This window comes from Marmota flaviventris, chromosome 3, assembly GCF_047511675.1.
Source record: "Marmota flaviventris isolate mMarFla1 chromosome 3, mMarFla1.hap1, whole genome shotgun sequence".
In the NCBI taxonomy this organism is placed as follows: Eukaryota; Metazoa; Chordata; class Mammalia; order Rodentia; family Sciuridae; genus Marmota; species Marmota flaviventris.
The window spans coordinates 102,006,495-102,078,583 of record NC_092500.1 but is presented as its reverse complement, the minus strand read 5'-3'; the positions used below and the strand labels follow the sequence as shown (position 1 = coordinate 102,078,583).

The 72,089-nt window shown below is 44.2% G+C and overlaps 1 protein-coding gene across 1 annotated transcript; it reads right to left on the bottom strand.

The window, feature by feature from the left end:
* Window positions 1-14,975: 14,975 nt before the first annotated feature.
* Window positions 14,976-55,509, bottom strand: Sfrp1 (secreted frizzled related protein 1). The gene is made up of 3 exons (XM_027939365.2): window positions 54,954-55,509; window positions 49,825-49,902; window positions 14,976-15,299 (listed from the first exon to the last, which is right to left on the bottom strand). The coding sequence occupies exons 1-3, from the start codon at window positions 55,495-55,497 to the stop codon at window positions 14,977-14,979; spliced, it is 945 nt and encodes a 314-aa protein (XP_027795166.1). The 5' UTR covers window positions 55,498-55,509; the 3' UTR covers window position 14,976.
* Between the last annotated feature and the right edge of the window lie 16,580 nt (window positions 55,510-72,089).

The window sequence follows — 72,089 nt, the reverse complement described above, 5'->3', positions numbered from 1 at the left end:
TACTTCTCTTATTTTTCTTCCTACCCAGCACATTGGCTCTTTATGTCCATGTCTTCCCTTTCCTGTGAGATTGTAAGCTATTTCTGCTTATTTTTGCCTCCTTTATCATATCTGGCACAAAGGCTACCCAACAAAGTTGACTTTCGTCAATGATTAAAAAATCACACACTTCCTCCTTCAGTCTGGATGGAGCAGGCTAGGCAGAGATAAATGGCTATTTGTCTATTCTTCCTACCTCCAGTGCCAAGAAGGTCCAGGCCCTGATGGAAGCCAGCCAGGACATCCTATCAGCACTAGGGAAAATGATTGGTTGCTAAGTGGACACTTTGGAAGGGCTCTGTGCCTCTCTAAGCTCTTCAGAAAATGAGGACACCAGCTGTCCCCTGTCTCAGTCAAGTAGGACATTTCCTTTCATCTCTCTCGGGCCTCTTACTGCCCAGCAGGGTGTGAGAGCCCAGTGCCAGTTGTCCCTAGATGAGGAAGCAGACTTGACAGATGGAAGATAGGTTAGTGTTGTGTGAAGGGAAACTACTTTTGTTTAGGCCCCCAGGGTGCGTGGCAGGCACGAGGCTTGGGTACAGGGTAAGAAGCTCTGGGAGGAATGTGACGCCCAGCTGGAAAACAACCCTGGTTTGTTTTTGTTCCTGAATCTGAGAATGTGCCAGGAGTGATGGCAGCCTGCAGGCACAATGTGCCACATTTCATACCTTCAGGGACCAAACCCTTGTCCCTCCTGCCTCTCAGAGAGGCAGCTCTTCCTGCAATTCAACTGGGATGCCCCTGCCATAAATCAGATGAGGCTTCACCCAAGTTACAGGCGGTCTGAACAAGGCCACCCAAGTATGTGAGGAGGAGGAACCGCTCCACCTAGGTTTGCTACTGTACAGAGGCTACCTGGCCTTCCACAGCAGAGACAGAGTCCCAGCATGCAGGGCCAATAGCAAGCAGGTCCCTAAGGCAGACTCCCACCACATCACACTTCAGAATAGCATCGTCCCAAGATTGGTCCCTCTGGCAAGGATTCCTTCATGGACCCGAGGAGGAGCCCAGAAAGAAGAAAGACAAGGAAGGAGAAAGAAAAACAGAAAGTTCAGAGGTAGGCTTGGGGCCTAAGGAAGAGAGATAATAGGAAAACAATGTTTTCAAAGTGAGAAAAGACAGAAAGAACGTAAGAAAGAAAATAAGGACATTTGAAGAGGGTAGGAGATAATAAATGGCAAATAAAAAAATGTTAGTAGTAAAAGTTTGGGGGTTTTCTCTGTTTGTTGGCTTGTTTGTATTTGAGCTGCAATCAACAGAGCCTCACACTGTCAATCATGGCTCTGCCACTGAGTCACATTTCGAGCCCCAGTAGTAATAATTTTTGAGGGCCTCATTGATTGACAGAAAATGTTTCCTAGATCCATTTCCCCTGTATGGGTGCTGCTTAGGTCAAGCTCTCTCTCTCTCTCTCTGGCACCCAGGATCTGGGTCACATGGGTAAGCTGTGAGTTTCTATGTGAAGCTCATCGCTTCCTGCCTTTTCCTTATAAGCAACCACAGTCCTGGGAGCCCAGAGAGATGAGTTTCCACTACTCCAGCTGGGAGGCTGAAGAGTGGTGTCATCTCACAGAGGAAATCTGCTGAGCTGGCTGGAAAAGTGTGTGTGTGTGTGTGTGTGTGTGTGTGTGCGTGTGTGTACACAAGCCACTTGTCTATCGAGTTGGAAAATCCTGCCACTATGAGAGAGCTGATCATTTTTAATTCCAGTGTCTCTGTTTTCCTTTTGTAATCCTCAGTGTGGTTGAACAGGGGATGGAAAACACACTCCACCAAGGAATTTTTTTTTTAATTTTTTTTTTCCATTAGGAGGCCACGAAACTGCGTAATTCAGAAATCAGGGTCTGCTGCACACATAACTTTCAATTCACATATTCCTGGACTTTGGAAATTTTCTTTTGTTCCAGGAATGAAAGAAGGGAAAAATATTTTTTTTTTTATTTTTAATTGTGGTAAATACTCATAACAGAAACTTTACCATCTGACCCCCTTTTAAGGGTACATTTCAGTGGCATTAAGCACAATAGGATTGTGCAACCCTCACCACCCTCCATCTCCACAACTCACTTCATCTTGCAAAATTGAAACTCTGCACCCCATTCCTCCTCCCCCAGCCCCTGGAGGCCCCCATTCCACTTTCTGTCTCTAGAAAAAATTTATTAGTGCATTGTACATGAAATTGGGTTCATTTTGACATAATCATACAAGCGTGAAATATAATTTGCTCCAATTCAGTCCCCAGTACTTCTTCTTTCCCTTCCCTTCTGGTTCTTTTCCTCTACTCTACTGGTCTTCCTTCTATTTATTTATAGTTTTTTAAAATTAGTGCTTTATAGATAAACATAAAGGTAAAATTCACTGTGATATATTCATATATATATATAAAGGATAGTTTGGTCAATTTAATTCCACCATTCTCTCTCTAGAAAGTTGACTTCTACACTTCTTCTAAGTACATAAATAGAATCATATAGCATTTATCTTTTGGGATGGGCTTATTTCATTCACTTAGCATAATGATCTTAAGGTTCATTTATGTTCTAGCATGTATCAGAATATTCTTCCTTTTCAGGGGTTAATAATATTCTGTAGTATGTATACACTACATTTTGTTTTTCCACTCATCTACTTTTTTGAATATTGTGAATATGAATATGGCATGCAAATTTCTTCAAGATCCTTCTTTCAGTTATTTTAGGGATATGCCCAGAATTGGAAATACTGGATCATATGCTACTTCTATTTTTTTTTAATTTTTTAAGAACCCGCCATGCTGTTTTCCACGACAGCTGCACCATTTCACATTCCCACCACAGTGCACAGGGGTTCCAGTTTCTCCAACCTCACCGACGCTTGTTGCTTCCTGTGTTTTTATTAGTATCATCCTAATGGGTGTAAAGGGACATCTCACATCAAATTGTGCTTTTGATCGTATTTCTCTAATGATTAGTGATATTGAGCATCATTTAATGTGCAAGAAGCACATACAGCCAATACAGCAAATAGCTATTTGCATAGCAATTTGCTTACCTTTTTTAGAGAAATGTTGATTCGAGTCCTTTGCCTATTTTCTAATCAAGTTATTTGAATATTTGTTATTACGTTGTAGAAATTCTTTATATATTCTGAATAGTAACCCCTTATCAGACTTACAATTTGCAAATATTCTCTCCCATTCTATAAGTTGTCTTTTTGCTCTGTTTATTTTGTTCTTGGATATACAGAAGTGGGGTTTTTTTCCCTCTTAATTTTGATATAGTCCAATGAATCACTTTTTTATTCTTTTGTTGCCTATAAGGAACAGTATTTCAAGTCAACTAATACTGTGGGTCTTCTCAAGATGCCACTGAGAAACAGAACAAGATGGAACCCTGCCTTGATTATTGCAATGTGTGTGGGCCCAGGGTCTCAGACCAACCTCCAAGGAGTGGGCTTTGAGCAGGTTAGGAGCTAACCCTCCCTTTCTGTTACTTTCCCTATTGAGTCTGTACATGAGGTTTTCAGAAATCCTTTCTTTGCAGATTTGTTTTGTTATCGTCTCCTTGGGTTTTATTTTGATGGTGGTGATTTTGGAGGGTGTTTTGTTTTGTTTGGGGTTTTGTTTTCATTTTCTAGGGTTGGTTGGTTGGTTTTCCCTTTCTTCTGAGCATGGTTTTTTCAAGTCCCGGAGCAAAGAAATGTAAAGAATTAACTTCACATAAAAGATCCAAAGCTGAACCACATATTTAGAAGAAAACATTCCAGGTTTGCTGGCCAGCTCAGATCTTGACTCCTTGCACCAGAAGGGTTCATCCTGAAAAGTCAATAAATGGTCCCAGGGGGAGCAAGCCAAATGCAGACATTTGAAACTGTTCTGAAAGATAAACAGTTGAAAGCATCTTATAAGAAGATGTTTAGCATTCAGGGTCCTGGCTGTATCTTTTATGAGTCCTAATTCTGGTCCAGTATCAGGCACTGGGTCCTCTGCCAAAGAAACACTGGGAAACCAGCTTTTCTCTAATTTCATTGGTATGTCAGCAGCTGACAGACATCATCTGTGAAGCCAGACCAGTCTTCAAAAGTACAAATCTACTGGAATGAATTCACCGTTTTCCTTTCATAAAGGAAAAAATAAAGTTGATCTAAAGGAAGATGACTTCAACTTAATAGTGACCACAGGAGGTGAGGAAGGGGTTCCCAGGTGGGGACAGTGAAGCTATTGGAATGCTGTGCAACCTCTTCACCATTCAGAGTAACTTTCCCTTGTCCTGAGAAGCCCCACATCGACCCTGGTCCACAACATTCCACAGACCAGCAGTTTCTACCCATTCCTCTCTTAGCCATCCAACGCAAGTTGCTTGCGTATAAGCCATGCGTGGGGCAGTGAGTGTGGAAGAGGGTGACCCAGAACCAATATTCCTAGGTTCTATCTTGGAGATTCCTCTAAATAGGTTAATGTGATTAAAAGTCATTCAAGAAACAAGAATGATCAATACAAAACAAACTTAGTGCCACACAATTTAATGTTCCATTATATCCCAAGCAAGTGCTCCCAGGAGAGGAGACTGTGAGGAAAGGAAATCCCAATGGCCTGATATGGGAACTGCATTACACACAGAAATACAAGTACAAATACAAGCACACATATCCCAACACCTTCACCCACACACGGTGACACTGATATACACCAATACCACACACACACACAGAGCTATGCTCCAAAAATTATCTCAAAATGGATCAAAGACCTAGGAATTACTACTAGAAGAAAACATAGGTTCAACACTCCAGCATATAGGCCCAGAAAATGACTTTTTCAATAGGACCCCTAAGATCAGGAAATAATGCCAAAAGTTAATAAATGGGATGACATCAAATTAAAGAGCTTCTGCACAGCAAAGAAAACAATCAGACACGTAAAGACTACAGAATGGGAAAAAAACTTTGCTAGCTACTTTTCTGACAGAGGATTAATATCTAGAATTATATATAATTATATAAGAACTCAAAAAACTTACGTCAAAAAAGCAAATAACCCAATCATTAAATTGGCAAATGCATTAAGCAGACAATTCTCAAAAAAAAAAAAAAAAAGAAATACAAAAGGTCAACACATATATGAAAAGATGTTCAACATGATTGACAATTAGGAAAATAGAAATCAAAACTACACTGTAATTTTATCCCATACCAGTCAGAATGGCATTCATTAAGAATACAAATAATAATAATTCTAGAGAGGATGAGAAGAAAAGATATACTTTTACACTGTTGGTGAGATTCTAAATTAGCACAATCACTATGGAAATCAATATGGAGGTTCCTCAAAAGACTTGGCATGGAACCACCATGTGACCCAGCTCTACCACTCCTTGGTATTTACTCTGAAGAATTAAAGCCATCCTACAGTGATATATACATATAGCACGATTCACAACTAGCCAAACTATGGAACCAGCCCAGGTGTTCATCAAGGATGACTAGAGAAAGCAAATGTGGTTTGTACACAATAAAGTTTCATTCATCTGAAAAGAAAAGTGAAATTGTGCCATTTGCAGAAAAATGGATGGAACTAGAGCCCATTATGCTAAGTGAAATGAGTCAAACTCAAGTTAAAGGTCGTATGTTTCTCTCATATGTAGAAGCTAGAGAGGAAAAGGGAAAAGAAAGATGAAGGCGGATCTTCTAAAAATTAAATGGAGATCAGTAGAGGAAAGACACCAAGGGGTGGAAGTTGGGAAGGGAGGGGTGAAAGTGCTGAGGAGTGGTACTGGCCAAATTATGTTGTTATATTGTGTGTTGTGTGCATGTACAATCATGTAACAACACATCTCATCAGTGTGTACAATTATAATGCACCAATTTAAAAATGTGGAAAAATAAAATAAAAAGTCTGCTCACCAGGCACAGTGGCACACAACTGTGATCCCAGGGACTGACTCAGGAGGTTGAGGCAAGAGGATCACAAGTTCAAGACCAGCCGGGACAATTTAGCAAGACCCATCTCAAAGTAAAATAAAAAGGGCCGGGTGTGTACTCAGAAATAGAGCAACCCTGGGCTCAGTCCCCAATACTGCAAAGACACACGGACAGACAGCCATATGCACATACACACAGACACAGAATGACTTTTGAACATTCTTCCCCTTAAAAAAATGAGAAGTGGGGCAAAATCCAAAATCTCAGGGCCTTTTAAAGAAGTTCAGTGGCCCATGGCTGAATTTAATATGTCATCATCCTTTCGCTCCGTGCCAAACAGGTTTTATGTGCACCCTGTAAGAAAATGCACCCCCAAGTTCCAGGATGGTTGGATTGTTTAAAAAAGGAGTAACTTAATGTTCATGGGATGTAGTCACTGGGATTTCAGAGGAATTGAAAAGCCAAGCTTGGAGGGTTTGTTGCAGAATTCCAAGTGCTCTCTGTAGATGTACATTTGTTCTGTAAATGAATGCTCGTCTTTTATGTACCCTGGCTCGTTTTCAGCACAGGTCAAGTTCAAATGTTTCATGCAGCCTGGACAGTGACTGGGCCTTGAGGAAGTCCAGGTGGTTCTGATTAGGTCTGGAAGCACATGACTCGTCCAATAGAGAACCCAATCAACTCCAGAGGTCTAAGTTCCTGTCTCTGCCTGCTAGGTCCAAGTTTCATTCCTGAAGGAATGTGATTTCCCGGTTTAGAAACAAAATCTTTGATTCCTTCTTCCCACCTACCCTTCCCACAAAAAATCACCAAGAAAAAAAAAGACTGGCTTGAAATAGAGGCCCCAGAGGTTTGTCTGGACATCACCCACCCTTTGTAAATCAACATTTTAATAAGTTCAGTGCACATGAAGCAGAAACACAAGGGTCACATTTCCTCCGAAATACTTGAGGGTGGGGGTGCAAAATGCACTCCAAATTTGGCCTCATCCAAACTCAGGAGGCAGTCCAAGCCCTAGTCAAGTCTCTTTCCTGATGTTTGGTCCAGCAACTGAGAATGGTTCCCCACACAGTCCCCAAATGGGTCAGAGCAAGTACAGGACTGTGACAGCAGCACCCACCTTGGATAATCAATACCAAGGCAGCCAACTGTCGGGCAGAACAGAAAGCAATAATGAAAATAGTGAAAGGGTCTGACATGGAAATTCCAGCAGGAAACAAGCAATTAGATGAGAATAAACAATCTGAACACCACTCACAATCACCTGAACATACAACAGTGGTCATTAAAACAATAGCCACAAGTTAAGAGCCAAAGCCCCTTGCACCTTGAGAAAAAAAGAATCTTCCAGAGGTGGAGCTGGGACTCTGCCTCAAGGCACACGTGCGACCATGTGTGTGTGTGTGTGTGTGTGTGTGTGTGTGCGCGCACATATATGCCTTTTAAAACACATGAGTTTTATTCAACTTGATTTAAAAGTTGGATCTTTTTCCCCTCGGTTGAATTCACCCCTCCTGCACAAACATGTTTCCGTCCATCAGGCAGGAAGGAGAAAATAGTGAGTCAGACAAGAAGAGAGGGGTTTTCTCTGGACCTGCCATAGGTTCAGACTGAGGATTGCTGGAAGAAAAGACTTGTCCCTCAATATGGAGCTATGCTACCCAGCTCGGGGTAGAAGTAGGGTCATAATGAAGAGCTTTATTTGCTAGGAACTAAACAGGAACACAGCAGCTGTCCTTTTTCTTCATCAAGATTCAGAACACTGTCAGGATAGTTCCTAAGATTTCAAAGACGAGTTCTTTCCCTCCAACCAATTGAATGGAAATAAATGCAAGCCTATATCCTGGCGTACATCTAACCTGTTCCTACTTTGTCTTCATCATGGGATGTCATCATCACCAATCCCCAGCCTTATATCATTAACGGCTGTCAGTTCTGGTGCTGCAGGGAGGAGGCATCCAAAAGTCAGGAGGCAGCCTAGGAGAACTGAGAGGATGCAGAGAGTTTACACATGGCCGTGGCTGGCAAGTGAGGAAGCTAAGCAGGCCTCATGCTGACATTAATTGCAATTTATAGGCTGGTACTTATTTTTTTCCATAGCCAACTATTAGCTGCCTCCTCCTCTTTTTCCTCCTCTACAGGAACCATGGCCTCTCTAAGCCTGGCCCAAGTTAAGACCCATGTCAGAGGGAGGTACTGCTGCTAGAAGTCATTGAGTAACCTACCATGACTAGCAGCCAAATTTGGATTCTTAGTGGCCTCAGATGCAAGCCTTGGGAGGGAAAACTGACCCTTGAGGAATCCACTTAATTCTATGGTACCCACCCTGGTTGTCCCTGGGCCACATTGTGAAATAGTCACTTGAGTCTTGGCACATAATCCCTTTATTCCTTCGGATGAGGGATTTGATCCACTAGGTAAAATTACCTAATTCTCTGGAGAAGTAGGCAGGAAAAATGAAAACTCAGGTGCTTAAGCCAAGCCCCTGTCCATCCCCATCCATTCCCAGATTCAAATGGAAATGGTGGATACTAATGTAGATCAGCAAAGAATGCAAAGAGATGGGACTGTGTACAAAGAATTCCAGCAAGATCTCCCATTTTCTTTCTAATTCTCTTTCTTGGAAAGAAATCTAATGGGTACTTCTGGGTATTGATGGTGTTCTTTAAGTCCTGACATGTAGGGGATCTCAGGGAAACTCTGGCCCATGAAACCATCCAATGCATGGGCTTCCTGAAGATACTCAAGGGAAGGAAGAGACAAGAACTTTTCCTTGGAGGTCACAACTGCCCACAGTAAGCTCAGCTGAAATCCCAAGGATGGGACCATGTGGATTCTGAATCTTCTACTGCCAACTCCCATCCTCCAACTCCTGGTGCTCAGGTGATAGGAAGAGCAACTTAAATCAAAACCACGCAGCAGGTTTTCAGCTGTGGAAAATTGCTGGCTCCCTTCTCCTCCTTCCCACCTCCTCTTTCTCTTCTTAAACACACACATGTAACTTTCCTCCCTTTATTTAAGCAAACAACTCTTTCCGTGATTAAGCACAGCCCCTTCTTATCTAAATAGTCCACAGATGTATGAAGACACGGGAGCTTTCTGCTCCTATTTGGAGCTTGTTCTGGTACCCATCTCCTCCAAACCTACAAAAAGCTGTCTTCCTTGGCCTGTGCTGACAGAAATTCCTAACGCCTGCTGCCCCAGTAAATCAGCCCTGCATGGCAGGCGGGCCTCAATTTATCAGAGGTGGGATTTCCCCTCCAAATACTTCAGTCACCCCGTGTTTCTCGGCTTCTCCCAGAACCTGAGTTTGAAACTGCCCAGATGTGAGCAAATGGAACATGAAAAGTCCCAATTCTGTTGTCAAATCCCTGTATTACTTTAGCTGACCAGGTAAATACCACCAGTTGGTTAACTACAAAAACCCCTGTGGATGTGAGGATAAGGGGATGTGCGGATGAGGGGGGCCGGGCATGGGGAAGTCTGAAAAAGGGCACAGCTTGGAATTTTAGTTTGCTGAGGAGGAAAAAATAAATGATGGGATCTGTGTTTCCAGAATAAGCAGAGTCAGGGAAAAGAATCAACCTGGAAGGGGTTGAAATCTAAAGCTGCGGGTAGAGGACTTGCCTAGCATGCAATAAAATCTAGGGACAGGGGCATAGCTCAGTGGCAGCACACTTGGCATGCACAAAGCCCTGGGGGGTAAAAATCAAGTAAATGGTTTAAATACTGGTCTTTGGGTTTATGATCGGCTATGACAAGCTCTCATTCCTGTTTATCTTCTCAGCCCAAAGCATGGTTCATATTTTGAGTTACTAGCACATACGTTCTACACAGGGATCCCAGGGATGGCATTACCACAACAAAAGCAAGGACACCACCAGCCCATTACAGTGTCCCTACCTAAAGTGTGTTCTGCAGACCAGCAATCCCAGCCTCATTCGGGAGCTCATTAAAAATGCAGAAATGCCCCACCTCAGACCTACCAAGTCAGAATCTGCATTTTAACATTGGTTACTACAAGACTCATGTGCATATTAAAATCTGAGAAGCACTCTGGACAGCCAGATGAACCCAGCCCTAAAGGGAAGAACAAAGTCATTCCCTCTCATATGAAACTTACTTTTAATAACCAATACCCAGGGAAAATAATTCACCAAACTTCAGACCGGATGACAGCAATATGACATGTGCAGGTAGGGAAAAGGAAGAAAACAAAATAATCCCCTGACTCCCATCCCCAGGCCAGTTATCCTATTAGAATGTTTGCAAAGATGCAATGAACTGCAGGGACCTGAAAAACCTAAATGCATGAGTTACAAGTTCAAGGCCCCATCACAAACCTTCCTAATCAGAATATTTGGGGGTAAAAGCTGGAATGGTGTGTAAGCAAGCTCCCCTCAGTGATACCTACACCTGCTAAAACTTAAGAATGGTTCTAGTCTTCTCTTTTGTGATTGCTATTGGATGATGAGTACAGATTTCTCTTCCGTGGAAACAAGTGTGAATTGCTGGCACTTCTGGATCCATTGTGGGAAGATGGCTTTTAGACCAATCTTACTTGGAGGAGAACATTGTGACCCAAGTCTTGTATTTCCCAAAGGTATGGAAGCACCTGTGTAGTTCATTAAGGTGGGCTGTGTGCTGTGCAGCTTGAGGGCAAGCCTGCAGTTCTTGGTGCTGTCAGCATCCTTCAGCATAAGACCTGAGCAGTTCTGGCCCTTAGGCTCCCCAAACTCCAAGGCAACTCCAGCAGCTGCAGCTGAGATGCCTTTACACCCAATTCATTGTCCTTGTGCTGGTTTGTTTAAAAAAAAAAATCAAGATAGCAATGGGAAATTGTAGGTCATGGTGATGAGGCTTCAGGGTAGCCTTGAAGAAGTCTTCTTTCATATTAACTACAGGGGAATTAAAAGTAAATGCTAATGTTTTCTCCTGGCTGTGCTAGCATCCCATGATTTCCCCAGGTACATTAGTATATGAACAACTTTTTGTGCCAGAAGATGACTTTAATAGAATCTTAGAAGTCTTTTTAAACTAATTTTTTAAATCAGTGTCTCTGTGGTTGGGTGTGGGCTTTGGGGTGATTTGGGGATATGCTCACTTTGGCACTTTGGCGGGAAATGCCAGTTGTTTCAGGTTTGGAGGTGCCTTATCAATCAGGAAACTACTTCATATGAAGTCATTATTGTAATTGTTTATAGAATTAAAAGTCACATGGAAGAGTTCCTTAGGGGGAAAAAAAAAAACCTACAGCTTAATAGGAAACAGCTTGGGCTCAGCAGAGTGTGACACTCAGGGTCCAAAAGGAAGCTCAGCAGTAATTCAGACACTGTGCCTACACAATTGGAGTTCAAAGGCTCTGGGTTCTAACTCCAGCAATGCCAGTGACCTACAGGTCCCCTGGCAAGTCCTGACCATATCCCATCTTAAGATTCTTCATCTATAAAAAAGGAAGACATGATCTCTAACGTCTCATGCAGATCCAGCATTCCAGACATAAACAAGTTTTCAAGTCCTAGCTGGTAATTTGAACACTGATTTGGGCCAGAGGGGAAAGAGCATCTAAAACCAAAAACATGGAAAAGAAGCTCAGGCAGAGCTGGAAACTGTTTACTTGTAGAGTGAGTATTTAACCTCTCTGATCTGAAACACAGCCAGGAGAAGCACCTCAGGGAGTTATCCATAGGAGCATATGCTAAATGCACAGGGAGGGTAGGGGAACATCCAGTGCATCTCCGGGTCTCCCCCAGCCCACCCACACCCAGTCAGCAGTTGAACTGGAACCAGAAAACAAAATTGAAACAAGAGCCAGTGGGTATGTGTGCAGTGGAAGAAGATGACAAGTGTATGATTGGGGAGTAGGGGATAGGGAGTCACAATTCACACTATTGTTGATTAATTGAGTGATTTTAGTCAAGTGAATACATGGCAGGAAAAGCATGAAAATAAAATGAACACATACGGGAATTACTATTAACATAAGTGATAACATCAAAACATCTGGTAAAATGCATTTAAAAAAACAACACAAATGAAATGGAATGTAAAACATTTTCACAGTATTCAAAGCTTGTGTAAAAGATTTAGACTCTAAGAGAGAAGGACTACAAAAGAACTCAAGGAAATGGGAATTCCGTCCATGTCCTGCATATCTTCTGATGACAGACAGGTCAGAATGGCCAGCACATTATTCTGGGGGAAATTGTCTAAGGTGCACTTCTAAAACAGCTCGGCCACTGAGCTCAACACATCTATGAAGTTACAACAGAGCAACTAGCTACATGGAGTCTGATGAGGAAAACAGATTCTAGGTTTGGGAAATGGGATTTCTGTAATTTGCAGATCCAAATGAAAACTAGAGCTCTGATTGGATTCTGCCCTGGGGAGAACTTGGTGCTAATCCACCAACACCAAGAGCCAAGTGTTACACAGGATATCTTAAAAATAAAATGTTCTTGGAATTCTCAGCTCCCATGCTATCTTCTAAGATAACTACTAATATTCTTCAAAGATTTAGCTGCGATCTGACAACGGCCTCATGGGACTCTCTCCAGAACGATTATTTTAAAGCTTCACGAATCCAACTTTCGCACTAGCAAAAACTATCAAATCACACATAGACCTCCTCTTTTGGAAACCAATGACTAAGCCAATGAGTCTGCACATTGGTTTTGTTATGTTCTTTGTTTAAAAAAAAAAAAAAAAAACAGCTGGTAATAATGCAGCTTTGGGCCCATGGATAATCACCCATTTCGTCCTGAAATTGCTGATGTGGTAGAGACAAAGCTGGTGTGTGTCTAAATTCTTCACCAAAGTACACAGTCAAACCCAAAGGCCAGAAACTCTGCAACTGGGTGAAGTGTGCAGCCACCATTCACATTGCCAAGTTATTTTGAACCCTTTCTGAAATGTTGCTTCCTACCTGAGAATTCCGGTTTAAAGAGTCGTACAGCATGGCCACCTGCTGTTCCTTACTCTTTCAGTGGTAACTGCTGGTACCCCAGAAAAATCCCTCTGTAAAGGACCCTGATTTATGACAGACTTTGTCAAAATGTGCATTAGATACATAACGATAACTGAGCTCTTGACTTAATCCACCAAAACGAAGGCCCAACTCCATGCACTCATGAAATTGCTCTGAATATCAGTTGGACAAAGAAAACTATGATATTTCTAATTACTAATATATATATATACACACATTTATAAACCATCCAAAATTACAGGCAAATCATTTAAATTCCCCAATACTTTAACAATCAGAGAGAAAAAAAAAAAGTGTTAAAATGATGGGATTGCTAATTGTGAGAGGTTAATTACATCAGGATAACTCTCAGGTAGGTAACTGAGTCTCCATGCTGATTTTCAGACTGGAGTTTTTCGTAATTAACAGAATCTTCCACTGCTTCTGTGTCAGCTCAGGGCCACTTCAGTGATTGACACTGGACAGTTTCACTACTATATTCGGATTGGGTATGAATGTTTGTGCAGAGGGACAACCACTAAGGTCCTTGAGATGTGATAGGGAATCAAGAATTAGGCTTTGGCAGAGGAAATGAATGTGTTGTTTTGTTTGTTTGTTTTAGAATTATTTGCTTTACATTGGACAAAAAAAGGAAAGTGGTTTAAGAGAACTGTTTTATTTACATCACTTATTAGGCATAACGGCTTTGAGGAACATCTCCTGGCACTTAGGAAAAAACTGCAGAGATGGTTTGCCTTTGAAACTTTCTTCTTCAATGAGGACATTTATGTCAACTTTTCCTCAAAAGAAATGGGGTGGGGGAAATACAAAAGTAAAAAGTGGAGGGGTCAGACAGGCAGGATATTCAGAATTTCTTTGATCTATAGGAAGCCAAGTTTAAAGGAATCAGTTCCTTCACAGGAGAGCATAGGATGGGAAGTGCTAGGAATTTCATCAGTGTTGTGTTAGCCCCAGGGCATCTGAGAACTCAGGAAGGAGGACCTCAAATCCACCTCCACCTGAAAAGGCCCAGTGAAAGAGCTTCTCATATGGATCAGAAGACCTTGGTCCTGATTCACCTTTCAAATGCTCAATGTAAACTTTTTTAAACTTTGAAAAGTCGGTATGTTTTTTGTTGTCCTTTCTATTCTTTTAAAATGTGAAATGAACATGTGAAATTAGAATATGAAGCTCTTCACCCAATTTCACCATTTATCCAGACTAGTTATTTGCTGAAGCATTCAAAAAATTTTCTTTTTTTCTTTATGTTTTTTGGAAACAACTAACCATGCCTGAAAATCCTCATCTCTCTCATGCCCACTGTGTTCCTCTTCCTTACATGAAAGAGGGCACATGTGCAGCCCCACACATGTGTGGAAGTGAGGTCATATACAAGGCCGACGTGAGCCACCACACACAGGGCATCTGAGACTGACCAATTCATATCAAAAGAGGATCCCATGAGAGAACTGAAGGCAGAGCAGTAGTAACTCTTGTAATAACTTTGTTTTCAATATTACCTACTGCTTTTCATATTACTTTCAAAATTTATCTTAAACAACAAGTGCGATGTATGTGTTTCTATCTGAAGCAGACAGAGAAGTCATCTGGAACCAAAAGCAATGCAATTTACCAGCAGAATTTCCTAGTTCCAGAGGCACAGATTCGCTGGCAGATCCAAAAGCAATTTATAACAACACTAGGAAAGATGCTCTCTCTCACTTTTTGCCCAATCTCTCTCTCTCTCTCTTTTTAACTGGCAAAAAAATATTTTCTATTTTTGGTGACTCTGTCTCTGGGTGAAGCACAGTGGCTGCTATTCGGCGCTGCAGATCTTAAAAGCCTTCCTAATCTAAATGGCCCTTTCCTTACCTGGACGTGGCTATACTGGGGTCTGGAGTGTGGCTACGAAGGGAAGGGAGTGGGAATCTGCAAGAACAGAGCCAGCTGGGTGGAAACGTCCACTACCGACAGGAGCAGTGTGTGGGAACCACCGGGTTCCAGGGTCGTCCGCTCTTCCCCCGCCCCTCACCCCCACCCACGGCTCCCTCCCCCACCCACCCCGTGAAAAATCACTTAAAGACCGACTGAAAAGTGGGGCATTCGTGGTTTTTCATTTTCTTCATGAAGTTTTTGAACTCTTTGTTTTTCTTGTCCCACTTGTGAATGGCCGTCAGCAAGTACTGGTTCTTCACTTTGCGGCCCATGATGAGAAAGTGGTGGCTGAGGTTGTCCAGCTGGTGGCAGGGACAGTCTGCCCCATTCTTCAGGAACAACACCAGCTTCTTCAGCTCCTTCTTCTTGATGGGCCCCAACTTCAGGGGCTTCTTCTTCTTGGGGATAATCTTTTTGTCACCATTTTCTTTTTTAACTTCTTTGATTTTCATCCTCAGTGCTACAGATGATGGGGGAAAGAAGAAGAGAAGGGAAAAGAAAGCATTTTAGAACACAGTTTTTCATCTAAAACAAAAACCCTAACGCCTGGCTGATGTAATAGCAAGAAGAAGGCAGTTCTCGAAATGAAAACAAAAGTCTCAGTCACTCACCATGCCGCTGATTCTGACCCCTACAATTTTATGGAGTCTAAGGGCATCTCAGGAATTACCATAGGGCACCATAAGACTTCCAAATAAATTTTCATAACTAAATTGTATTTCATTTTTGTAAACCCCAAGTAACTCAGAATATCCTACGATGCTTTCAGGGAAGAAAGGGGTCAAACAATCCAATTTAATCCATGTAACCTAATGTTATAAATTCCAGCAAAGAAGAAATCCTACTCTGATTTTTTTTTTTTTTTAAGAGAAAGTAGATTCAAAAATTCCTTGAAAGTTGGGTCCTATAAATAAGGCAGAGACAATCTGCCTCATCTCACATTCAGCAAGGGAAAGTTAAAGAACGCTTTGAATTGTCAGGCTTGGGTGCATTAAATATCAACATCCAACTTTAGCAGGGCAAAATCAGAGTTCTCATGGCTATCTCTCCATGGAAGTTGGACAGCGGGTACTACTAAGGTCCCCTCACCACTAGTCAATAAACCATTTACAAGTACCACTAAGGTTCTACCAACTGAGAAGACCAACACAGACTTAGTGCGTTTGACTTTGACTTCCTGACAGATCAGAGCAAGCCCCAGTGAGGCTGTGATAGATAAAACTAGGTGATGGTCTCTCCTCAAACCTAATATGGTACAGGGCTGCTTCTGTTCTCAGTACAACCCCATCAGAAAGGAAGAATAGGCCTACCCATCAAGTCCGTCTCCTCTTTTTTTCCTCTCTACAGACTGTGCCACAACTTGGAGTCTTTCTTGTGTGTGGGGACAGTTGTTTTGTGGTGCTGGGAAGAAACCCAGGGCCTCCCACATGCTGGGCAAGCATTCTACCACTGAGATACACTCCCAGCCCTTAACATTGTTTTTAACCCATGGGCCAGATCCTTCAGTGATGGCCAGACAGGATCCATCGATAAAGACAAGTTAGTATGGAAACACTCAATAAACTGTAGACACGCTAATTATGTAGTGTCACTTTCACAATTGATTCCCCTCTAGGACTGGCCAACCCCAGGTATTTAGAAATTGGAAATCATTTTTCAGGTGCCAGTCACCAGATAATATGGATGTCCTTTGAAATCTTCTGAATTAAAAATCACCAAGGCCCTCTTTTTAATAACCCAATGTTTCCACCTATACTCCATAAGAAGTCAGTGATCATAAGGATGTGTGCCATGCTATAGAGGGTTCTTTTGCATGTATTTACTCAATTGATCCTAATAACTTCATAAGGAAGGTACAATTATTTTCCCCGATTAAGAGATGAGAAAACAATGCTTGACTTGTTGACTTGCCCAAAGTCATCAATCCTAAACAATATTGGGGTGGGGTGCGGTACTGGGCATTTGACTCAGGAGCACTTGCCCCATTAGCCATATTCCCTTGCCCAACAAGCCAAATCCCCAGTCTTCTTTTTGCATTTTATTTAGAGACAGGGTCTCACTGAGTTGCTTAGCACCTCACTTTTTTGCTGAGGCTGGCTTGAACTCACAATCCTCCTGCCTCAGCCTCCCAAACCGCTGGGATTACAGGTGTGTGCCACCACGCCCAGCATCAATCCTAAACTTAAATCCATGTGTGTTAGTCAGTTTTCCATCACTGTAACAAATACCTGAGATAGTAAACTTATAAAGAGGAAAGGTATATTTTGGCTCACGGTTTCAGAGGTTTCAGGGCATGTCAATTGCCCCCTATTGCTTTGGTGAGGCAGCACTTAATGGTGGAGGCACGTGGTATAACAATCTTTTCACCTAATGATGGCTGGGAAGCAAAAAGAGAAAGAAAGGAAGAAGAGGGATAGAGGCCCCAATATCCTCTTTAAGGATATGGGCCCTAATAGCCTACCTTCCTCCCATTGGGACCCACCTCCTACAGGTTCCACCACCTCCTAGTGGCTCCACAGACTAGGCAACAAGCCTTTGAGACATGGACCTTTGGGGGACACTGATCCAAGTGGCAGCACCGTGTCTGATTGTGCACTTTTAATCAAGATGCTGTCCTTGCTGACTCTGTGGTTCCAAAATTCTTTGCAACAAACCCAAAACTTAAGAGTGCTCATTAAATGGACTGAGAAAATAAGGGAGAGGAATTCAAACACTCTTCCCACATTTTAAAATGGAGTGATGAAAGAGTTCCTGGGGCTGAAAGAGACTACCCTAGCAAAGGAAGAATTGCATTTGCAAAGGCTTTGTTATTTAATATTTAGTTGATTAGAAAACCACACCCTTGGCTAACCCACAAGTAAAAAGAAGGGCAAAAAAAATCCTAGGAGCAAATCTGTAATGAATGTGTCAAAGTCAGTAAATTAAATCCTCTCCCACTGTTTTCTTTTTCTGACAAAAGGAGTTCCAGATCTTGATGCCTACTTAACTCAAGCCCCATATAATAGCCTGGGCCTGAGAAATGCCTCACCCCAAGGGTGGCAGAAAGGTCAGAACTGGGTATTAATGAGCAGACTGCTCTAGCTGAGGATTAAGATTGACCTCCAAGTTGTCCCAGGCTGCCCAGCCCACGGGAGTGATTTGAGCACAGCTTCCCAATGAGTTTGGTTTTTTCACACTCTCTCTCTTCCCTGAGTAAGTGACTGCCCAGGGTTTGGCGTCATGCTTAGTTCCTATCCCCATAGTGGACAGAGCACCTAGGAACCAACAGGTGGGAGTGCAGTGAAGGGGAGGCTTCACCCCAGATATGCCCACACAGGCCCACACCTGGCTCAGTTTCCATTGTTGCCTTACAAACCTTGAATGAAGTGGTAGTTCAACTGAGAAAGGACTTCACCTGTTCCAGTGTGTGGTTTACTGAATAAGAAAAATTCTCAAGGGGGTCAAGTGAGGGACCAGCAAGAAGAGACTCATTGCCCAGGCCAAAGCAGAAACAAAGCTCATCTCTGCCTCCCCTCTGCAAAACAGAGCAAATAGGAATGGGAGAAAGCACTTGCTATGGTTCAGATCTTAAGAGCACCCCCAAGGCCCATGTGTTAAAGACCTGGCACTCCTGGGAGATGGTGAAACCTTTGAGAGGCAGGGCCTAGTAGGAGGTGTTTAAGTCATTGGCGGAGGTGGGGGGGGGGGGCAAAGACTTGGGGAGGCATGTTCTTGAAGGGGATTATTGGATGTCAACTCCTTCCTCTTCTGCTGCTTTTTGTTTCCTGGTCTTGAGGTCAGTGGTTTTGCTCTGTCATGTGTTCCTGCCATGATGTGCTGCCTCACCCAAAGCAATGGAGCCAAATGAACATGCACTGGAATCTCTAGAACTGTGATCCAAAATAAACCTTTTCTCTTTATAGTAACAGAAAGCTGGCTAATACAAAATTGATCAAAGAAAGACTGCAAAAGGTAAAGCAAGGGAGTAAGAACAATTCTGCTCCTCTCCTTAGACCCTCCAAAAGGTGACCCAGGTTATTAGATAAGTCCCAAGCTACTTCCCAAAGTCTAAAGCTTGAAACCAAGTGTTTCTACAGGAGTGACCAGTACATCACCTGGAGAGACTAATGGGTGCACTACCTGACAATGTAGGAATCCTCTTTTCTGCAGAGGAGTGAGCGATTATTCACTGAGTAGCCGCCATGAGTTAAGCTGTATAGATAAACATAGGATGGGTGCTCTGCTTGTGACTCCTTGTTTATTACAGCAACCATGCTACATAGGCATCATTAGTATCTTGTTACAATGGCAGCACAAGGCCACAAGTTGCATGAGACACAATTTGCAAGAGACACAATCAGGATTAGAACCCACACCTAAACCTATAGAGTATACTCTCTCCTACTGTACCAGGACTCAGTTTAAAATATTGCTTCAGTGGAAACTATTTCATTCTTTTGATTGTGTTGCTTTTAATCACAACTCAAATCAAAAATTAATGTTTCTTTGCCATGACCATGTAAAGGAATTTAGTTTACATAGGTGGGGGAACGGCGAGGGGAGAAGGGAAATCAGATGATGGAAATGTGTTATGCATTAGACTCTTTACTTCTTGCCATTTGGATCACTTTCTATTTTGAGGTGGGGAAAATAGGGAAGAGGGAACATATGGCCAGAAATTGCTAACATCTTTCCATCATGCAAGGGTTTATTTCAGGGATGCAGATTACCAGCAATGTTTGGATAGGCAATTACTTGTCTAAGGTTGATTTCTTGTGCCTTATTGATGTATCTGCACCCCCCACCATGCCACACCCAGGCACTACAGGGACAGGGTGGGTGATGGCCCAGGGATAGCCAGGAGCTGACCACGAGTGCCTCCCCAGTCCACCATGCTGACATGGCTAGATCACAGGGATTTCATCCCTGGCTGAGCCCACAGTGCCAATGGTGGCAGAAATTAGGGAGAAGTAGGGACAACAGCTGACCAAAGTTCTGGGTCCCAGATTCTGTGTGACCTCAAAATCTGGTTTTAAACACCTAGTGTTTCAGTTTTCCATCTGAAAGATATACAGAACAATCTGACCACTAGCCTGGCAAAACTACCATCCAGAGGATCCCAGGCTAGGCAAAACTGAGAAACCATCTCAGTTCATCCCCAGCATTGTCTCTACCCTGGATTTGTTCTTCCCTCCCATCATCATGTGCCTGGCTCACCCTGATGGATAACACTACATCTAAACTCCATCTCAGACCCTTGATCTCAGTTACAGTTGGAGAATGAACTAAAACAAAATACCTTAACAACTTAACATCCCCTAAGGGTAAGATATTATTCCCACCTATCTATTACTGTCAGCAAGAATTCAGAGACCCGGAAACCTTAAAAACCAAAAACTTGCAGCTGCAATTAGGGACTTCCGGGTCTTTCTCAGCCATCTGAAAACAAATAATCCCTTACGTTTGAGTAGATCATTAAAGCTTCATTGCATTTTCAGTCACTCAAACCATATTTTTTGCTCACAAATTATACTTCCTTGATAGCCTTCCCACAAAGTTTGGCCATATTTCTGAGGCTGAGATGAAAATCAGAAAAGTCATTCCACTCATTCCAAACCCATACTTTCTTCAAAACTATCGATTCCTCCTGACTTTCCTGCTTTCACTAATGGAGCCACCATTCTTCCCATAACCTAGACAGAGTGCTTAGACACAAGGCAGACACTGGCCAGGGGCCAGCCATTTATATAACCAATAATCTGAAATTTCTGTAGGGATCTGAAAAGAAAATAATGGGGAAAGTAAGAATGGGGCTGAGTTACGAATCAGACTTGACTCATCTGATTACAGATAACAGTTACAATGAAGGGTATAGAGAAAAGAAGAGAAGTGGGGAACCCCAGGAAGCACCCTTGCTGGAGTGACAGCAAGGAGAAAAGTTGTTGTAAAAGTCATCAGATGCAAAGATTTTTTAAAAAGAAGAAGAAGAAGAAAAGAAAGAAAGAAAGAAAGAAAACCAGGCAGCTCAGTGTCACAAAAGCCACAGGAGGAAGCAGTTTTAAATGAAGGTGATGCCCCTCAACCCCCAAAGCTGAAGAAGTTTGAGTCTGAAATTAGGTCACTTGACTTGATGATTAGGGTCACTGGTGCCCTATGGAAGGCCAGGATCTGAAGGGGCCAGGGTGAATTCCAGAGAGCTAAAAACCAACTGGAGGTAAAAAAAAAAAAAAAAAAAAAAAAAAAAAAAAACAAAGGCATGCCATACAGACAACCACTAGACTCCTGGAAACCTACAGAGTTACCACTGGCCACTTTTGGCCAAACAGATTGAGCATGTACAATCATTTCCATTCCTTCCTGAAATCAATTTAAGATTATAGTTTAAAAAAAGTTATAAACATAGGCACAAAAATGGTAAGGGAAACAAGAATATATCAACAACATTTTGTATACCAGAAAGCAAATGGATGATGGAACCTGGCTTGCCAGAGAAAATAAATGCTGAAATCTAACTAGTTACAAGAGAGATGCCAATAAGAATCAAGCTGATCCACACTGCAGGATCCAGAAGTGGTCATGGACTGGGGCCACTTGCATACCAGTGTAGAGGTGATATTAAACATGAGGACTGGTATAAAGTCTGTATAGGGACATTTAGGTCCACTCCCCTAGGTCATGAATCCAAGAAAACATTCCCTTACCAGCTTCAAGAGTAGCCAATAGGTTTACTCTATACAGAAGGTTTAAACCAGGAACATAGGAAGAAGGGTGGTAAAGTGCTACACAGACCCCAAAGGGGTAAGTGAAAATCTGCACAGTAAAAAGTGGGACCCTCAGATCTTAGAACACTACATTTATATCACCCAGGCAAAAGACTGAATGCTTTTCCTCTAAAGAAAACTAGTTGCTCCAAAGGAAAGACATATGGGCCCCCACCCTCACCCTGCAAGAAAACCTCCAAAATGAGGCCCAAAACTCATAGGCCCTGCATATAAACAAACAGCTTCCAATTTCATACCTCACTCTTAAATTCAAATTCAGTCAAAATTGGTAGGATATAAGGAAAGTTTCTAAATGTGAATGGTAGAGACCAAAACATTCAAAACAAATAGAAAAAAAAAAATTCTTTCAGAAATAACAGAGACAATGCAGCAATCATGAGAAAACTTTTAAAAATGATAGTATTAGATAAGATACTACATTCATAAAACAAGAACAGAAGCTATTAAAGAGAACCATCAGAGAACAGGAGAGAATACTTAGATATTTAAAATATAAGATGAAAACTAAAAAAATCAATACAAGTGCTTTAAAATGGGATTGAAGAAATTTCCTGAAAAACTGAACAAAATGACCAAGAAAGAAGAAATAGAAAAAAGAGAAGACAGAGCATATATCTAAGGATCTGAATAAAAAGTATTACAGGAAGACAGAACCAAGAAAATTAATGGGAAAAAAAATATCAAAGAAATAATACAAGAAAGTTTTCTATAAACGAAGAACATGAGTTCCCAGGTTAAACAGTATCCAGCACATGAACCATGACATTTAGAAACTTCTAGAGAAGAGGAGAATATATATCTAATACAAAGGATCAGGCATCAGAATGGCAGGCACTAGATTTCTCAATAGCCAGCACTAGGGAACTATAAGATAATGAATGAATGTCTGCAAAATTCCTAAGGGCCGGGGGCATAGCTCAGTGGTAGAGCATGTATAAGGCCCTGGGTTTGATCCCTAGCACCCAGTACCATTTAAAAAAAAATTAAATGAATAAATAAATAAAATCCCAAAATTTGACACTGGGCTGAATACATCAATCAGCATATGAGAATAGAATAAAAATATCTTCAGGCATTACAGGATTAAAAACAAAATTATCTCCCATGTAGCTTAAGAATCTATAAAAATGCAGAAGTAAATAAGAACACAAAGCATTCAAGCAAGATCAAACATAAAAAAGGCAAAAAGAAGGCTTAGAATGTTTTTCCATAACAGTTGCAGAGTGGGCTTAAAGCTCAATCAATCCAGACTGAAACTGAGGCAAGAGGGCTCAGGCAGAGGGTCTGATGAAAAATCTGCCAGAAAAAGCAGAGGCCGAATTCATAACATGAACATAAGAAGTAGGACAAATAAAATTAGACTATTAGTATCTCAAACACACACCCACACATACACAGGTGAAAAGAAACGAAATGTAAATGCAGTATACTTAATGGCTTGGCTACAAATGATAGCTGCATAACTCCAATAAATTAAAAATTGAATATCAACTCAGTCAAAGTATGTTACAACTACAAAGGAAAAATAGTGCAAGGGAGAGAAATCTTTAACTTCAATAACAGAAATATCATTAAATAATGTCTAAACATTAAAATCAAGAAATCAAACAACTTACATGTCATATATTTGCTCCAGTTTGCTAAATATCGCATGAAATTGCTAAAATAGTTGAAAATTATTATTTTGGGGTCATGGGAATTTGGGGTGAGAAGGCATGGGGTAATGAACTGCAATTTTTTATTCAAAGCCATTTATTCCTATTTGAATTTCTAAACTGAATTTATTTGGAAGCAAAAATACTTGGTTTTTTAAAAGTTTATAGTCCAATAAATTATAAAAATATAAATGAATCACAAAATGTGAGATCATTAAAGAAACAAGAGATTACATTTTCAGGCCATCCATTCTCCAGTCAACTGCAGCAACTTGGCTTTAGTTGAAACTTCTTAGGGATTTTGAGTAAGAATTCTGCTCTTTCGACCTTTTGGGTTTTTTTGGGTGGGTGGGGGGGGGGTGTTTTGTTTTGTTTTGTTTTAAGGGAATGAGAGAAAACCTGCAGGTCTAGTCAATCCTCATCAAGTTTCAGACTAAAAAAAAAAAAAATTAGGTTAGAGTGTAGAATGTGGATTATTTACTTTTGAACTAGAAGGGACATTAAACTTCTTTGGGATGATGCTCAAAAGTAACTTGCAGAGGTTATACAGCTGGAGGTTCTCACAGCTGTGACTCCCACCTACTTCCTTGCTCCTCTGTCTGGAATGTTAGTAGGAGTAGGAGAGTAAGAGGAGATGAATAGAGTCCCAGCAACTGTGGGGACACTGCACCAACCCTTGGATACATTCTCTCCAATAGATGCCAATGAAAAACTCAACCAGGGGCACATACTAGACTTCACATCCTGATTCTGAAGAGATTTGCTTTTTTCCTAAATGGCGTTCTCTTTCAGAGAGGTCCAAAGATTCCAAATAGATGACTTGAGGAGGAGGGTAAGCCAGTCACAGAGACAGGTAACCTCTTTACAAAGTGGCTTTTCACCACCCAGGGTCAGCCAGCCACTTGAATCAGGAAGGGCACACAGATGGGCAACCCATCGCCTGAAGACCCATAGCCCTCCTACCACACGAAGCCTCCACGTGAAAGAGTCTATTCAGATAACAAAGCTGCGCTAAGCTGTGAAGACAGAGGGACCCTATTTTGTGCTTCCTCTGCATGGTTCACAAATCTTGGGTGGGCGACCCCAAGGCCCGAAGCAGAAAGCACCATCCTCAAATCAACTGTGCAAATGAGACTGGGGAACAGCACTGGGTAAGGGCCCTTGGCTCTGACAGACTGCTGCTTCTTTCCAACACTCAGCAGAGGGTCTGGGCACCATGGAGAGCTGGCTTTGAGGCATTAGGGCCCAAATGAGTCCTAGTGACAAAGGCCTCCTGATGGCAGCTTAGCGGAACCCTCTGTTCCCAGCAGGAGCTGGTGTTTGGCATCATTAATTCGCTTAGCAGAGAAAGGAGTTGGCACTTTGTCACAATAACTCAGACTCCCTCCCCTGACCACAAACCACATGCTGCATATTTACATGCATTTACTGACTATAGCTCATACATTACAGAAAAAAATATACCTAAAAAGATTGAAAACAGCTTTTTTTCCCCTCTTATCTATAAGAAGCAGATGTAGAAAATGCTTTTAAGTGACTCTTTTGAGGCAAATTATTAAATTGAAGTTGTCCTGTTTTCTGGATCCTGGACACCTTAGGGAAGTGGTCAGGCAGGAGGGTAGAGGTGGCAACTTTACATGCTCCCCAACACTCAACACACACACACACACACACACACACACACACACACACAAGCAGCATCAATTTCAACCATCCAAAATCCCACTGCCTAACTGCTTGACTTTGTGGATTGTGTTAAATCCCTACTGATTTAAGCTAATAGTGCAAAACAAAAACCCACTTTGAGAGCAAAGTACTGCCCTGTGTGATTTTATCTGGGAAAGCATGTGTGTTGGTGGCACTGGTAGCAAGGGCTTGGGTCTCACAGGACAACAAAGTAGAGCTCTGGATATTCCCTTCCCAGGGCACTCCATCACCACCTCCACCTGCCAGCTCCCAACCCCTAAGCAGGAGACAGAGGAGAAGTGAAGAATCACTTAGAGTCCACCATTAGGATGGACTGAATCATGGCTCCAAGTCCAGGCAAATCTGCCAAGGAAAAACAGCTGTTCCTACCATGGGGTCACTGGTTTTCCATCTCTTTTCATTCTACCTCCTGGTGTTCACCCAAATGGCAAGCTGACGTGTGAGATGGTCTCTCAGAAGGATAAAGATGAGGAGTGGGAAAGTGGGCTTCAGAACTAATGAACTGGAAAAGCCATGAGTCGTTCCCCCAGCTCTGAGAGATGCTTAAGGTCTAACTTGAGCACCACCAAAATCACATGTTAAAAATGCAGATGGCTGAGGTCCACCCCTGAGTGTCTGATTCAGAAGCAATGGGATGAGGGCCAAGAATTCACATTTCTAATAGGTTCTCAAGAGAGATTGATGCTGCTGAGCTGGTGACCACATTTGAGAACCACTGGTTTAAAGGGTTGGAGGGTGGGAATAGGTTGGGTTCTCTGAATCATTACCTTGGTTATTCACAGTGGCACATTTTAAGGACTCTTTCTTGAATGATGTTTAAACAATCCAGGGACCCAGGGCAGCCCCTCAGATTCACAGAAGTTGAGACTGATGGCAGGAAGATCAGCATAGCATGTCCAAGAACCCAGCTGACCCCGGGCAATGTGGTGTAGCACCATTTATAGAATTGCTAAGGATCGTGAGACACCAGTTGCATAGCTATTGATACTTGCAAAGTCAGAAAACAAAGGCTCTGATAGCCAACAGGCAGCACATTTCAGAAGAAAGGATCCCAAATCCATAGTCAGCAGATGCCTGCTGACTAAACCCATTACTAACTTTTTGTATAAACTTGAATGAATCACTTTACTTCTGTGGATCTTAGTGTAGCCATTTTCAAAACAAATGTGTTAGGCAAGTCATCTCTATTCCCCTACCATCACTGGCAATCTAAATCTAAATCTTCATATTTCCTTCTTCTGTCATTGAAATTCAATATTGAAGCCTAGGCCATCCAAGAGGGGAAAAAAAAAAACTTGTCTGTTCGCATCATCCAAATACTTCAATTGCACGTACCTCAGCCCAGACCCAATAGCACTGATCTTGGTCATGAAGCTGTCTAAACACAAGGACAACCCCAGAGAAGGACCTGAAACACTTGAAGCATGTCTAGCAGGCTGTATGCCATCTCATTTGACAGATGGCAAGAAGAGACCTAGAGCAGGTGCTGCATCCCCCACCCCCCTTGAGATGGGATCCCCCTGAAGAAGCTGTGAATCCAGTGCCTCTGCACAGTGGCTGCCATGGGCATACCTCAGCTCTTCTCCTTCTATTAGTTTCTCAGTCCAGTTCATTTAAAGGCAGAGAGTACACTGCAGGTAAAATGTATGCTTTTCCTCCCCATTCTTCAACACAAGCTATAGTCCATCTTCCCCAGGAAGCCCCTAGCCAGTTCCAGTCTTGACCTTCATGGCTTTTCCTTTCTCAACCTTTGCATGATAATTTCCCAGGTGTACCTTCTATGTCCTCCTCCCCACTGAAGGTTCCTGCCAGCCTTATTCATCTCTGTGCAGGAATAGTGCAATGCCTTACCAAGGAAGGGTTTCTCACACTGGCCCTTTTCACTTCTGAGGGCTTTCTAGGTATAAAATGATTCAGAGAGGGAGACATTCCAGTGATTCATCATAAACTTCTGCTAAGAAAGCTAAAAAAGAAGTTTATGCCCCAAATCCCTCATTCGAACCATCATTCAATTCTTTCTATATCCAAGCCCACCAAACCGCTCAGAGTGTCCCAATCATAGGTTAAGTTCCTTCTGGCTCATTCACACACCTGACCCTGCCTATCTATCCAACTTTCTACACTTACATTTTCTTTCCCTTTTATTCTTTTTTTCAGCCCTTCTGGGTTTTATGCTAATAGCAGGGACGCTGGGAAGACGAGGTTGCCTTGGCAGCCTGTCCCAATTTTGACCCTTGGCAAGCACCAAAGTCCAGACTGGGCCCACGACACATAAATTCCCATCCATCAGACAGGCAGGCCTGGCTTCACTGCAAACCTGGAAACAGTTATAAAAAGGGGACAGAACACACAAGGCTCTCCTATCACCCACCCTGCAAAGGCCCCCCAGAAATAGACACGTCAGGTTGGACGACAACATGCACCAAACAGGACGGATGTTCCTCTAATTTCTTGGAGGTGAAATCGGTCTTGGCCTGAAATGGATTTGTTTGAAGCCAAGAACCTAAAAAGTGAACTGTAGCAGGCACCAGCCCTGTCTCAAGGCTGGCACTGTCCCTGTTTACTAGAGTTCCTCTTCTCTGCCAAGCTTGGCCGGCCCGCATCCAGGGCAGCCATGGCTATCAGCATTGAGCTGAATATCCTTCTGGGTCCTCTGCTTCTGGGTCCTCTGACCCTCATTGAGTCTTTTCTCTCTCAACCCATCCGAACCCTCACTCACAAATAACACTGCAGGGATTCTGAGAACCTGAGAGCCGAAGGAAAGCAAATAGTTCAGGAAAAATGAAGGCAACATAAACTCATAAATCCCCAACTTTGCTCTCCTTTCCTGCTTCTTCAAGACAGCCACCTATTGAAAAGAAATAAACACAGAGCTTCCTATGGCTCTGGAGGCTGCTGACCCATGGGACCACATTGGCCCCAGGAGAGGGACAACTCCAGAGACCTGCATGAAGTCGAGTGGTAGAGCAAAGACTTAGTAACAACAGAGAGACCTGCAAGAACCCATGACACCTACTGGGCCAACATTCAGGCTCAACTCTCAATGTACACCTACTGTTCAGAAGGCAAATGCTTTCTAGGTTTACTGACCAAGTTCCTAGCTCCAAAACTAACAGCTTTTCTTTGAATGGATCACAGTATCCTCCATGTATAGCACTTCTCTTCCTATTGAAGACAGGCAAAATCCAGGATTAGGGTGATGGCTGAGTACCATGGGACAGTCCTGTGAGCCCCCAGCTCCCCCAGTGGGAGTGCCATTACTGATTTACAGAGTCAACCCTCAGAGCTGGCCTCCCACTTTCCCTGAGTTCCTCTTCCCTGTTCTCCTGCTACGGGCCCAAGGCTCCTGCATCCTATACAAGGGCTTCCACCCCACACAGGGAGTGGGGAGCAGTCTGGGGGTTTTCTCCAAATTTTTCTCCAAGACCCCCAGTGATTTCATCCCCTTTATGTTCCCACCTCACAGACCTCACCTGCAAGCTCCCCATCACAAAGCCAACAACATCCAGGATGCCAGGCAGGCCCTTCATGGAGGTGCAAGAGGAGCAGGGTAGCAGCATCTCTCACTTTCTCAGCATGGGATGATGACTGGTACAGCCACAGGCAGGGGACCATGGAAGACAAATGTCACCTTGCACACAGTCATAGCTACAATACTAGCAAAGTCACTTCAGAACACAAAATGTTCAAGCTGTTGGCCACCATCTAAAGATTTCAGACAAGTGGTGAGTGGGAGGGCATCCTGACAACTGTCACATGCTGTACAGACATCAGGACAAGATTACATCTTGTGGACAGATGTGTATACAGACACATTATATAAATAACAGCCGTGGTGCCAATTTGTCACAAATGGTGGGTCTGCTGTGAAATCATGCTTCAGATAGCACACGCTATGGCCAATTATCATCATAGCCCATGTGCAGCATTCAGAGTCACACCCTCAGGGATGAAGAATTTTGTTGACACGGCCAATTGAGAAAAAAGCATCCTCAAGATCTAGGATTCTTTCCCAAACTTGCTCTCGGGCATTGCAGTCTACCTTGACCATGATCCCCCAGAGTATCTGGCAAGTGCATATCTGTGCTTAATAATCAACAAATAAATAAAGAATTTTTAAAGGGTCCTTATTTGTCTGAAGAGCTTGAAATGAGCTGCTGGGGCAATAAGAACACTAGAAACCTTTAGAGCATTTAGTGCCAGGGGCACAGTGGGGTCCCCTCTTGTCACCCTGTTGGGCCTGCTTTCTGAGCCTTTTGCGGTAACTATCAGTTGCCCTATCTATGTCTGAACCTCATTGTCCCTGCCTTGGCTGCATGGCAGATATCCTGTCACCCCAAGTGGTTAGATGTGCATACCTCAGGGCTCTGGGTTTGACTCCATTCACAAAGCCCCTGGCCGTAATGTTAGAAATTAGATCTTGTCACATCCTCTTGGCCCCAGAGTCTAAACTGCAGAGTCCTGCCATATTCTAAACAGCTCTTTGCTTCCTAGTAGGTACCAGAAGCCAGAGTCTGCCAGTTGTGACGGCATACCTTGGGTTGCTATCACATACCTACAATTTCCTCCACCAAATAAATTTTAGATAGATAGATTGACAGGTTGATTGATTTATACCTTTAATCTATATTTTATTCATTCATTCATTTACTTTATTTTCCTTACTTTCTATCTCATTTTTAAGTACTGCTCTGCCTTCAGAAGACGCAGAGAAACACAAATATTTTTTTACTCTAATTAGCCAAAACAACTCCAGCTTTAGAAATTTGGATTCATTTTCCTACAGTCTCTCAAGAAGCTATCTGTGACTGTCTATCATCTCATTTTTTTTTCACCCCATTCCCAAAAGCATGAGAATTCCAGGCCACCCAACACATAGAAGCACTGCTTAACATAGATTTTTGCTTTTGATGACATGACTTTTTTAAAAACATGTATTCCAGTTCTGTTTCTCCCTCTCTTTCTGGCACAAAGATTTCAAGATCTTTATTTGCTGAGCTTCAGGACACAGTCACATCTTTGCTGCTTTTTTCCTTGGTTACAACAAAAAGCACTTTCCCTTAATGAGCGTTACAATGAGAGAGACTACCAGGTAGGTATCCTTACTTCTCCTCCTTGTCTCCCTTCAAAGTCTGTGGATTCTCCCTTTCAAATGAGAGTGGAAGGATTGTCAGGCCTTTTCCTGGAACTATGTCAAGTCCTCTATGTCAGACAGACTTGGAGACTAGACAGGAAACCCAGAGAAATCATCCTTGCAAATGCAACAGGTAAACACCAGATGGCTTTTCAGCCATTCTCAAGATGCACTGAAAAACAAATCCAATTTCAGGATCAGAGGAGCAGGCCAAAATCAGCAACTGAGCTTGCAAAAACCTCCCACATCAGCACTAATTTTTATGGAATTAAAAACATCCAGGTGAGTTGGCACACACTTATAATCCCAGCAGCTTGGGAGACTGAGGCAGGAGGATTGTGAGTTCAAAGCCAGCTTTAGCAACTTAGCCAGACCCTTTTTTAATGCAGGAAGAAGTACTACGTAAATATATTAAAGAGCTGTTGATCAGAGCAAAGCAACCTTGCTGGATGCCCTTGCCACAAAGGATCCCACTCAGACACCAGGAATAGCACTACTGTAGCTCCACAGCTGCTGAGAGCATTTAGCAGGGACCCTCAGCATGGCAATGGGTGCAGCTCTATAGGAGCTGGGCTAACAGCAATGGAGACAACAGCTCAAGGCAGCAGCAAACAAGGCAACCTCAGAGATCTTGGCTTCAACCTGTAGGGGGTACAGTAACTGCTCATTTAATGGAGGCCACAAAGGGCAGCACAGGGAGTAGAGTCTCCACTACCCTAGAGACCGCACAAAGCCCTTCATGAGCAACTGAAGAACTCAAACAAGTGCAGGCTAATAGGCTAACATTGGTTTGGGTAAAAATGACATCATTCCTACCCATAGGCTGCAAGGCCAGGAACATTTTGGTAAAAAACCTGATGTTTAAGTGCAGGGAGAAAGGACAGAGTGCATTTCTCACTGAATAATTGCTCTTTCTTCCCTGAGGTCAGACAATCTTCCATATATCCAACAGATGTGCCCCCAGAGTAAGCAATGGCCACACCAACCAGCCCTGGGTCCCTCCTCTTACTACCTAGTGGCTCATGCTGGCTGTTCTTCTATAATGGAGTCCATGGTAAAATTTCCCTCAAAGAAAAGAGGCTGCTTAATGGCCTGAGTGTGTTTAAAAATGCCATTGTTTTTCTTCTGCTCCTGGGGGTTCAACCCAGACTCATGCGCATACTAAGCATGCTCTCTGTACCACTGAGTTACATACACCCCCATTTTAAAGAACACTAACTTGGGACAAACATGCAGATCTTTCAAACAGAATGGGATTTAAGAGGCCATGTAACCAGAGTCTCATTTTATAGAACAGAACACCAAGGCCCAGAACAGAAATGAGACCACCTGTCACTCAGGCATTAGCAGCCAAGCAGACCCAGGACAGACCCCTGAATCCCCAGGCACCATTGCTCCCTTCCCTTCATTCCCTACACTTTTTCCTCTTATATTTTCCTACATGTGCACATGCACGTGCACGCAGGCACACACATGCACAGTCCCAGAAGTCCCTTAGATTGCAGTCCCAAGGGCTCAAACTGCCTCCCCCCCCCCCGCCCCGCTCCCTCCTTCTCTAAATGCAAGCAGTCCTCTCCCTATTTCAATGCCAGAACAAAGTGCCAAACCCCAGAAAACAAAGCCCCACTCCAGCCTGAAGAAGTATAACCCCAGCTCGTTATCAGATAAATCATTTCCTGAAAGAAATATGGCTGTAATAGAAGAGGAGAGCCATGTCCATAGGCCCCTCCACAGTCCTCCCGGCCCTCTCACTTCAGGGAGAACTGCCCTGGGCCCCTCATTCATCCCAGGACCACTCATCAGACAAAGAAGCAGGCTGCAGTCTCGGGTCCAATTCAGAAACCATTCACTGAGCTCCCCTGCGGCTCATCCAGCAGGTATGTCCCTACCCTGTCTTCCAAGCATCCAGAGAAGGCAGAGAACTAGCACAGATAAAAGTGCTCACAGCACCACCAGAGAAGCAAGCCCAGGAGGCCCAATGACCTCACCAGGCCACCTCACAAGTCTTGTGCTAGAGTTTGGGGAGGATGTGCCCCTCTGATCCTGCTGCCACTAGGAATTTCCAGGTTGAGAACTCCCTAGAAAAAAAAGAGAGAGAGAGAAAAGAAAATCTTCCAAACACCAGCCCAATCCAAGTTTCTCATTCTGAGGAACCTGGATGGCAAGGAGGAGAATACAGGCCTTCAGCTGATCCAAACCAGATTCCTCACACCATCCAACTCCCAAAGAGCATCAGGAAAGGGAGCCAGGATGGGGAGAATGAGCAAAAGAACGGGAAAGCTCCCCTGTGCTTCCCTAGGCTTGCCTGCTCTTGACTTTGAGCAACCATTCCAAACAGGGAAATCTGCCAGGAGATACATTAAGTCTGTAAGAGAAGAAGGCTCCAGGCAAAGAGCTGTCAGTCACAGGGAAAATTCAACACAATATATTGATTCTACTCTTTTCTCAGTGAAGGGCAGCCTCATGCTCAACCCTCTCACCACCTCCCCCACCCCATCACACACAATTGTAAAAGAAAAAAAAAATTTTTTTTTCAAACTCACAAGGAAAACTGATACCCAGAGAAGCACAGGGAGTAGGGGGTGGGGGGTCCAGGTGCTTTTGCTTGCATGAAGGACAGAGTGGGGGAAGGATGCAGGAAGCCATCCAATAGGCCCCCTTCCTGGCAACTGGATAGCTGTTCCCCAGAGTCATGACCATTAGAAGGCTCAGAGCCGCCTAGTCTTCATCTGCAAGTCTCAGAACCCATACCTTCTGGTATTGCACATCCAGGTGTTGTCCCTTTTCTCATCAAAGAGGTCTGTCTACTTGTGAGGCCAGGGGCTGAAGAAAAACACATTTTAAGGATAGGATTTCTACACTGCCAGTGATCTCATGAGCTGGAGGACCCCATTTACTCCTCCATCTTCTCCAAGAAAATCATCTTACATCCCCCTTGAGAAGAAAGTTTCACCCACCAACACAACCGCATCTGGGTAGAAGTCACCCACCAGAAGACACACCGCAGGTGCTTGGAAAATCCCTGAATCATGGGATTTGAAGGGTTAGAAGGGACCTTTGACATCATGCTTTCTGGCTTACAAGGCAGTTCTCTCGTATCACAGATGAGAGGCCATCGTACCTTTGTATAATTCTTGTAGTGCAGCCCCCACTGGATGACCAGACAGCCCATCCCCTTTGTTGAACAAAGTTTTATCACTGCAACAAGTCAAGTCCTATCAGCTATGCAGAATAAGTATTCTCTTTGCTGGATTAGACAGATTCGGCTCTCTCAATTTTCATCCTGACGTTTGTAATCCTGAGAGGTAGACATCCTGAAGCATGCAGGCTCGTCCATTTGAAGAGAAGATGTGAGACTGCCAGGCCTAGAAACTGGAAAGGAGTCAACCTAACACTGCCATGTGTGGAAACCAGGGGCCTGGTAGCTTACTTTGTCCTCCTCACAGATCCTGCCTATACAAAATATCTGCCAACAGCCACCAGAAGCTAAAGGAATGCAGAGTGCTCATTCTGCACGTTTAGAACTAGGGTCAGAGGAAGAGCACTGAGAATGTTGATAAAAGTACTAGTCATTTGCTACAAAAGGTTGATGGCCCCCAGGCATGTCCATCTGCCCCAAGGTCTGCTGTGGATACTGGCCCCTCTTGGAGGACAAGGTCTCAAGTTTAGATCCTCTTAGCCTCCTCTCCTACCCAGTGCTTTCAATCTGATTCTTCTGTTATATCAGCTCCCTTCAAGGGCCCACAAGAGATGCATATGGTTAGCTCAGCCTCTATTTTAATAAGCTCAAAATTATTTTTAAGCTCCTCTAAGAAAAACATTACCATGAACCAGCTCCTGCTTAAAGAGGAGGCCTTTTGTAGAGATGCCGAGAAGAGTTGTAAGATGGCACATTGTGACTCAGCCACCACAGGGTGAGTAACATGTCATATATAACTGGACTTTGTAGTTTCCAGGATGCTAATACAATCTATACAGTTCGAATATCAGTTCAGTGAAGTATTTATGATTATCCCTGACTTGGCAGATGAGAAAATTGTGGCTCAGAGAAACTGCACTTGACCAAACTCATGTGGCAGGCAAATTGTGGAATAGGAATTAAAACTCAATTCTGAGACTTTCTTAATAGGACCCCTAAAGCTCAAGAAATAATGCCAACAGGAATGGAATCAAATTTAAAGACTTCTACACAACAAAGGAAACAATTAGGAATATGAAGAGAGAACCAACAGAATTGGAAAAAAAAAATCTTTGCTAGCTATTCTCTGACAGAGGATTAATATCTAGAATATATAAAGAACTCAAAGAACTTTGCACCAAAAAAAATCAAATAGCCCAATTATTAAATGGGCAAATGAATTAAATAGAGACTTCTCAAAAGAAGAAATACAAATGGCCAACAAATACATGAAAAAATGTTCAATATCATTAGCAATTAGGGAAATGCAAATCAGAACTACACTGTGATTTTATCTCACACCAATCAGAATGGCAGTCATCAGAATACAACTAATAATAAATGCTGGAGAGAATGTAGAGAAAAAGGAGCATTTTTACACTGTTGGTGGAACTATAAATTAGTACAACTACCATGGAAATCAGTATGAAGTTTCCTCAAAAGACTAGGCCTGGAACCACCAGGCAATCCAGCTATGCTACTCCTCAGTATTTACCCTGGAGAATTAAAAGCATCTTACTTCAGTGATACATGCATACCCATTTTATAGCAGCATAATTCACAGTAGTCAAACTATGGAATTAGCCCAGGTGTCCCCCCAACAGATGAACAGATAAAGAAAATGTGGCATATATTCACAATGAACTTTTATTCAACCATAAAGAAAAATGAAACTATGCCATCTGCAGGAAAATGGATGGAACTAGGAACCATCATGTTAAGTGAAATAAGTCAAACTCAGGAGGTTAAGGGTCCTATGCTTTCTCTCATATGTGAAAGCAAGAGAAGAAAAATGAAAACAAAGCTGGGGATGGATCTCCTAAAAATCAAAGGGAAATCAATAGAGGAAAGGGACCAAGGGAGGGAGACAGGGAAGGAGGGGGGGAAATGCTGGGGAGTGATACTGGTCAAATTATATTGTTAAATTGTGTACATGTATGACTATGTAACAACAAATCCCATCAATATGCACAACTACAATGCACCAGTTAAAAAATGAGGGGAAAAAATTATGTCGTTCCATAAAGGTTGAAATAAAAATCTCAATTTAAAAAAAAAAAAAACAAAAACCTCAATTCTATAGAAAGCAATTACTGAGAGAATATTTTTTCTGTGTTTCCAAACTGCTTCTCTAAAAGGCACTATCAACCTCATGCAGGTGAAGAGGTCCCTATGCCATCCATCTCTGGGTTTCTGAGTAGACAAGGAAGAACAAGAAGCTCAAGGACACATTTAGGAGAGGGATCCCATATGTAAGGACCATCCCCAGGAGAGGCAACTGAGGTCAGGACATCCGCTAGCCACCCAGACCCTGGTCAGAGAATTCTTATCATACAATATGATAAACTGTCCTTTGCTATGGTCCCACAATCTCTAACTCCATCCCCAACTTAACTCTTCAGTGTGTGCATCCAATTCACTTTTCCTCCACTCCATGGTATTAGACAAAGGCTTCTAAGAAGGCCAAAAATTTCCAGTGGATATGCCTGGGGAGTCCACGAAGATATAATATCAAGAAACCTAGTCACAGAGTTCTTATACAACAAAACCACATTATTTCTAAGCTGGAAGCCAGAGAGACCACCAATGGGGACCTATCAATTCACTTAAGGATGCAGGTTCAAAGACTTCACTGGCTGGCCCACGTCCGAAAGGCAGCACTGAAGTCGGATCCTAGGATATCAGAATCTGTGTTATTTTGGGTTGCATCATATTTTATCTCCTAACATAGAAATTTTTCATTTTGGTTTTGAACAAGTGCATAAACCTTTGAGCCACAAAGAGAATAAGTATCTTGGCTGCACTGACAGGGGGTAGAGCCAGACCTTGAACTCAGGCCGGTCTGACTCCTAACACTTAATGTGTTCTTTCCAACATGCTTTTTTTTAAAAAAAAAAAAAACCCTAAGGATTACACCATGGCCTTTAGGACAATTCCTGCTAACCACTGGAATCTGCTAAGGAAGTGACTCCTGCCCAGAAAATCAGCAGTTTTAAACAGATTTACTGAAAATACTAAAACCTAAACAAAACAGGTCTATTTAGCATTTGGAGTAAAAAATAAAACACTAAGCCTTGTAAAGATGGCCTTTGGTTTGCACAATGTCAACCCACTGCAGAGAAATCCTGGATGGGCTTCTCTAAAGCCCTTCCTGAGGAGGGAGAATTAGCAGCATGTTCTCAAAGACCTCTCTGTGAAGCAGTGGAGGAAGAAGTAAACCTCCGGTCCCATGAGTGAAGACCACAACCCTGGGAGAGCCCGGCCAGCTGCGACGGACTCCCCTTGAGCTTTGTAAGCAGCTGGCAGCGACACTGTGCCCCCACACACAAACACAAAAGGGCCACATGCACACGATCCACCATCCCACAATCATGCATTAGTGTCTACATTCACACCTCACGGACTTAGCATACATGTGCAAACACTAATACTGCATCACACACTGCTCACTTGCAACTTCACACACATCTCAGTCATACTCATGCACCCACAGAGATGTAAACACACACACACACACACACACACTCCATCTATATGCTATGACCCTCATCCTTTAATATAGCTGCAGCCTCTCTTGCCTCCCTCCTCCAGAGAAGCCTGAGACACCTGAGCTGATCCAGTCCCCAGGCCCTGTCTAATGTCATTTCCAATCCAGCGATTATGGGGCGGGATCCAGAAACACTGTGTTTGCTGCCTGCCTGGGCCACTAACAAGCTCAGGAGAGAAAAGTCAGAGCGGTTTATGACAGCTCCTAATGACGACTGCTCTTGGTAATGACCAGCTCTGCGGTGACCCAAGTATGAGTTGATTATAGGCTCTGGCTCCTGCTCAGCACACCCAGCATAGAGGTTTCCCGGGGGCACTGACCGCAGCAGATGGCCCCTTCCCTGGCTGCTGGGACCTCATCAGGCCTGCCTCCTTCAAGTGGGTGGCCCTGAGCTGGCCCACACCCAGCCAGTACCACCCTGAGCCATCTCGTAAGAGACATGACTGTGGGCCTCCTCTCTCTCTCCTCCACTCGTAGGCTCTCCTAAACATCTCACCCATTAAAGCCTGAAGTTCTGCCATTAGTACTTCCTTCCTTTGGACCTTGAGGTCTTCTTCATCATCTCCTTTTCTTCTATTTGTTTGCTTATTTAATTATTTAGAGTGACAGAACCTTTTAAAATAGGTTCTTCATGTTTTCCCACTGCCAACAGACATAGTCTCCCTTCTTTACCATGGCACTCAAAACCCTTGGTGACTGGCCTTTGCCTACTTTATCAGCCTCGTTTCCAGACACTCACCACCATACACCAGACAATTCAACCAGAAAGAGACTCACCACTCTCCAAAATGCAGACAACTTCTGCTTAGAACATCCTCTGCCCATCTTTTCTGCCTAACAAACTACCACCAGGAGTCCTTGGAGGACAGCATGTTATGCCTTCTCCATAGCTTTCCTTGACCCTTTCCGAGGATGAATTATTGCCTTCCCCACACTACTATGGCCCCCAGTTCTTAGCTATTACAAAATCTGACCATTTGGTCAAGCAGTATTCTATTCTACTTACCCTCTTCTCTCTAGGCCGTAAGGCCACTGAGGGCAGGAACCACATCCCAACTACATAACTGTTTTATGTACAAGCCTGACCCACAATATACTCAGTTCAATCCACCTGGCATTATTAAACCTCCAACACTATCATGTGATTAAGTTCATCAAGGCACTTTCCTCCCCAAAGCAGGAAATACCACAGGAGTAGTACAAAACACAGGACACCGGGGTCTAAGAGGCAGAACAGATGCACCTGGCAGAAGCCCATAGCAAATCTGAAACTTTCCCTCCAGTGACCCCAAACTTTGAGGGGCCCTAGTCTTCACATGAGCTCACCCACTAATAGATCCCCAACCACACTGCCAAACCTTACCAGCTCCTATCTGCTCATTTTAAGGCATGATAAAGTGGATGCTCTTCCTCATCCAGGTGACTCTCTGCAGGGCTTTTCTCTCCTGATATAATTTTAAAGGCAACATGCAACCAAAAAGAATTTGCCTACTGAAAAATCTCTCCTGCCTGTACCTATATGCACTGGTAAGAGCTATCTTATAGCCAAGAAAGGCTTTACTTTTCTTGCCAAGGACCGAACTCAGAATTCAAGGCACCTGGAGAAAGGAAGAAGCTCAGAACTCTTCAGAGTGCAGGACTAACTTTCTCCAGCTGCCCTGCTTGGCTCTGACTGTGGAGACCCCTCCCTCTTCTCAAGCCCTACGAAGAATCAATATAAACACTTCAGTCTGCACAGGTAAAAATCTCTCCGGGTGATGGTTCCAAAGTTAGGGGATGTGTTATAAAAGACAAAGCAAGAATCTGTACTCAGTAGAAGCCCAATGATTGCATACTCAATCAAATCTGCAAGAGTGCATGGTTAGATTTTCAAAAGAAAACATACACACCTGCTTTTAAATGAATGTGTGTTAAGAGTAAAGAATCTGTAACCTGAGAGGCCCGGGTGCTGGCCAGCATTTGGCACCTTGCAGGCAGCTGATCCTCTTTGCACCTCTGCATCTTAGAACAAAGGCCCTGACTCTGCAGCCAGCCCTGCTCCCTCTGGTAGGAGAGGCTGCCTGCAGGTTACTACATGGAGGTTAGGGGCTGCCCTCAGTGGTTCAGTCTTGCCCTTCTACTTCTCAGCACCGTGTCCAGGGCTGACAACAAGTACTTGCTTGGCTGACCGCCTTCCTTTCCACAGCTCTGCCTCCTCACCCAGGTGGTATCTCTGACTAGGGCCCATGGCCACAAGTGGATTGGTTGACAACTCTAACACATATGGGTTTTCAATTCACCTGCCACTCCACAAAAGCAGGCCCAGCACTGCTAGAACCTTGTTACCTTTTAAGTCAGGTACACAAACAATGGAGAATTAGAAGGACCAATTCCTTCTGTTATACCTCAATCAGCCTGTGAGTCCCCAAGTATTTGGACAGGCCTAGCACTCTAAGAGGATACTGAGCTCATTGCTAGAACTGACAAATGAAAACTGACATTCTTCACCTATAGTTATTTACCTGACAGGTTTTGTCACTGGAACATTTATTACTTTTTTGAGTCCTAACACCTTCCCCTGCTCTCATCACCTGACATCGGAATGCCCTTGACTTTCTCCTCTGATCTTAAGCCTTACATTTAGCTACTCATCCCCTCAAGGAAACTTCCCTGAATTTCTGCAGCTCCCACAGAAGACCTCTCCCTCCCTCAGGCCAGAGAGCTGGAACATGCACTAAAGCTTCAGAAGTGAGTGGATGACAGAGATAAGAGTGGACAAGGCCTGTCTCACCCACTGGTTTCTTAAATTTGTCAAGGGCAGGAACTGAGTCCTGGGTACAGAGTGGAGACCGAAGGCAGTCTGGAAGGCACATGGGGGCCTGTGAGTCTGTGAGCCATGCATGGTAAGATGGCAAGGCCACCCCACGTGAGGCACCGCAGGATGGAACATGCTTTTCAGGTAGCTGTTGTGTCTAAGGGTTTAAAGTGCTTATTCCAGGCCACAGACACAGAGGTAGGGATTTCCTTCAGCCATAAGCCATTTCCCAAGCGTGAATGGATTCATATCTAATAAAAGACACAGGTCTGAACTAATTTTCAAAAAGCTCACAAACAGAGAAGAACACCTCTGAGATAGTCCCAAGAGGAAATGTCCTGGAGAGCAGGCTGATAGAAGGACTAGAGAAAACAAGAGAAAGAAAATCCCCTTCATAATCCTACCTGAATGAGAAAGAACACTGTTTAGGGAACCTGACTCCTCATTTTTTGCCACCACCAAAGTACTATTTTGGCACTCTTTACGACTCACAGACATCCTTTCAGAATTTGTAAATGATTTCCCTTAATTCCTGCCCTGAAGAAAATACTCCTTTATTCCCCTCAAATACCTGCAAGCCAGTAAACATCAGTTCTTAAGAGCTGTCTGTGAGCAGCCTTCCTCCCAGGCCCACAACCCGCTACAGAACCTGAGAGACCAACTCTTTTTACTCTCAAGACTCAAATGTGAGCATGGGAGCTCTGCACCTGAGCCAAGGCTCCCACCCCAGAGCCTTCCTCCAACAGACACAAATATCACCTGTCCTCTGAGGTGCTTGCTTCTCATCCCTGCTCCGCCAAGGAGGTCAAGATAAGAAGCACCTAGGATGGGGCCTAAGTCATAGGAGTAAGGTCTTGCAGTAAGGACCCCAGAGCACAGTGATCCTGAAGCTCCAGCATCTCAGACTGCCAGAAAACAAGAGGTTTACGATTCAACAGTCCCTCTCTGAAAAAATGACTACAGGCAATTAGCACAATATAACCCTTTGAAAGACCTAGAAAACTGTATGTCAGCTCCTTCATCATCGCCCTCCACTTCTTCATTACTGCATCTCTTAAAACTGCCCTGGGTTCTTATTCTTGCCTGCGCAGGGCTCGTCTTTCCTCTTGATTCTAATACAGATCTCTTGAAACCAGTAACAAGCAAAACCAGAGGCTCTGGGGAAGGAGAGAGAGAGAGAGAGAGAGAGAGAGAGAGAGAGATTGATTCCCCACTATAACTCCAATTCAGCAGAATCCAGAAGGTGATTTCATCCCCTACCACCATGCCCTGGCCCCAACTCCCAAATCACTCAACACACGCAACCCCCTGCCAATTTGATTCAACAAACGTCTATTTTCAAAGAAACCTAAGCTGGCTGCTTCTGGTTCACTTCCCTCAGAACCCATCACAAACTGTCCCTGTGATGCTGAGGGAAGCCATCCTGAGGCTTGCCCCCTCTGAACCAGGAAGTCCCCAGGTGCCAGCACTAAGTGGCACTCAGATCCAGGAAGGCTCACGCAGCAGAGGCGACTCCTGAAGACATCAATGATGCCAGTCTGTCCAGCCAGCCAGGCTGCTATGCCAGGTCCTCTCGGGCACATCAAGAATGACAGTGCTAGTGACAGGCAAGGCCTCTTACACGGCAAAGCCGTAGTTCAAATATTTATTGTATGTGTCTGGCTTTCACACGGAATTTGCAACCTGCCAGTTACCAGTGTTTACCTTGGTAGAAATTCACGGGAAATCTTAGTCTGAACAGGCCCGGAGTTTATTTTACTGCCAGATAAACAACTTTCTTTGATAAATCATCCGTGTGACAGTGTTCCTGAAAGACTAAACAAAGATTTCAAGCACAATCTATAGGCCTTTGAGAAGCCTTCCAAAGCTAATGCATGTTTAATTGGCTGCTCTAAGCAGGTTGGGGCAGGGCAAGGGTCTGACATTTCTTTGGCCATTTGTTCTCTTAAAAAAAAAAAAAAAAATACAGATTGGAGCTTCTGGCTCATTTCTACAAAACTGGATGAAATCTACCAATATTTAAATGCTCCTTTGCCTCTGAATATAGCCTATTTCTTTGGTCAAAGGGAATGAATATCACAGGGCAGCTGTTGGAAAAGAAAAGGAATTCTGCCCAGGAGGTGTTGCATGAGAAAAAGGGGAGGGAGAGGAGGGGCGACAACACAAAGGGGCGCTAAAATCTCTCTGAAATAGACCCCAATAAATTATGAGGAGAATATATTAGGTAAAAGGTTGCTTAAAAGCACATAAAAACACACAAAAGAAAACTTAAGTGGACATGTCCTGGAAGTGGCGTACATTCGGTCATAATTCTTTGATGGCTTCCAATTGTAGAATGACCTCAGGGTGTCAGCAATCTAACTAAAATCCAGAGGTCCTTCTTTTCTATCATTCATAAGTTTTGCAGTTTAGGGGCAGCGAATGTTTGTTTGTGTTAACTCTAGTACCGAGAAGTTGCAAAAATTTTTTTCCAAACAGGTCTTTTAAAAGCCTTCTTCAGTTTAATCCTGTCAACAACGAATTAACCCGTACGTTCCATTCCACTTCTTAATTGATTGATTGATTCACTTAATTTTTGCCAAATTAGCTAATTTCATGAGCACTAGAATCAAATCCCCTTTCCTAGGCAAAGTTCTACCCTGAAACAACTGTATAATAAAAGAATATTATTCTTATGGATTGAACAACCATCACATTCTAGTGACTGAAATTAATTAATCTGATTAATTAATTCAATTTTCCCCACAATGTAATGAGATTGGAATTACCATTCATATGTTGCAAATGAGGAGGCAAGTTCAGGGAGGTTAAGAGACTTTCTCATGGTTGCTCAGCTTGAAGGGCTGGGATTCAATCCAGGTCTGTCTGGGCCACAGCCTGTGTTCTTTCTAGTCTGCTACACTGCCTGAAATCCAACAACCACTGAGCTCGCGCGCTCTCTCTCTCTCTCTCTCCTTGCAGATTCCACCAACTCTGAGAGTAAAAGAGCACTCACTCAATTCCCTAACCTGGGAGGCTCCTCCAGGGATCCTGGCAGGATGGGAACATGATGGGCATGAGAAGACAGGAAGGCAGGAGGGTATGAAATCTGGGTTGGCTCCTTAACATATGCTGATGAGAAGGAAAGCTGTCAGGAATCCAGGTGGAGGAGCCTTGGGCAACAGAATGACTAACTCCTTTTTCTTTTCTTCAGTCTGTAAGAGAAGGACATGGACTGGCTGATCTTCGGGGTCCTATCCAAATTAGCAAATAACTGGTACAGACAAATAACATGGTGTCCACAGCAAAGGTAGCATGCATGGGCTGTGAATAGCCCTGTTACCCCAGCTCTACCCTTAGCCCTCTTTTCCCATCTTCCCCACCGGAAAAGCTTCAGAAAATAAAGGTAAACTTGGGGGCAAATCCTTCTCCTTGCTCCCCTTCTCCTTGGGAGTTAACATATATCACAAAAGATGAAGACATGATGCTTAGAAAAATAAGTCAGATGCAAAATGACAATACCATAGGATTCCATTCCCATAAGGTCCCTAGAGTAGACATATTCATAGGGACAGAAAGGGGAATGGTGGTTACCAGGGCCTGGGGAGAGTGGGATGGGGAGTTAATGTTCAGGGGGTATAGAGTTTTAGTTTGGATGATGAAAACTCGGGAGATGGATGGTGATGATGGTTGGTCCACAATGTAAATGTACTTTAATGCCACTGACTAAACAGTTAAAAATGGTTACGATAGTTAGTTTTATGTTAATATAATATGCCACCCAGTGAAAGGAAGAAAGGAAAGGAAGAGGTGGGAGGGCTCGGCCCGTGGGTCAGGGCCAGAGTCACAGAATTGCAATTGAAGAGCACTTCCAAGCACACCCAGATCACACTGTTTGGCAAGTGCCCATCCCAAGGAATAACCCAGTCAGAACTGGACTTAATCACAAGTAGAAGTCATGGGTCAGCTGGTTCCAACCCAATTATGGCTATACCTAAATCTGCCTCAGGACAAAGAAAGGCAACCATTCCAGCATGATGCAAGGAGGGCAAAGGACATCAGGTTCAATAAATACACTGACAGTATAGGATAGGAGAGTTTCCCCGAATCACCCCTCCTCACTTCATTAGTGAAACCCATACAAGGAGGCCTCACATGCCCAAGTCAAATCACTGGTTACTTCCATCCCTGGAAAGAGCACCAAAGCGAACAACTGCTGAGTTCAGCTGTAAGATACTATCTCACCTTATCTGCTCATCATCAAAATCTATTTCTGGGTACAAGCTACCACTCACTGTAAGGAAACTGAGACATGGAGAAGATCTGCCCAGTGTGGCAGGGCGTACACACAGTAGCAAAGGAGGCAGAGGGAGGAATGAACTCAGTTCCAGAGGATGCAATGCCCCATCCACAGACCCCAGACGTTTGTGTCCTTGCACACATTTCAGTAGACTGCTGAGAGCCATAGCAAGCCATTGAGATGATAATGGTTATGTTAAGCTGTGTATATTAGACCCCTGCTGTCCAACTCAGCCTGCTACTTTGGAGTTCTCAAGGGGATTCCCGGAGAGTTCCCATTGGTTGGGGAAGTGCCGGAGGAGGGATTTCCGGTTGGCGGTTGCTGGCGTCACCTCTCAACCACTCCGTTCTGGAAAAAATGCCATGCGTCATTCAGACTCGGCTATGGCTCTCAGCAGTAGACTTTCATTGGTTTAAAGTTACTACAGTAAATTGATGCTCAGTGGAATTTGCCTTATCTAAGCATCTTCTGCCACCATCATAGCCAAGAGAGAATCCATGATGGAGAAGGGTGCATTATACTCACTGAAGGGGGAAAATTTGGCTCTTTACAGCTTTTACTTTGGGTTCCTCAATGTGTGACCTCAGCCTAAATTGCCAGGGGCCTGATTCCTTGGGAAGAACCCCCAATCTGAGACTGGATAAGCAAGTAATTGACAAACACCACTCCAACTGGAAGGCTTTGAAAGCTTCTGGTTAATCAGGATCTCGGCACTGCACCATACAATCTCAAGCCCGGGAAGACTATTAAGAATGAGATACAGATGGTAACCCATGTGTTACACCCCCAATGAACTGAACAAAGAGACAATTCCATGTTTTCTCATACACAAAACAACAATTAATTCCAAGCATTTACAAATCTGTAGATAAGATATGTATTTTAGACATCTTCAGTGACAATAAAAACCAGTTGTCTTCAGCCTGCCAACTCTACACAGGGGAGGGGGTAATAGCTCCTTCTCCCATGTCTATTTAACTTTGATTAAACTAAATTTCTGGATGTTAGGGTTGCTTTTTCCGGATAAACATAGACACTCAAGTCACTCAAAGCAGGGCATGTAGGGCTGGGGATGTGGCTCAGTGGTAGAGTGCTCACTTAGCATGCATAAAGCATTGGGTTCAATCCTCAGCATCACATTTAAAATATTAAAAAAAAAAAGATATTTTAAAAAAAAATTTAAAAACAGGGCATGTAGCTTTCCTTGAACTTAATTAAACACACAGTACATATTTACTTGGAAAGGAGCTCTCCCCTTTAAAAACAAGCAAGTCCGATATCCAGGTCCCTGTCATTCACGGACTCTTCTGACAAACCTTTATTTTTTGCCTACCCTGTATAGGACACTGTGCCAGGGACTTTTTGAGTACAAATAGGCCTTATTTTGTTCACTCTGAGACTCAGATTCTTTTTGCATTTTAGCATGAAGGATGTTTTCTTTGTCAGTGATGCAAAACGAATAATGCATCTCATAATTAATGGGCATCCTACACTAGGTAAAATATGGCATAAGACAGACGCTGCTCTCAAGCAGCTTACAGATGTTGCTGTTACTGGGTTGGCAGCCAATTTTCCTCTTCTTAGGGAGGAAACTCGTTTAGTTTGGAAAGCCTAAACTCCTTTTTGCAAGACACAAACTGCCCTGCTGAATGAAACTACAAATAGCAGCACAGTCCAGATACCTTGAGAGAGGTGTGAGGCAGAGTGAGAACAGATCAGCAGAGGTGCAAGGACCTCAGAAAATATTTCTTCCAGGAAATATTCCAAATGCTAACTGTGAGAGCTGCTTTTCTTTTTCTTTCCTATTTGGCTAATATTAGTGTTGCCAAGTACAGTTTTTTTCTTTATGAGAAAACATATAAACCAAAAAAAAAAGAGAGAGAGATACTCCCAGAAGGCAAGGAAAATTTCTGGGAATAAAGGAATATTTTTGTACTGCAAGAAACTATGGGGCTAAAGAATTGCCACCTGAATTCTTAAGCTCAAAAAACTCAAAAAGCCAAAAAAAAAAGAGGAAGTTCCAAACTATCTGTAGTGAAAGTACTAAATATCATCATGCAAATTTCTGCCAGAAATGCTTAAGGGTTTTTACAGGTACTGAAGAAAAAGCTCAGAAAAGTGGCCAGAAGCGAGGATCTTAACCTCACAGCATTTATAAATCATATCCTCACTTCCCTGAGATAAACTAACCTGAAGGAAAGATGGATATGGGCACTAAGATTATTTGTGTGGCAGCTCGCAAACTCTACATTGGCCTATTTAAGAGGCAAGAGGAGTACCCTGATGTCATACAGCAAGTAAAGCAGAGAGAACAAAAAACAGAAGAGTGCATCCTAATTTAAGCATAGCAGGCAGGCTGGCCGCCATGTTGAATTTAGAGACTTTGCACCACCTAACTTTTGGCTTCCCACATCTGGTGCTTGATCCAGGCTGATCCAGCTGCATTCCAAAGCATCAGCACACAAGCTTTTCTGCTGATGTTTTTCCCTGTTGGGGGAAAAAAATGTGCTCTGAACTGAGGGGGTACAATGCAGGGGTGGAGAGAAAAATGGCCAGGCAGACCCACCAGAGGGTTAAAAATGCATTGCCCAGGGGAAGGTAATGGGCTGGGTATGGTCAGCTCCACAGAGGTTGCCGGAGTCCAAGGATATGCAGGCAAATGTGTAAGGGTGAGTGCTGACCCAGAAGGAATGCAGCCCTTGCTTCCAGAGCTCACAGAGCCTTCTAGCAACCTATGTCTTCCCACCAGGAATGGCAGGACCACTTAATGCAAAGTTTGATCCCTGGAGTAGGGAGTCAAACATTCTTTTGCTTCTCTGTTGTGTGTCAGCTTGCATTGTCGAATGTCTTTGTTTCCTAACTGAATCCCATCAGCGTGGCTGACTGCCTCACTTATTTGAAATGAACTGAGCTAGGAAACAAGTTTCTCAACAAGGCTGTGTTCTCCAGAGTGCTAAGAAGGGCAGAGCTAAGCTCGGCTCCTACAGAGAGACAGTGGGGTGCTAGGGGTCCTATTTATTGTTTTATAAGAAAATTTTTTTAAAAAAGTCTTTCCTGCATCCAGGGTAAAAAAAAAATCCAGTATACACCATACTTGCGCTGTGCAGTACCTCAATGGCAAAGTTGAAACACTGTTCATCATTTCATAAGTGAGGAAGCCAGCACCATAGTGAACAAAAAGACTCCAGGTGGCAAAGTCAGATTCCTTATTTATCAAAGACGATGACTTGATAAGATGATCTCTAAGGTTCCAGAGGAACTCTATGAACCCAAGAAGAAAGTAAGCTCAGGGCTGAAGGAACACAATCCCAAATAGCTAATTACTCAGCTTCACCAAAATCGGATTGGTTATTAACAAAAAATACACCCTCCTTTCAGTAAGCAGTATGCCGGTGGCTTGTTGATTTAGTAGGTGCCTGCTGCAGGGTATAGCAGGTGAGTTACCCTTGTGCCCTCTAGACCTCTGCCCTACATTATGAAGTCAACCTTGCCCAACCAAATTCAAGGACTGCCTCTTCAGACCACGTTTAAGAATTCATCTAGTTCAACTAATAGCCACAAAGCCCCCAGAATTTTGAGGGACAACTGAAAGAATAGGGAGGAGACCCAATAATGATTTGAGGATATTGAGTTTCAGATCAAGATTCTGACCACAAAGACATGGATCTGCTTTTCTCAGCTCCTTAATGTTAACTTTGGCCTTGAGTTTCTGCAGCCCCAGGAACTTTAGAGCCTATGAGCTATAAATTAACTACCTCACTCTACAGCAAATCACTGACTAGTGTTTAGCCAGGAATTTTTTAAAAAGCTAAAATTTACATTTTAATTTATTCAAGGTGGATACTTTTGGATTACGGTGTCTAACATGGTGCTTTGTATTCAATAAATGTTGAATGAAGGGACACACGCATATAAATGATAGACACACTAAATTTTGAGTTTCTTAATGGGAAGACATCACCTGCCAGTCTGCCACACACTCAAATCCAAGGCCTTCTATCACTCTTCTCTGGGGTGCAGAAACTGATCAAATCATATGAACATAAACTAACCACTAATACATTACCTTTCAGAGTTTAACATGATTCCCTGGGCTTATAAAAGGCCAGGGGGCCAACGGCTAAATGTGAGTGTTATAATTTACCATATCTGAAGATAATCAAATTTTGTTGATTCTCTTCAGATATTATAAAGCACATACCTTTAACTATCCCTCCTAAGAATACTTTGGGATCTCAGTCATATTCAAGCCCATTCTTCCTGTCCTGACCATGCAACTAAACACTACCTGTCAGGATTTCTAAGAGATTTTATTTGTGCCCTTGTTTCCTCAAAGTCCTTCAGGAAGGAACCAAATGTATCCTGTGGATGAAAATATTGTTGCTGCCAAGGTAGTGTAGAGCTGTATAGCAAGAGACTCACCAGCCTCAGCCCAGTTTGGGGTATCCCCTAATGAAGCAAGAGTATTACCATAAAGAAGTAAATACTACTACCATGGATTAGGTGGAAGGACATCAGACTTCACATGAAAAATTTCAGGTGCCCTCTATAATTTTATTTGAGTTCTTTTAAAATGGGAAAAAAGAAGATAGGGTATGACTCAAACACTGATAGCAAAAAGGACAGGAGACCAAATTTTTCCAAGAGGTGCCATCATTCTCCTCCAAGAACAGAGAAGCCAGGCAGAGGTTTGCTGTTGAAATAAAAACCACAATAAACATCCATTCTCCTGATGCTTTCTGTAGCAAACAGTTTGAATTTTCCAACTTCCATCTTCTGCAAAACTGCAAATACTCTGAAAATGTACCTGTTGTGATGCACAATTTCCTTTGACTTGTGTATGCACCCACATGGGTGTGAATTTCATTCAGACATGGCACTTCACTAGTACAAGACCTTTTTTGTATATGATAAAGTTTAATAAGTGGTAAGTTTGATTAATGAACACGAAGTGATTCTTGATGAACATGAAGACTCACATTACCTACCTTTATGCTTTTCCTGATAAGAATTCTGTAAGAAATCCAAATTCAGGAACACAATGCAGAGAAACACATTGTTCAGCATCAGGCTGAACCTGTCCTTCAGCAAACCCGGCCTGGCCCAAGCACGTCTCTGCATCCATTAAAGATAGAGCTAGAGAGACAAAGGGAGCTGGCCCTCCAAAAGGAAGCAATTCACATTTGCTTTTCCTAGAGAAAAGACTCCCAGATTGTTGAGAACTCAGGTCTCCTACCCTCAGACTGTGAGAAACCATCCCCGGAGTCCCCTGGGATCTGCTCCTTAGGCCACATCCTTCCAGCTCAGGGAGCCCTGGGTGCTGATTCAGAATGATTTGGAAAAGGGGAGAGAAATCGCACCACTGTGGGGATGTCAATGTACTTTACCTGGAAGAACATGACTGGGATTCTCCTCTGAACCCCCCTACCTCCCCCAGCATTGAAATTTCCCCCTCCTGGGAAGGTACCCTGCAGTCAGCCATTTAAACCCTATGTAGAGTAGTGCTGACATCTAGGGGTGAATATAAAAAAAAGAGTCATCCAGACCGAGCCCAGCAGGCTGCCCACTGGAGCAGGTGAGAGGGGGCTGTGCCTCCTTGTAGCTTGCCAAGGTTGGTGTGTTCCCAGACTCCTCTCCACCTATCCCCACATCTGCCACCCTGTGCTACTAGAGAAGGTCTCCCCAGACCTATACCATGACACCTCCCTGTGCAGAAAAGCAGAAACAGTTTGACTTTAAGAGAAACTGCTCCGTTCCTGCCCTAGCCTGTCTTCTATCTACCTGAGAAAGTAGCCATCTGGAGAAGATGGAGGTAGAGAATGTCAAACTCCAACAAAAACCCTCACAGGCTCTCTGATCAGGAGACACAGGCCAGGAAAAGGCAGGGGATTCCAACCCGCCACCCCAGACTGCCAGGAACACTTTCTTACCAAACTCGCTTGCACAGAGATGTTCAATGATGGCCTCAGATTTCAACTCATTGTCACATGGAGGACACACAGTTGTACCTAAGAAGGGAAAGGGGAAGAAACAGAAAGCTATAAGTTATGAAAAGAAAACAACCCCTGGGGAAGAAATGGGCCTGGGACCAGGCTGAAAATGGTTCAAGGTCTTCTGGAATTTGTAAAGGATGATCTGAGAATAGAAAAGAAAGGCTCTTGAGCCCAGAATCTAGAGCCACAAACAATCCAATAGTTTCTTGAAACATTTTGGCCTAGAGGAGCTGAATATGACACATTATTTAAGGTGTCTGAGGTAGATGGAGGCAGGTCCTGTGAATCATGACTTAGGGGCTATTGCGAGTCCCTGGGAAAAGCTTGCTTATAAACGAAAATAGATCTAGTCCATTGTTTCCTGTCCTTTGCCCTCTCCCTTTTAGGCCCCTCTGATTTCTGCCCCCCACCACCACCATTTGCACACTCCCAACAAGACAACCTATCAATTTGAGACCAGCTCTCTAGAAGCCAAGAGAAAAAGGAGTCAAACTTACTAACTTCAACCCTAGGGCCCTGAAAACCCCTCTCCAAAAAGGTCACTTCAGTAAAAGTTAAAGTCTGAGCAGGAAGCAGAGCAGCTGGGTGGGGGTGGGGAGACACTAGTGAGGGCCGCCAAATGGGAAAATGGAGCTGGCTGGGGAGGGACCCCTTGAAGACTCTTTCATGAGCCACTGCAAAGTGCTTTGAAGAAGTGTGTGTGTGTGTGTGTGTGTGTGTGTGCACGCACGCACGCACGTGCATGCATACCACTAGGAAGGAGCTAGGCCCCAGGAGAAGAAAATTCTGAGACCAGGGCCAGAGGCTTTCTCCAAGTCAAAATGCTGTCAAAGCTGGGATCCCCCTCTGTGGAAGGGCAGAGAAAGCACTCCAATGGAATCCTCCAAAGGATGAAGTGACTTATCATTCCTGCCATGGCCATCATTATCTATCAAACAATGTGAAGTTTATGGAGGATCTAGGAGCACTAGCATATTCTGAGGACAGTCCACTCCTTTCCCTCTCATTGCACAGGAGGTCCAAGCTGTGCTACAGAGCACAAGAAGGTCACCTTGAGACTGAAGCCAAGGGAGATGGAAGACCAAGTAGGGTTTCGTGTGCTGAGCATCTCTACCCTTTGTCTTCCTTCCCCATTCCCTTCTCCAGTGGTTTCTGTAGCAGCATCTCTTTCCCCTAAGAGACTCCCCATGTCTCTTGACAGCAAAAGCACCCCAAGGTGGAGGAGGAAGCCTCCACCATCAGGGCTCCAAGAACTCTCCAGTCTTCTAAGCAGGGTGCCTGAAGGGGCCAGCAGAGGCTACACCCCTTACTCTGTATTAACAAGATGCCTCTTCCACCTGTGCTGTACTGCACCCAGGACCAAACACCTTTCAGGTTTTCAGGGCAGCAAGAACCATACTCCAAGCAAAGGATGGCATGACGACCATTAGGCCTGATGTTGGAAACATATTTTGCACCCAGAACTTGAAATCAGGTTTTAGAGGTAATGCTTTTGGACCAAAAAAAAAAAAAAAGAAGAATTTTCCATCATGGTTCTTGTTCCTTGGGGAGAAAAAAAAAGAGAAAGGAAGTCCTGCAATATGGAAAGGACCGTGTCACCCATACCAGGACTATGAACCTGCTTTGGGATTTTTCTCATTTGAATGTTCTTGCATTTGCTTTGTTTTAATTTTTTAAGTAGAACTTATCACATTGCAAGATTCTACAAACATAAAGTTAACCAAACAAGTAGCAGGTCCATCTCTGCCAGCTCCACACATTCACTGCAGCCCCTCTCGGTCCCTCTGGTCCCCTTGACAGTCATAGGCTCTGCACCCCACAAGGGTATTTTCCTCAGTCCCATCAATTACATTTGGACTTCATGAATTCCATGGAAAAAACTCCATGGGGCAGGGTGAACTCTGTGTGTTTTCAACATGGCTTTCCCTCATCTTGACTTTTCTTACAGCCAGACTCTGGAGCAGCTTTATCCAGAGAAAGAAGGAGGAATGTGTAATGCAATATTAATCTGCGCCTCCTCGTGTGTCCTTGGGGCCCTGCAGGCTGCCTTGGCAGGAGAAATCCTCCCAGGCTTTCTTTCGCCTGAGAGGTAGAAGTAAATCACTGTTTAAAAGTGTGTTTAAAGTCATGTTTAAAGCAAATAAACAGAAAAAGAAAAGGTTTTATATTTTATTAATTTTTAAGGGAGAGAAGAGGAGGAAGCCCAACACTGGGAATCAAAATTAAGTGAAATCTTTAAAGACAACACACACATACACACACCACCACCACCACCACCACCAGATCTTCCCTGGCCAGCTCATTATGAGACAGAAAAGGAACACTAAGGAAGATTCTTGGGGAAGTGAGGGCACCATCACCTCTACAGTCCGACTAAAACATCCAGGCTGATTTAATGCACAACATGCCTAAACAACAACTAAACTAAATGTGATCACTCATACAATTTGAATCAGTAAAAACTGGCAGGAAAGGGGAACAAGTTATTGGCCTCGGAGTTAACAGGTCTAATGTAAATGTAAGATTTAGAAATCACTTTCCTGGAAAAGGAACAACTGCCTTTCCTATAACAGAAGTTGCTGTGACTTAGGCATCTGCCTTTGGGAGGAAAAAAAAATCTTTTGAGTCATTTCTTAATATCAGGCTTATCCTTAATAACAAAGTGCTGGCCAAAACTGTATATGTCCAAGTATGTGAGCAGAAACCAGACTAATGTATGCAAATACAAGACCCAGCTTTTAAAATCCAGTTTTAATTTGAAAGAATAAAGGGCAAATGGAGTGTATCACAGTGCTTATTCTCATTCAAAAGGTTCAGTTTTTGTCCTGGAGCCACTAGCTATAAAGTTTTGAGGACTATTAGTTTGGTCTGTCTCAGCCTGACTCCTACACACACACACACACACACACACACACACACACACAACTTGCTCCTAGCTCTACCCTCAGCTGAGAGTCAATGGCCAGAAAGTCTCAGGGGAAGTCATGTGGGGCTCCCTCATACCCAGGGGCTGCAGTCTTGAAAGGAATGTGTGCCCTCTCAGGAGGACACTTCCCACCAAAATCACTGAGAAGAGAACAAGTCCACAGTCCCACTCTTGACTGACTGCCTCACAGCTTTTCTGTGTTGGTTCAGTAAAGAACTGGTCTTAGGAAAGTGACTACCTGAGCCCAGAGCAAGAAGGAGAAGACAAGCAGAACAGCAGCCACAGGGTAAAAGGCATTCAGAAGTCAGCAATGGCCAGGCATCCCTCTGCCACAGCCTTTTTGGAAGGTTGGGTTGGAGGATTCTTTTTCTCTCATTAGCAGGCCCTACCTCATCTAGCCCCCCCACCTCCACCTCATCCTTAAGCATCATCTACTTTGCAAAACGCTATTCCTCCAGGGGTCTCCACTTTATGTCCACCTTCAGTCTCAGAAAGAGGCAATCATTTGTGGCCATGGGGAATGGATTCAGTCCAAGCAAAACTGACCACAACCTCTCAAGCATTGCAGGACTGGGATAAACCCCCAGCTGGCTGAGGAAAAGAAGAAGGAAAACCCTGCCGGCTACAGGGGATGGTTCTACACCAACAGAGCTAAAGGGCTTTGCTCTGGGTAACTGCTCAGCTCTTGCTCTCAAAGAGCTATACCCCACTGCACAAGATTAACCCTGAGAACAGAGGTGCCAGAAGTCAACATTTCAGGCAGGTTGACTCCTATTCTTCTTCCCACCCCCAGCGCCGGGGCCAGTGGTGTGGACTAGAGCCCATGCCACCCAATGTTGGTCACTTTGGACCCATCTTCCTCCCTAGAATAAACAAGAGTATTCAAACTTTGGGGCAGCCCTCTTCCCACATCTCTTCCAAAGTGAGGTGACCACTCACCCCTCTTTTTATCATCAACAACAGAGGTAAATAATACTGAATACTTCAAGATAAGCTAAATTCTCCCCACTCCTCAAGGAGCCCTCAAGATGCTGGCCCCTGTGCTAAGCATACCTGGGGCATAGCTCCCCCATCCTAGATTATCTGAGCCTTAACTCTGCTTTAGAAGAATTCAGGGTTGGATTCACTCTTATAAAAGGCCCAAGGCTGGGTTTTGTTTGTTTGTTTGTTTGTTGTGGGGTTTTTGGTTGGTGTCCCCCCACACACACCAAAGGGGAAAAAAAAAACTTTTTTTGTTCCCATTAGAAAACTGTCCTTTAAACGGGAGGGGTCTCTGAGAGGAACCTCAGGTCCCTGGAGCTGTTAAGAATTTACAAAGCCCAATTTGCAGCACCCACTCCCCGTGGAGGAGATGAACAATGAGCTAATTACATTTTTATCTTTCTAATTACCTGAGGATTTGTGTAAATGAGAGAAGCAGGGGGTATGCAAGGATGATGGAGAAGAGATTTTCTACTTCCTAAACCTCCCAGATTCGGAGCTGTTACCTGAAATGTGGTGAAGAAACAGAAATCTCCAGTTTCCAAACTTTTTTTTTTCTTAGCCAGTTCTACAACAGCCCTAGGATTACTTGACTGAATCACCAGCTAAGGAAAGAAGTTTTTGTTTGAATCCTCTTGGAACCTATGAAAATAAAGCTGCACCTAGCATTCTCCCAACCTTTCTGGGCTTTCTACATTTGAGTTTGGGGGTTTCCTACCCAATTTCCTGATTAGGATGTTAAAAACTTTGGATGGGGGCTTGGTACCCTCCCAAAAGAAAGTAGACCTCTCCTTTTTACTGGAAGGGTAATGCTTTGTTTCAGGTATGGAAAAAGAGACTGAATCCCAAGAAGAGCTGCTTCAGGGACTGGACCAAGCCTCTGCGGAGTCTGAGGCCCAGAGCCACCGCTCCTAAGCAAGCCACACCGGGCACCTGGGTCTCGAGAGACCAGAGCGACACTTCGGGCAGAATAGGCGCTTTTAAGAGTCAGTAGGCATACCTTCAGAGCAACGTCTAGCAGCACATCTCAACTACAGGGAGGAATGGTGGGACGGGGTGAGCTAACAAGGGCTCTAACGTCGCCCCCGCTTAAGTCCTGGAGGATCCCGCGGATAGCGCCCGCTCAGGACACCGGGCTCAAGGGAAGGAACGCCCTTACCTTGAGGCTTGGAGGCTTCGGTGGCATTGGGCGGGGTCATAGCGATACAGACGTCTCCTTCGGGGAACTTGTCACACTTGAGCATCTCTGGCCAGTAGAAGCCGAAGAACTGCATGACCGGCTCGCACGAATCGCGCACGGCCTCGCAGAGCCAGCGGCACGGGTAAATGGGCCGGTCGAGGCAGACGGGCGCGAAGAGAGAACAGAGGAAGACCTGGGTGCCGATGTGGCAGTTCTTGTTAAGCAGGGGCACCCAGCTGCTAGCCTGCTGTTTCACCTCGGCCATGGTCTCGTGCTCCAGCAGGTTAGGCAGCACCATCTTCTTGTAGCCCACGTTGTGGCACAGCCGCAGGTCCACTGGGATGTCCACGCACTGAGGCGGCTTGGTGTAGAAGCGCCCGCTCTGGTACGAGCCGATGTCCGACTGGAAGCTCACATAGTCGTACTCGCTGGCCGTGCCCGCGGCCAGAAGCCCCGCGGCCAGCGCCAGCAACACGCCGGAGGCTGCCCAGCGGCGGCCCCCTGCGCCGTGCCCGCTGCCCATGCTGGCTCAGAGCACTAGCTGCCGCGACGTCGGGGCTGCCTGCGCTACCTTCACGCGCGCGTCCCGCCGCAAACTTTCCGGATCTCCAGGGACAAAAGGAGCCGTCCCCAGCCCTGCCCAGCACCGAAGCCGCGCGCTCCTGCCTGGTCTCCAGCCGAGGCGGCCCTCTGCCTGCCGTAGGCGCTGTGGCGGGAGTTCTCACCGGGAGCGAAGCGCAGCGCGGCGGACCAAGTGCGGTCCCGGCTCCCAGGAGGCGCAGCGGACTGCAGGCGGGCGCGCGAGCGACACCTCCTCCCTAAGCCGCAGGACTCGAGTGCGCCGTGCTCCAGTGGCCAAGCCCTCAGAGTCTTCCCGCGCAGCCAATCAGCTCCCGGCTGCCGCGAGCCGCACTCATTACCCTGTCAGTCACCAGCACAATTAACCAATCGCTTCACGGGCGAAAGGATTTGGTTTATTAGAACTAGACATAGGTCAACACCCCTTAAAAAGCAAAACCAAAAAATTAAATAAATAAATAAAAGAAGAAGGAAAGACGAAAGAAAAGAAAAAAAGGAAAAGTAAAGAAAGTAGGGTGGGGGTATACACAGAAGTGCGTAGTGGATAAAGAGAATGTTTAGTTCTGTAGTTAACTTGGGCCAGTTTGGGGAAAAGCAAAGAACCTTAATGGGTCTTACAAATTCATGAGATTACAATTTTTTTTTAATGCCTTTTCCTAATTTTCTAACAACTCACCAGACTAGCGGCTCTGCTCCAAGGTTTTGTTCTCTGTAGCAACAACATAAAGACCGGTCTTTTCTGGGCTGAGAATTGGGAAGGCTGAAGTTGAGGGGTGGGGGCTGCTTTTAAATCCCCAGTGTGTTCAGTTGGGCCCCCGTGAAGATGAGAAGGTGGCATTTGGTGTTTGCTGCATTTAAAATGCAGTATCTTCCCTGGTGGGACAACAGGATGGTGGTCCTCAACAGCACCCCCAGCAATGGGTAAAAGTTGCTCAGTATGGTGGGAAATATTGCTCACAAAATTGTTAGCTTCGAGAGGACAATTTTTTTAAGTTTTAAAATGAAGTTTAAAAACCCTATTCAAGCCCCAACCCAGCTGACAGCATGTCTATGTGTGCAGGCATATACACAGTGACATGTTTGTGGTGTCGAAAGTCAAAACATTAAAAACACATGTGCACCTATCATTGTGGCTTGTGTAAATAACAAGTCATGGCTTCGGCACACATGCTACATTCAGACCCAGTCAAGGAAGCTTAGGTCAAAACCAAAGGTCCCCCACGAAGGCAGTAGCCGAGAGAACAGTCTGAACAGAAACACGCTGTGCTAGTCCCCAAGAACAGAGTCTTGGGCTGGGGCTGTAGCTCAGTGGCAGAGGGTTTGCCTCCCACATGTGAGGCACTGGGTTGGATCCTCAGCACCACATAAAAATAAACAAATAAAATAAAGACATGCTGTCCACCTACAACTACAAAAAAAAAAAAAAAAAAAAAAAAATTCCCAGAGTCTTGCTGCCTTCCTCCACCTCCAAGTTCCTGGATATTCTTTGTATGTTTCAAACATTCCCCTGATAATAGTCAAGCTCCATAACTGAGAGGGTGAGCGTAAATGATCCCAGGGGCAGAAGACAACGGTAAACATTTTGTGAAGTTCACTGGTCTCCTTGTCAGTGTCCTTAAGTGTGGGAAGAGGGAAGCTGATGATGCTAAAAATCATAATGAGCAAAGGGATGCTACCCCATGTGGCAAGTGAGCTTCAGATTTTAGCTCTCAAGACAGAGCACCATATGAGGGGCTGCCTTGCTGGGCCAGCTTGTTTGTAAAGCTCTCAGGGAAACTTGCTTTGGACTCTGCAGACCTAATGGACAGATTCCAAGTAAAACAACTAGAGTTTGTGAAGAAGCAGGGCTATTTTCTTAAAGGAAACATGCCCATACAGAGGTTGTATTTACATGATGTACTCAGGAAGCATCTGTGGATGGTCAACTTTGCTGTTCTCTCTAGGACAATAAAAGCTGACCCAAAGCCAGAGGGGCAGAATAGGGGGAAAGACAGGGAGAATACAGAGCAACACTTTGGATGCCCAAGGGTTAATCCCAAGACAATTAGTAATGCTCAGCCTGAGGAGCTATGGAAGACATTCCTCACAGAGAATAGACCGCAGGAGACCAGGCAACTGTGTCTCAATTCAAGGGGCATTTAGAGAAAAATGCTGTTTGGTAGGGGGTCCTTTTCTCTCCTCAGGACAGGCTCTCAGTTCTGAGCCAAATGTGTCTGTTTACTTACTCACTGGAAAGATTGGTGTTTGTAGATAACATCCTCTCACCCTGAATCCAGACTAAGCTGACAGCCACATCGCCCCCACACACTATTGACACAATTTTCCCAAATGGTAGGAGGACTTTCATCAATCAGCCATTAAAATTCTGGAGACCCAGAGAAAATTCGTTCTGGAAATTCATCCAGGTAACTGCCTCCACCAACCCTGAAGTCTCTCAATGCAGGAGTTGCTGTTACATATCCATTCATGGGAAAGCCCAGCATGGATCTGGTCACCCACATTGACACTGATCACCCCAGTGCCCAACCCTCTTACCTCATCTCCTGAGGTCTTCCTACTTCAGATATGAGTCTCGCAGGGCTCTGCCTGGGACACAGTTGTCTCTAGGTCACATAGGGAGTATTAGTATTAGTAGACACCAGAATTCTAATTCCAGTACATTTCTGGTTCCTTATAAGACTCAACTGAAAAGAGAGAACTGTAAGTTCCATTATTAGAACAGACTCTAATCCATTCCCAGGATTTGAACTACTGTCAAGTTCATATGCTGTATGTAGCACCCAGTGGAATAGGCTGATGCCTTTTTGTGATTTAGAGGTGCATACGGTATTTTTGTCCTTTTTAACAGTATCAGAACTTTACACTTTGAATCCAGTCTTCCTTTCTCTAATGGTGTGTGTGTGCGTGTGCACATGCACACACAGGAGAAAGTTCTAGAACAAAGACTAGAAGTTCTAGAACAAAGACTCAGTTCTAGAACAAAAACATGCTATCGACTTGACACACATCTCCTAGAAACCATGGTTCTTGAGTATGAGAACTGTGGGACAAGAGAAACTCAGGCTTCCCTGTTTCTCCAATAGTTTAAATGAACCAGGGAAAAATAAAGTTTAAAACTTAAATTTCTCATTTTGAAAAAGTTCTGATTTTCCCACACTTCAAGTTTGCAGTAGATGAACATTGGAAGTGCATTCTCTGTTGCTTCACAGAACCAGCTTAAGGAGGTATTCTTAGTCTCCCATCGCTTGAAGCTGATTATCCAGTCAAGCAGGGTCACCAGGAGCCTCCCGGTGCCAATCTGGTGGCCTCTTCTTGAATAAAACTGAGAGGGGAGGAGCCTTCCCAGCCCATTGCTCCTATTCTATTCTATTATCATATCATCAGTGACTTTTGAACACTCTCCAAAGATACACTCAGCATCCGCTCCATCAGCCAGCAGCATTACACCAGGACAAAGGGGCTTCTGCCTGTGGCCAGGGATCAGGGTTGGGGGGTGGAGTGCGGGGACGTGGGTCTGGCATAAGACAGAGAAAAGCATTCTGGCCCAGAGTCAGGAAACAGGAGGTATGGCCTCAGTTCTGCTCCTAAGAGGCTGGACAACTCTGAAGAAACACACTCCATCCCTCTGGCTTTAGAATTCTCCAAAACATAGCTATTCATGCCTGTTCTGCTGTCTCCTGAAATAATGGGTGTCAGTTCTCAGCATCTAGGCACACATAAGGTGCCCCATCGGGCTTTCAGTTATTTGAAAAGCTTAATTTGGTACAAGATGCCATGAAGCTCAGCGATGTTCTTAACTGGACATCTTTTCTATCCCACCATTGTGGTCAAGCAATCTCAAGCCCCCTGACTTGTTCAGGAACTGATCTGACCTGCTATTGGGCTTTGGGAATGTCTGGGAAGAATCTTAAAAAGTTGGAGTGGAAGGCAAACTCCAATCCACCTCTTCCTATGTAAGTGTTCCTCTGTCCCATTTTTGATGGAGGATAGCTTAGCATCACAGCTGCCATCACTGGACCCTTTTGCTTCTTTAGGACATGGACACCACATTGGAGCAATCCACCAGAATGTTCTTCCTTCCCTGGAGAGAAACTGTACCCTGTAATGGCTACTCATGAGACTATCCATGCATTGGTTCCTACTCTCATCTACCAGAGTGGCCTTGAGAAAATGCGTTCAGCCATGCCCTTAATGGTGAGGCCATGATCACAGTTTCTGCTTCTCTGCTCAGATGGACATTTCAACCCACTCTCCAGATGACACTTTGTCAAACTGGGCTTGACAATTTTCATTCATTCATAAATATAGTCATTCACTTATAAATATATGTTCTATTATCATATCATCAGTGACTTTTGAACACTCTCCAAAGATACACTCAGCATCCGCTCCATCAGCCAGCAGCATTATATTATCTTCCAGGAAGGAGAGATCTAAAAGTAAAAGATATAATTTTAACATGATTTGTAAACTAAAAACAAAGCTATCTAACTGGCTACTTCTCAGATTCAAACCCTCATAGACTCTTGGACGGTTCCACAGGACAAAGCCCAAACTCCAGTAGGATTTCAGGATCTTACTCTCCAAAGTCTCTCCGCCACCTCTTACCATCCCAGTCTCCAGTCTCAAGGAAATACTTGCACTTCCCCAACCTACCTGCTTCTTTCTTGCTTCCCATCTTTTCTATGTACTATTCTTCCATATTGTTTTTTTCTGTCTCTAATACCCTCCATTTCCTTTATACAAACTTCTTCTCATAGAATTCATGAAATTAGCAAATAAAAATATAAGGTTCCCAATAAAATTTGAACTTCAGATAAGCAATGAAAAATTTACAGTATAAGAATGTCCCTTGCAATATTCAGGACACTCTTATACTAAAAATTTATTTCTTATTTATCTGGAATTCAAATTTTACAGAAGCCCTATATTTTTTCTGTTAAACTCACCTATTCCTCCTTCTAGCATGGCCTCCTCCAAGCAGACATGCCTGGTTTCCTCTGTGCCCATCACTTCCCTCCTCCATCCTTAGTCAAATTAATAGCCCTCTTTCCCCTGTGCTCAGAGCCTGTGCACACATCCCTATAGCACTCAATCTACATTTTATAACGGCTGACTTCTTAGTATATGCTATGTGACTGTGAGCTCTTAGAGAGCCAGGACCTTGACTTATTTGATCTGTTCCATGCCTGCATCCCCAGCATCTAGCCTATTGTATATATTGAATGTTCAATAAGTACATATAAATAAATATGTAGTAGACGGAGACAAATATGCGAAATACTCAGGCTCATCCATGTTTTGTACTTCAGCATTGGTTTTGCACTGAACGTCTTGAGAACCAAGACAATAAGTAAGCAGAAATAGCTCACATAGTTTCTTTTGTCTTCAGGAAAGAAAAATCTTCCTAGATCTGAATCCTAAGGAAACTGGTCCTCGTTGCTTTATACAGAGACCATGGAGCATAGGATTTTAGTACTGGCTCTCTTTCCACACCAGAGCTGACCTGTGAACAGGGGCCATATCCAAGTCACTTCTTTCCCCACAGGGCCTGTACCCTGTACCCAATGTAGTAGGTTGCTCAGTGAAGGATGGGAAGTGGGTGGGCTTAGGAATGCACCAGCCATTTCTAGGAGGAGAGCAGAGCTTCCTGTAAATTCTTCTTGGACAACTCTTCCCCCAACCCCCAGTTCAACACTATACAAAAACAGGCACTAGTACCTAGAAGTCTGGGGTTTCTGGAAGCCTCTGACAGTACCTGGAAGTGAAGAAAAAGAGAGGGGGTTCCAAGATGCAACACCTGGTTGCCACATCTGGGCTTCAGGACCTCAAAGCTTCATTCAGACTCTACAGAGCAAGAGAGAAAGGCCTTTAGGAAACCCCTTCCCCAGGGAAATGAAGTGAAGTGGCACATGCTTTGGAGATGGGAGGCCAATAAATCTGCCAGCATTGCTGCAGGACGGGCAGCAGCCCAGCACCAGGAAAAATTCCCCAAAGAGCCCCATGCTTATTTATCTAACCCTTCATGGCAAGCACACCAGACAGTCCACTGCCTTCCTGTAGGATTTGAGCAGAAAAATAAATAAATGAGGTGCTGGCAAGACGGGGTGCCCATCATCACTCTCCTCCCCCACAGGGGAGAACCCTTCAGCTCCATGCCTGATGCCCTCACCCTCAGCTGAAGAAGCACCCATGCCCAACATGTCTGCATTCAGTGGTGCTACAGAGCCTCTCCTGCCAGCTCTTCTTTGCCTGGATAATGCATCTACCCTTGGCGATCTGGAGCATCACTTATCTAGGTTAAGGCAAAGTCCCCTGTTGAGCAGCAAGCAGCCTGCCTTTCTGCCATCTTTCCCAGTTTGCACCCTATGTGTATTATCACAACTGGGCACAAAAAGCCTCTGAGCTAACAGAGAGTTTCAGTATTTCTAGCTGACAGAAGAAGACAGAGGTTCAGTGTGGTAGGATCCTAGGCTGGCAGTCTACCCACCAAAGCACTCTGGTGTGAAACAGGCTTAGGAACACAAATCTTTGGATTCTAATTCCTGTTGACTTTTTAATAGACCAGATTGCCTTTGTTCAATTCCAGTCCCTGGGGAGAAAGACCTGGAGCACCTTTGACAGTCAGTCACATACTATTGTGAATTCATCCAGAAGGTTACAATGCTTTTTGAAAGAGGGGAGGGTGGAGATACAGGACTGAGGTTGGGCAAGTGCATAAGAGTCCTGAAACTGTGGGTCCTGGGATAGAAGGCAAGGAGGAAAACGTAGCACACACCTGCAGGACTGGAAGTAGGAGATTTGGGACTGCTGCAGGGAAGGGTGCCTATCCTGTGTCACACAGGGGACCCCAGTTCTCTGGACAAGCAGCTGCCAAGAAACCCAGTATAGCTGACCTGCCAACATGGGGAGGCCCCAAAGAACTGTTCTAGTTGTGAAAACACTGAAAGAGGGCTCTGTATATACCCATGAGAGAAAGATGGGGCAGTATGAGAATTGGTCCAGGATGGATGCCAAGAGGTCTCTGGTCCTTTCTAGAGCCTGGAGATTTTGAGAATTTCGGTCTTTTCAAAAGTGGTAATAAAAATATTTAAAACCTAATATAACATGGGAACCAACCCATTGGATTGTAGAAAGACAAATGTCACCTTCGAGCCCGGCAGGAGCGTGCCAGGTAGGCCCAGCACTGGGGCTGCTCTTACAGAGATGTGAAGTGGACATGCAGTTTCTAGTCTCATGCCTCTGCCTTGCCACCAGGCCTGTATTCCCAGTCAGTGTCCAGGACTCAGCTAACCACCTGTCTCCAAAGCCTTCCAGCTAAAATAGTCAGACTCTGTATACCCCAGACATGACGGTCATCAGAGATCTTCTCTTCACCTTTTGCTTGCTTACATGTCTCGAGTTCTTCCAGAAGTTTCTTGAGAAACTATATATTTTTTATCTTTATACTTCCAGCGTAGCCATATAGCAGGTGTGTAACAGACACATACTCACTAAATAAGCTGCCTTCTCAAGACCAGTCTTATGGTCAGGCATGGGGTGCATGCCTGTCATCCCAGAAGCTTGGGAGGTTGAAGCAGGAGGATCACAAGTTCAAAGCCAGCCTCAGCAACCTAGTGAGGCCTTAAGCAACTCAGCGAGACCCTTTCTCTAAATAAAATACAAAAAAGGCTAGGGATGTGGATCAGTTGTTGAGTGCCCCTGGGTCTAATCCCTATTACCACCCCCCCCCCAAAAAAAAATGGTCTTATTACCCAACTCTGTCCAATGAGAAGTGAAAAAACATTTTTGAATAGACAGTCTTAAAGGACATGCACCTAGACTCTTCTATCTTCTTCTTGCCTGGAATTCAGATGTGATATTAGGAGGTATCCCAGTTATCTTGCAACCATGAGACTATAACCATGAGTATAAATGCCTACACACAAGTGTGGTGGAACAGAAAGACAGAAAGAGCCTAGGTCACAAAGAATCACTGTACCAGCCCTGAGCTGCCTACCCTTACATTGTTAGATGAGTTGCACAATCTTCCATGCTTACTTCTTTAAATCCACAGTCATTTGGGTTTTCTCTTTCAGGCAAAAAAAAAAAAAAAAAAAAACCTAACCCAAATAATTTAGGGACTCTGGCAATAGTCAGGAAACTCAAAACTGAAGGATCAATTTTTACTATCTCCTAGGACTTTGCTATTCAAAGCTTAGTCCTCAGTCCAGCAGCATTAATGTCTTCTGAGAACTTGTTCAAAATGCAGATGATCAATCCAGACCTTGCATTTTAATAAGATTCCTAGGTAAATTTGGTGCATATTAAAGACTGAGAAACATCATTTTGGGAATAATCTACTGTGTTTCTGGAAATCTGTACATCTTTGTTTTGATTCCTAGAACATCCTGTTCTGAGTGTTACTGTATATGTCAATGCTTGGACCCATGTATTACACTGTGTCCCTCTATTTAGCATACCGTTGGTGGATCCTGTGGAGCCCCACTTTTCAGAAGAGGAGATTTAGTGGTGTAGAGGTTCATCAGCCACCCAGGTACAGAGCATTTAAACAATCAGATGAAATCAAGTTCTCAAGCAGAAAGAGGGGACAAAGCAACTCTCTTTTCTTAAGGAAGTGCCTCCCCGAGGCCCCTCTGAGCTGCCAGGAACCCCACAGACCTTTCTTTCTTCCCCCCACACAGAAACATAAGCAGCTGTGTATCTGGAGGCTTCTGTAATGAAGCAGTTTCACACTCTATCATATTTAATATCTGTTGCTATACAATCATTGCCTTTTATCAAATCCTTCTAACCCTAATGTTACAAGAAAGCTTTAGTTCCCCCACCCGGAAAAACATAATTTGTCCATCAAGCCCTTTTGTTCTTTCTTTATTTTTAACTGTAGTCTAGACCACCAAATTGCTTAATATGGAGCATAAAGCTCCATAAATAACAATTTCCCAAATAGAGCCTCTCAGTCTTGGAGTGTTTTCCAAGCTCTGCATTAACTCCTCCCGTGTGAAGGGCTTTCCAGCCATTTTGGTCCATAAATGTGTAACCAGCTGCTCCTTAAATTGCTGCATAATCCTCACCACCATCACTTATGTTTTCTTTTACTGCCATTATCATCATCATCTTGACAGCAGAGTAACTGCTCTTTCTGGAGGGTGAAATGCTCTACATCCTGCATGATTTTAACTCATCTAAATTCCCAGCTTTGGGGTTTTATTTCTATCCTCACCCCAAGGAAATTGCCTCCTCACAAATAGGTATTTTAGATTAGAGTTTAATTCCAGGCTCCCTTTTCTCCAGACATAACCTTGGCCTACGGCTGGCCCTTTCTGAGCTATCCTCTCCTGGAATGAATCAACAAGTACACATTGATCAACCACATAGTGTGTCCCTGGTCCTATACAGGGTCATGTGGGGAGAAAGATCTCTATAATATACTCCCTAACTCCAAGAAGCCTTGGGGTGTGGAGGGAAGAAATACACGAAAGATAACAAGGAGGCAGAGTGTGTGGAACAAAGGGTTAAACAGGGCAAGTGAGAGCAGGGAGTACACACCCACCTTATAACTAATCATAGTCACTAATCAGTGACTAATCACCTTCTGATAGTCAATGTTACAGTATGATCTTGAATGTCTCCCAAAGGCCATGTGCTAAAGATTGGGTCACCAGGGTTGGGATTGTGGCTCAGTTGTAGAGTGCTTGCATAGCACGTGTGAGGCACTAGGTTTGATTCTTAGCACTGCATAAAAACAAATAAATAAAAGAAATTTAAAAAAAAAGATTGGGTCACCAGCCTGTGGCATCATTGAGAGGTGGTGAAATCTTTAAAAGATAGGGCCCAGTGGGAGGAAGTTAGGTCACTGGAGGCATACCCTTGCAAGGACCCTGGACTCTTCTTCTTTCTCTCTGTCTCTCTCTCTCTCCCTTTGCTTCCATGGCTCCACCACATGCTCTCCACCATGATTTGCTGCCTTGCCATAGGCCCCAAAACCACAAAGCCAGGCAACCAAGGACAGAAACCTCTGAAACCATTAGCCAAAATTCCCCTCTCCATCTTTTAAGTTGATTATCTCAGGTACAAACAGCTAATTAACAGAGTCAGCTAGGACAGTGCACTTTATCTTGGTGGATTCATCTGCCTTCCCCACTGCCCAACAGCAAGAGAAACTAGCAGACATCTTACGGTCATGGCCCAGAACAAACCCACAGGACACCACCTCACCCCACTGTGGCATTAGAGGAATAAGATTTTGATTCTGTTCAAATGGAAGGTAGTCTCTCTCTCTTTTCTACACTCACTTACCCCTCCATTATTTTGTCCAGCCCTCTACCTCACTCAAACTGTCCTCCACAAACAGGCCTTCAGCTTTGCTGATCAAAGTTTGGGTAGTTGTTGTCTCCCAAAGTTTGGGTAATTGTTGTCAATGAGAATAAGTACACTTGTAATAGATTTAAGGGTGTGGGGTGGGATACAGCCAGGCAGTGCTAATGTCCAAAAAAGGAAAGGAGCTCTGAAGAATGAGCTCACCCAATCCCAGAGCCAGGGAAGTCACACTTCCAATCCTCTGTCTTGTTAGGAAAGACACCTAAGCCCACAGGCTGCCGCACCCTGCCTTCCCTGCTTCCTCCCTTGGCCGAGTTTCCCTCCAGCTCTCCAAGGTAAGGGAGGTCCTGGATGGGGGCCTAGCTTTGCAAAATGCTGCAACCAGAGGTAGTGACCCAGAGATGCACACAAACCCCTCCTTTGTACTTAAAAGGCCTATGTGATAAATGGGCAAATGCAGGCTCTCCGTCTCCAACGCCTTCTCCCACTTATCTTTCACACATCATATTTCTCCTGGTCCAGGCATAACTGAACCCAGAACAAGAGATCTGCAGACTACTCAAAGCAAGACCCTCGACCCCCATGTCCTCTGGAGGAAGTATATTCCTGATGGAAAAAATTGATGCAGAGGAGAAGGGCTGCAAACCCAGGTTGCCTGGTTGGTGTCTGTGCCCTGCAGAGCTGACCTGTGAGGGAAGACAGAATGCAGGCAGGGGCCAGGGGCCCTGTTACATAGAAGCCCCTGGCTGCCTCCTGCTCTTCCTGGCCATCTAGGCTCCCTCTTAATCCTCTCTGTCCTGATACCCCTTTTCCATTCCTAGCTCTCTTACTGAATTCTCAGTCACTCTCAACATCTTTTCTATTCAAGGGGGTGCCTTCCTCACAGCAGGTTTTCAGGGCTCTTCTGTATGGAGAAATACCCACAGACAGATAGCTCAGCTGCTGAGCAGTTCCCCTCTGGGGCTGGGGCCTGCAGGCAGGAGAGTGGAGTATTGGGGGAGGGAGCCTGAGGAATGCCGCCCTCTTCCCAACAGGCAGAGGCCAGGCCTTGGGGCATAATAGAATACATTAGTCTCACAGCCATTCAGCTCTGCCTCTTTAAGAACAATGGCGGCAACTGAGCTGATTTTTGCCAAATGACTGGCTTTCGTCCATTCGGAGCAGTGTGGAGCCCGCCAGACAAAGTCCATATTCAGGGCTTCAGAAGGACTTGGGTGATGGGCACTAGGGCACCAGCTATTTTCAAGACCCTGCACCCAAACATCCTGGTGCTCAAGAAAGAGCCCTGAAGCTGACACCAGTCACCCAGATAATCCATAGCCCATGCCAATCCTGAGATGGGGGAAAACCAATTTTGTGTTCAGCATGAGAGACCTGATCCCAGGGGTGGATTCCAGAACAAGCTTTATTATCTGGAGTTTACTTAGGAAAAACCAATTTGGCTGCTATCAGGGAATGCGCTGTAGCCATGTCAACCTAGGTAGGGTACCTGCCATTATGGAAAGAACACTGAGCAGAGTCCAGTCTCCCAACCCCAGGGAACTGAGTGTGCTTTTATAATCCCTTCCCCTGTCTGACTCTTGGGTTCTCAGCACGGGAGGAAATTAAGCTAGATAGACTCAAATCCCTTGCAAACTTTATGATTATGTGTAAAAAAAAAAAAAAAAAAAGAACTCTGACCATGCTTCCTTTACCTTTCCAGGCTGAAAACAAAATTTAAAAACTTTAAAGTCCAATGCAAATGTTAGTTAGTGACTATTATGAACCTTAGACAACACCAAATGAGAGCTATTCAGATGGAATATTTTTTATTTCTGTAGCTCATATATTAAAGCGGGGGAGATCATTAACTTACTCTCTGCCATTATTTACTCTCATCACCATGGGGGAAAGATCCAGGATTACTGGGTCATAAGCCTTTAGCACTTTTTTGTTATTATTGTTGTTAGTTCTGGGGATGGAACCCAGGGCCTCTCACATGCTACACAAATGTTCTACCACTGAGCTACACTCCCAGTCCTATATCTTTTAATCATTGCATTATTAATATTGCTGCTATTAGAATTTTTGCCTTGATTTTGTTGTGTCCCTGAGAAAGTCATTCCAAGCACCAAGAGATTTGACATTGGAAACAGAGTATCTTTGGAAAGAACATTATCCTGCCAATTCAGACTCAGAGATCCCTTCTTAGTGAAGGTTTTCCTATTAAAAATGGTCCCTGCCCCTCTCCACAATGCCCTGTTCCTTTTCCCACATATTGTCTAATGATCTTTGAATGCACTACAGTTCATCCACTTATTTTGTTTGTTATCTGTCTTCCACCACCACTGACACCACAATGAACACTTCCCAAGGACAGATTTGTATCAATTTTGTTGTCACATCCCACAGAACTGTGTTCTGGTATCTGATAAGGGCACAATAAGTAAAAGTTTGTGGAAGGAAAAAAGAAAGACAGAAATCCACGCATAAGGCGGCCATGCCAACAGGGGAGACTTGGAAGGTCATATACCTGTCATACCAGGAAAGTGCTTGGCAGATGCTCATTCCGGGCTACATGGTGAAGGACAGAAAGAAGGAAGGAGTAGATGAATATCAGAGAAGAATACAAATTACTAACGAATATAGTATGATCCCAATTTTGCAGAAAGAAAGAATAGAGAAAAGAAGAAAGGATGGAGGGAAGGAAAGAAGAAGAAAAAGCTAGAAATCCTGCAAATGGGATACTGAGATGTTAACTCTCCCATCTCATAGATGGTTTGTACTGATTCCTTTTTGCTTTGCTTCAGGTTCTAGAAGTTCTATAATAACCATACATCACGCTTGCAAAAACAGGTAAAAGTATAAATATTAATTTTAAAGGAAAAAAGCTGGGTTCACAAAACCTCACCCATCTCCTCATGTGCTGGAGGCACAATATGAGTCTCTGATAGTAGCCTCCATTACATAGGTTCTGAAAAAATCCTACTTCATTTGAAATGTCAGGTAATTATTGCAAAAGACTTGGTGGGGAGAGGGAAGGTGAGCGATGGCTCACATTTTCTGGATAATTGCCCCCATTGTCCAGTTCATGATGCATGTGGAGTCATATTCTCCATCTTTCTTCCAGACCACACAGAAGTGAATAAAGGAGTGAGGATTCTTAGGCCAACAATCAATCAACAAATATTTAATGAGCTCCTACTATGTGCATGGTTGGTGCTTGATTCTCTTGCTTGCTTGCTTGCTTGCTTGCTTTCTCATTTGCTTACTTGCCTGCTCATACACATACCCTTCTGTTTCTTACACCTTTCACCACCCCAGTATACTCTTCCTGGGCCTCTTGCCCTCTTCCCTGGGCATCTATTCATTGAACCATGGATCCTCCTAAGAGGAGAAACTCTGAGCCTCTTCTACTTGCTCCAACTCTAGGCAGGGGAAACACAAGAGGGCTGAAACAGGGTCTGAGGTCTCACAGTGAGTTTTAGTGGTCACCAGGACTCTGTCACTTCAAGCCCCCTCCACCCTCCTAGCCCTTCTCAGCATGGAACAAGTGCTGCCTGCAGGAATCCACCCATAAGGCAGCCATGCCAACAGGGGAGACTTGGAAGGTTATATACCTGTCATACCAGAAAAGTGCTTGGCAGATGCTCGTTCCGGGCTACAGGAATTCATCCTGTAAGAACTTGCTACACCAAACACACCTTTCCCGCTTGAACTGGACCCTGTCCCAGGACAAGGAAGGATGGGTAAAGTCTGCCTTGGGTACTGCAGAGAGTGCCTGAGTTCCCTGCAGAGGCTTAGCAGTGCTTGCTTTGAGGAAAGGATAGACAAGCCATGTGTCACCCAGAGAGGTGAAGCAGAGAGCTTGATGGCTCAGACATCAGGGAGTATGTCTGGACATGAGTCAGGATCCAGTAAGATTGCGAGGATCTCCCACAAAACTAACAAAAGACAGGACAGAAGGACAGCAATCCCTGGCCTGACTAGGACTCAGCCTTGGCTTCTCTGCAGGGCACCAGCATGTGAGTGCCAAGCCTTGTTCTCCAGAGAACTTCTCTGCCCCATCCCAGGATCCATGGTAGATTGCACCTGCAACATCCTAGCTTTTCGCTAGCTTCACCAACAGCTTCTTGCATCTTGCCTTCACTTCCCTCACATCAAAATGCTTTCACTGTCCCCAAAAAATAATCTCCAGGAAACCTCAAGCTAAGCAGAGATAAGAAGAAGACACCAGCTTTCTTCTTTCTTTGCAGTCCACCTGAGAGCTTTGGTGTTCTGATTGTATCTCTGTGCAGCCTACCTCGTGGAGTGCTGGTTAGGGGGCCTCAGACCATATCCAGTGCCTTCCTTCTTCCCTCTCTCAGCTCTTATACGCAGGAGGACAATGCCAGCCAGAACCAGAGGAGCATAGCCAGGGATGCCCTCTGGTCCTTGCAGCATAGGGAACCTATGGTGCAAGGAGGGAAGAAACCTAGGGCTAACAGGGCCTCTATGCTCAGAACATTCTCTAAAAGAAAGGATAGTTCCCCACCTTCCAGGGGATGCCTTACCTTGTTAAGAATCTTGTCTTGACAAAGTCATCACAGTTTGGGACTTGTAGTCATTCCTTCAGCTACTCCATACTGGACCCTGGGGATTCAGAGTGAACAGGGGATAGACTATTCTCATAATCAAGGAGACCTCCCCAAGAGACCCCGTTCACCTCCCCCACTCCCTGAGCTAAAGCAAGCTTCTGATTCTGACTCAAATTTAAGATTTGATAAAAACTGCTTTGTGTCAGCAATCTTGATGATTATTTATATATATATGAGCCCAGGAGAGTCTAGGAGGTAAGTTAGTTCTGAAGAAATGGAGAGTGACACCTTGTTAAGCAATTTGCCCAAAGCTAACCAGTAGAGGAACTGAGACCCCAGGTTCAGGAAATCTCGGATCTACACAGTGGCAGTGGTTTAGGGGTAGAAGTTGGAGAAGGAAAGCAGTTCAATCAAAAAGTTGACAAATCAAATTCTTTTCAAGGCCCCATTTAACAACGTTTTGCATGCTATGTCCCTTGGTAAGAGCCTTTCACGTCTGTACTGGGCCATGCAGTGCCCAGGAAACAAAGAGCCTATCCAGGATGGAAATTGCTCCACTACCTACTACCAGGGCAGTTGCCCTACCCCGCCCTGGGACCCAGGAAAGAACCAAGGAACCCTCCACACTTTACAGACAGCCATGATGCATGGGAGGATGACTCTTTACACAGGGGGCACAGAGGTGGGCATTCTGGAACTGTTTTCCAATCTGTGAGGCTTTTTCCCTTCTGTCTGTCGCTCTTTCTTTCCTCCTTTTAAAAAAGAAAGCAAGGTCTATTGTATCCTATTGTGTACTGGCTGCCTGGCCGCTGGGTATTTTTTTGTTTTTTTTTTTTCACCCTGTCTCATTAAGATGGATGGGGCTGCTGCCTTATTAATAATTGGGAAGGTTCTTCTTTGTTCCCCTTTCCTCTCTTCACTAACGATGCCTGCTCCAGTGGCTCCATAGAGACTTGCAAGCCCTCAGGCTAACCAGAGCACCTCCACTGCACTCGGGGCACCCGCTGCCAAGGCTGGTCTCCTGGCCCAGTCAGCGCATCCTGCCCTAAGAAAGAGCCTCAGCCTTTCCACCTCCAGACCTCTTGCATCACAGGAGGAAGGGCTTGGAAGCAACCGCAGAGACCATCATCCAACCTGAGGGGAACTGATGCACCTCCCCAAGATTACCCAGCAACTTAAGAACTCCAAGCTCTAGGCCCCCTCTGTGCACCCCATACTTTGTGCACATTGTGCCACCTTACAGCTTTTTTTCTGTGAGCTATTTAACCAACCCATTAGCAAACATGCATTGGTTGTCATGCTAGAGGGAAAGAGGATCCATTCCCTCATCACTTCAATCAACTCATATAGAGAGCCAGGCAGGCCAATGGGCCTTCTCTCTTGGCCTACACTTTCTAGTGAAGTCAAGAAATACCAAACAAGCACATAAATAAACAAGAGATAAGGAAAGGGAAGCCATATAGAAAGAAGTCAAACAAGGTGGATTATATCCGGAGGGCTTCAATCAGGAAAGGCCTCCTTGAAGAAGTGACATTTACCTCAATACCAAGTGGCCACTATAGGATAGTTCCAGCTGTCTAAGGAGAAGCTAAGGTTCTGGACATCTGGGGTATCCTGCATGAAACACTGGGGGACAAGTAGGCATTAGGTTTTGTGGGCC

Excerpts from the sequence above, each read along its gene's own strand:
- Sfrp1 (XM_027939365.2), bottom strand. The coding sequence starts at position 55,497 with ATGGGCAGCGGGCACGGCGCAGGGGGCCGCCGCTGGGCAGCCTCCGGC. Across the intron at positions 49,903-54,953 it reads CGAAGCCTCCAAGCCTCAAG|GTACAACTGTGTGTCCTCCA; the intron begins GTAAGGGCGTTC and ends TTCCCTTCTTAG. Across the intron at positions 15,300-49,824 it reads TCTCTGTGCAAGCGAGTTTG|CACTGAGGATGAAAATCAAA; the intron begins GTAAGAAAGTGT and ends CATCATCTGTAG.